This window comes from Bidens hawaiensis, unplaced genomic scaffold (assembly GCF_021521415.1).
Source record: "Bidens hawaiensis isolate Kalapana, Puna unplaced genomic scaffold, B.hawaiensis_p1.1 tig00022695_1, whole genome shotgun sequence".
In the NCBI taxonomy this organism is placed as follows: domain Eukaryota; kingdom Viridiplantae; phylum Streptophyta; class Magnoliopsida; order Asterales; family Asteraceae; genus Bidens; species Bidens hawaiensis.
This window is the reverse complement of record NW_027493549.1, coordinates 1-61152: the sequence shown is the minus strand read 5'-3', so window position 1 is coordinate 61152 and position 61152 is coordinate 1. Positions and strand designations below refer to the sequence as shown.

Below are 61152 nucleotides of genomic sequence, written 5' to 3'. Positions count from 1 at the left end.
GGCAAACTCAACCCAAATGGATTGTTTTGGGTCAAGATGGATAAACTTTAAAAGTAAAATGGGTTAGGATGGATCATAAAAATTCTTCAAGTGAGTCAGGATGGGCTGAAAATATACAAGTGAGTTTCATTTATAGGTTAAAATGGGTCAAACAAAATATCCAAGTTATCCAAAATTTATCTAATTCAAAATACCAAACTATCACGTGCGAAACAAAATTATCCAAAACCCAAAAAAAACGATCAAAATGAAATAAAAACCCCGAACTGACTAAAACGAAACAAAAACGAAACTGAACCGAAATAGAAAAACGACCAAAAAGAAACAAAAAAAAACGGGAATGAAACCGAAAAAACTGACCAAAACGAAACAAAAAAAGTAAAATGCAACCGAAAAGCTAACCAAAACTAAACAAAAACACCGAATCGACCAAACCGAAACAAAACTGAACCGAAATAGAAAAACGACCAAAACGAAACAAAAAAACGGGAATGAAACCGACAAACTGACCAAAACGAAACAAAAAAAGTGAAATGCAACCGAAAAGCTAACCAAAACTAAACAAAAACACCGAATCGACCAAACCGAAACAAAACTGAATCGAAATAGGAAAACGACTAAAACGAAACAAAAAAAACCGAAATGAAACTGAAAAGTTGACCAAATCGAAAACAAAAAAAAGCGAAATGCAACTGAAAAACAGACCAAAACAAAACAAAAACACTGAACCGGCCAAAACGAAACTAAAAACCGAATCGACCGAAACAAAACGAAACTGAACCGAAATAGAAAAAACGACCAAAACGAAACAAAAAAAAAGCGAAATGCAACTGAAAACTGACCAAAACAAAACAAAAACACTGAACCGACCAAAGAGAAACAAAAAAACCGAAACGAAACTGAACCGAAATAGAAAAAACGACCGAAAAAAAACAAAAAAAACCGAATTTAAACTGAAAAACTGACTAAAAGGAAACATAAAAAAACTAAATGCAATTTAAAAACCCTTTAGTTCTTTTGAATATTTTAGTTATTTTACAAATGTATTTTTTTTCTTTTTATTTTTAATGAACGAGGATGATGGGGGAAACATTTTAGTTATTTTACATTTTCGTTTTTTATTTATATTTTGAGTTATTATTTTTATAATAATAGTTTTTTTGAATATTTTTTTGAGGGGTTTTTAAAACCTTTTGTATGTCAACATTCACTTAGGTCAAGATGAGTTAGTTTTATCCATCTTGACCCATATCCATCCTAACCCTCTATTTTAAAAATTCATCCTGACCCCATATCCATCCTGACCCATACATCTGACCCATACACCTGACCCATCACCCAAATCCAACCCAACCCACTTCCATTGTCACCTATAGCTAAAGTAATGAGGCCTGTTAAACAACATTCACCATTAAGAATATTAAGTAAACACAATATATTTGGTGATAAACTGTTACTCAAATGTTGACGCCAATCTAAACGTTCATTGATTGCATTGTAACATTACGTAAAATTCGGGCCAAAAATGTCAAGTTTCTATAGTCAAGGGACCATTTCTACCAATTTCCAAACTCCAGGGACTAAAATGAAAAATCTGTTTTCTTATCCCATCGTGCTACGCGACAGGTCAAGAGAGACACCCATCGCGTACCGCGATGGGGTGTCTGACAGATTGCGACACGTGTGCCACGTGGCACACGGTGGCAACGGTTGCCGCCACGTGGACTCGGCGCCTGCCATGTGTCAACACGTGGCAGGTCTATTGTCTGACACAGCAGCAATGTTTTCAGACCTGGCCCGAACGTCGACCCGGACGTCTTACCGGGTTAAAGGTCGGATCGACCCAGAAGGGCGGACTGGTGTTGACCCGGACGTCATAAATAATATAAATAAGTATACATCTACCCTATATATATATATGAGAAAAATTAAATATATATATATGTAAATATTAACAATACATAGGATATATGAGAAAAGTTTATAATATAAAATATATGAATTAAAAAAAAAAAACAACAGAATCCATAGGATACGTATAGGAACTCCAAAGTCTTATAACATAAATAATTCAATTTTCAATCCCTGCATCCAATAATATACACATTTCACCCAGTTTTCTCTCAAACCCTAAAAAAACCACGGGCTGCTCTACGTCTACACTAACACAAACCTAAAGCAAAATCAACTGTCCTTTCTTCTTCTTCTTCCTCTCTTCACAGAACTTTCATCTTTCTTCACCACCATCTCTTCTCCACGGCAGCCTTCCGATAAGGCCGGCGTCCGGCTTTGACCTATCGCCGGAGTTTGTCACAAATTGGCTTATTTTGGTTGAAATTAAGGCTAATTAGGAATGATTTTGGCCGAAATTAAAGTTTTACCGGTTTTAAACCGGCGGTTCACCGGTTTTTGGGTGGACCGCAAACCGTCAAACCCGACGGTCCGGGCCGGGTTTCAAAACACTGCACAGCAGGCCTATATCGCGGTACGCGATAGCCTGCCAAGTGGCCCATCGCGTACCGGGATGGGGTTCAAAAGTGGCTATAAATAGGAAGGCTGCGGGTTCATTCCAAATCTCACATAGTTACTCTCTCACTACTCTCACTACATCTCGTAAAACGTGCCCTCGATCCATCTCGATAAACGTATCCCGAAACCTCGTTTTCAGTGCCTAGTATCTCGATATTCGTGCCACATCCCGAAGATATCCCAAAGAAGGTGCTTTCCCGACGTCCTGACGATTACCTCGAAGTACGTGCCAAAGGGTGTTGGTGTCTCGAAAAGCGTGCCAAGTGAGAAGCAAGAGTTTACAAAGAAAGAGTGTTGGTTGAGCGGTGTTGAAGTGCTGCCCAAGTGAGAAGGATATTTTAAGCCAATCAAGGTAGGCATAGTGCCCGACCAAAATAATAATAAAATATTGAAAGGGCTTAATACCCTAAGTCGAAATTATTCTCGATAAACAAAGAAAAATAAAGAAAAGAAAGATAATATATATATATATATAAGATTATTCTTTGTTATGAAATATATTATTTAAGTATAATGAGTATACTTAAATAATAAAGAAAAGAATACGTTTCTTAAAGAAGAAGAAACGTCGGGTTTTATGAATAAACTAAAGGTTTATGAATTACTATTAAAACTAAAGGTTTTAAAGTAAAAGAGATTATGAACTAAAGGTTAATCGAGATAAATAAGACTAAAGGTCTTAAGCCGGATCGTGTATCCGACTAACAAAAGTTATACTCGTACTGTAGGTGCGAGATAGCAAGAGAAGAACACACGGACGGTGTTGGAAACCGATTCCTATCAAAAGGTGAATACGCCCCACTTTTACAAACTTGTTTTCAAATAAACAAACGTGTTATGTGTAAAACTTTACATAGAGCTACGTGTCTCTAAAAACATTGTAAATAAGAGTATAAGCCTAGCCCTCGGGCTGTGGTATATGTTTATCTGGATCCTTACATATGTGGTATGCGGTGGGCACATCGCACTACGCCTGGTCACGACCTCCAGCCACGATGGGCCGAACCAAAGTATGTTCGAGTGAGAATGACCTTGTGTATATTTATGGTACCTAAGTTATGTCGAGACGCTGCAGTGTCTTGCTGAGGTGACCTAGTGTAGAGACTCGAATTTATGATGATTGTTTAACTTGATTATTCCTAAGCCTAAGATGGGCCGAGGCTTACGTGGTCTCGAGGGGTAATTAAGTAAAGAAAATATTTTTAGCGTCAGCATATTCACCAGCATTCGTTGCTGACGTATTTTAATAACATTTTGCAGGTAACCAAGACTAGAGCTTGAAGGACGAAGAAGCACAAGAATCCGATGGCTCGGATAATTTTGTGTAAATATTAAAACATGGTGGTTTTATAAAACAAGTAAAAACTAAACGAGACTTTCGTCTCGTCTTTTGTATTGTAAATACTTATAAATATGATCCTTACGTTTTTATAAAAACTTCCGCTTTAATCCACTACTCTGATTTATTTACAAATATGGTACCAACTATGGTTCATACTCCTAGGCCTAGATTGGGGGTGTGACATGCAATCTCAATGGTGACTAATTTATTATGCCAAGAGATATGAAAAATGTATACTGGTTTGTGGATTTGCAGGTTAACTCATCTTTGAGGTGAGCTGTGTATTATTGTTTGTGTCTGGATGAAGGCTAATGTGATCCTAAACTTAAAAGTGCATGATTCTTCTATTAAGTTAAAGGAAAAAAAAAAAGAAAAAAGAGACAACAAAGTTGCTTACAAACTGAATCCAAAATTAAAAATATGTCACCAATTTATTATTCTTAGACCTTAACAAAGGTTGAGGTTAGGAAGATTTTCACGGTAGAAAGGAAATTAGAGCATGTAATATCCACCGACTAAAATTTTGGATAAAACTTGTTGCGTATGCATTTTTTACACACATATACCTCTAAGCTATAAAATCTTCGGTACTTTATGTGACATCTTTAAATGTCAATTGTCTTACAAATCATAGACTTAGATAACTCGTATTGCTAAAAGTGTTGTATTAAAACCATATAAACTTATTTGTAGTTGTTATGCCTTTGCTACGAAATAAATGACAAATTTTTAATTAGCAAAATAAAACTTGACATGGACGACATTCGCCAATACCACTTGTTGAATTGTTAATTTTAACACACTGTTCTTTAAATTAACCAATTGTTTTCTATGGTAGTGGAAGTTAACTATAAACTAATGAATAACGACGATTAATCACAACTTTATGTTTATAACTTTTTTAAATTTTACGTTTTATGCATGTACCGAATTTTTGGCATAATACACGGGGAGATTTCACTAGTTGTAGTTAAAACATGTTTCTTTGTTTTTCTTGTCTCTACGAATTGAAAAGGTAATTTATTTGTTTATCACTAAATATAAGCCATATGTTGTTATCAACCTACACAAATAATTATGGGTAAGGCTAAACTTACCCCTCATGGTTGCTTGTCATAACCCCTTTGGAAAAACCAACTTTAATATTACCCCTTAAAATTATATAATTACCAATTTAGCACAAAATTAAGGATTTCATATTTTTTTTTACAAGTTGCGTTTTTTTATGATTTCGGGTTTAGGTTTTCGGGTTTAGGGTTTCGGGTTTAGGTTCGGGTTTATGGTTTAGGGTTTAGGATTTAGGGTTCGGGTTTAGGGTTTAGGGTTTGGGTTTAGGGTTTATTGTTCCAAAACGTGTTGTTCCGGATACGCAAACCGGCCCATGCCAGACCTTCCCAGGCCCCATCAGGTGAGAGGTAAATCAGCCTCACTCAGCAGCAAGGCGATTGGTGCTTAGGATCGGTTTCGAACCCACGACCTCTAGGTTATTGTTCCAAGTCTTACGCCACCTTAACCAACTGATCTACACGGCGGGGACCGTGTTTAGGGTTTAGGGTTCGGGTTTAGGGTTTAGGGTTTTAGGGTTTAGGGTTTCGGGTTTAGGGTTTATGATTTATTTTGTAAAAGATAAAGAGGTAAAATAAGGATATTATAATAGGGTAAAGTTAAAATACAAAGGACAACAAAAATGAGAAGGGTGAGAAGGAATCCAGTCCATTGATTTTGTCCATTGATTTTGTATTTGAATGACTGAGATTAATTTAATAAATAAAAATTGATGGAAATGGCATGAAAGTAATAACACACCTTTGTTAACTTTCTCTCTCCACATGCAAGGCACATGCCAATTCCCCCATCATTTTAAAATGTCCATAACTTTTTCATACGACATTATTTTTTTAAAAAAAATTCACCATAATAATAAGCGTTTTTTATCTTTAATATGAGTATCATATTGTTATATAAAAATAAAAAAAATAATGGGTTTTTTAATTGTGTTTTTTTTGTTGTTCATTGTGTCATTGTGTAATATGTTGTTTCCATTGTGTTTTACGTTTCAAGTCATTATATTCACTATTGTGTCTTACGTTTTAGGCCATTGTGTTATACGTAGTCACCATTGTGTCTTACGTTTTAGGTCATTGTGTTATACGTATTCATCATTGTTTTTTATGTTTTAGGTCATTGGGTTATACGTATTCACCATTGTGTTTTACGTTTCAAGTTAAAGACACAATGGTGTGCGAAAAGACACAATGACGAAAAAAGACACAATGGCGAAAAAAAACACAGTGATAAGCGAAAAGACACAATGGTGTGCGAAAAGACACAACGGTGTGCGAAAAGACACAATGACGAAAAAAGACACAATGATAAGGGGAAAAGACACAATGGTGTGCGAAAAAACACAATAACGAAAAAAAACACAATGATAAACGAAAAGACACAATGGTGTGTGGAAAGACACAATGGTTTGCGAAAAGACACAATGGCGAAAAAAGACACAATGATAAACGAAAAGACACAGTGGTGTGCGAAAAGACACAACGGTGTGCGAAAAAACACAATGATGAAAAAAGACACAATGATAAACGAAAAGACACAATGGTGTGCGGAAAGACATAATGGTGTGAGAAAAGACACAATGGCGAAAAAAAAAACACAATGATAAGCGAAAAGACACAATGGTGTGCAAAAAGACACAATGACGAAAAAAAGACACAATTATAAGCGAAAAGACACAATGGTGTGCGAAAAAAAACACAATGACGAAAAAAGACACAATGATAAGCGAAAAGACACAATGGTGTGCGAAAAGACACAATGACGAAAAAAAGACACAATGGTTTGCGAAAAAAACACAATGACGAAAAAAGACACAATGATAAGCGAAAAGACACAATGGTGTGCGAAAAAGACACAATGGTGTGCGAAAAAAGACACAACGATAAGCGAAAAGACACAATGGTGTGCGAAAAAGACACAATCCGAAGGCGAGAACCCGAGCTTGTTGGTGCTAGATCGTAGTGAAAAACCAAAACAACATCAAGGACTAGCTCGTGTTCGTAGTTCGGTTCGTTTAAGGTACGTTTATATCTATAAATCATTCATCTAGGTTCGGATTCATTTAGGAGGTCCTAGATCTGTATGAATGTGATGAAAACGAGTCCAATGAACTAATCCGTAGTAAAATCCGTTACAGTTTGATAGGCTAATTTTAGTTTGAAATACCCGTAATATATACACACAAATCGCACCCATTAAACGCGAATGTATGGATGTTTGGGTGGTTAGGGTTTGTAGGCAAGGTGATTACGAGTTGATTGATACCAAACTCGTGTGTTTTCGTTGAGATTTAAGGCTGAATTGCTAATCTGGTTCGTGTTGACTGTTATTGTTCTTGACAATTTTGACTTTGACCCAAGAGTCAAAGTCTGGATAAGTATATAGGCTAATTCGTCAAGGTTGGATAAGACGGAGCCAATTCGTTACGCTAACATAACGAATCAGGTGATTCGCAATTCGTTGTGATTACAACAGCGAACTAGGTCATTCGCTACTGGTCAATTCGTTATAATAAGACAGCGAACCAGACGGCGGATCAAGAGATTCGTTAATGACCAATTCATTATATTTAGTTAACGAATCAGTTGATTCGTTACTCATCATTCGCTATGTTAAGCTAACGAACTAGAATGACGAATCAACTAACGAATCAGGCATGTAAGGTGACGAATCAGTAACGAATTAGTCTTAATTCGTTATAGCGAATGAGATAGCGAATTAAGAAATAAATTAAAATCCTAATGGAAAGTGTGTTAAGACAGTTAATGAAAATAAAATTTTTCCAAGCTGACCTGGCAACTTAACCCCAGCCAGGGGCTCTGCCCCTTGGACCCCGCTAGGGGCTGCCGCCCCTAGAACCCCACTGCCAGGGGCGCTGCCCCCCGGACCCCCGTTCGTCGTGGGTTATATAAAGATAGAAATACGATATGAGTAGTAATAATTAACTGATACATGTAACTATTATACAGTTAGCCGTGCACAGCTCAAGAAGGGAATAACCATTAACGGTGAACGTAACCGTGTACAGGTGAGTTTCTAGCCCCATTTCCTTGTTATGTTTTCGGGGCTGTGTGCATACTCGATGTGATAGTTAATACACTTACCTTAAATGGTAAGTGTATCCCATGTATGATTTATATGTTAATTATGTATATCTTGAATGTGATCGAAAGCTTGTCGGTACGTGAACGATCTTCGGATATTGCACATATTGACAAGGGAGGTATGTATATGATAGATGGGTGTGTATGATAGATGTATGTATGAATGTGTATGAAAGAGTAAAGAATGTTATGTATGTTGCGAGTACGTAAAGACAAAATGTACAAAGATGAAGAAGTAATGGATTAGACCCTAATAATATCTGGGATAAAGAAGAAAAGGATTAGACCCTAATAATATCTGAGATAGAGAAGTAAAGAGGGATCAGACCCTAATAATATCTGAGATAGACAAGAAAGGGATCAGACCCTAATAATGTCTGAGATAGACAAAGAAAAGAGGGATCAGACCCTAATAATATCTCAGATAGAAAAGGAAGGGATCAGACCCTAATAATATCTGAGATAGAATGGACAGTAAATATATAGTATGAAAGTAATAAAGTATGTATGTATGTATGTATGAAGTTATGTAATGAAGGTAAAATAGTAACGTAATTATTATGTGTCTTCGGATGCATAATGGAAGGTAAGTGTACGTATTGTATGTTATGTGATTAACTAGAACTCACTCAGCGTAGCTGACTTTTAGTATGCACGCAGGTAAGTAGAATGAGGCAGCTGGCTTAAGCGGGGACACATGGCGGCGGTAGAATAAAGAAACTGGCATATGAAGATCTATCTGTTATGTTTTTGAACTAAAAAACATGTTTAAGTTATGTTTTAAAGACAAGTTATGAATGTGTGTAATGACTATTGATGTTTTATGTTATTCCGCGAAAGTTTTAATTAACTCTGATTGATATTTAAAACTGTGTTTATGAGTAAACCCAACACCAAAGTAGGGCTACCGGTAACGGGGCCTTACATTTCATGTCCATGTTTGAATAATGTGTCATGTTGAGAGGTGAGTTTTTGTATGGTTTTAAAAATGTTAGTTATTTGTAACTGATGTTTTTCTTTTGAAGGTGTAGCTGTTGCGTGCCCTGCAAGAATTGTATTATGTTTGCTTAAACAGGGTAATCAATATTTTACTGATGCTTTTTCCAATTTTATGAAATTTGTTACTTTAAAGATGTTTGTTTGGAAATTTAAAAAATGCATTGCCGTGATGGCTGTACAACTTGTTTCAGATTAATTTTACAAAATATGAGATGCTTTGGTAATTTTAAGCTAGATTGCATTCAACGTTTAGGCTGGTCCATTCAGCGTTAACTAACAAGATTGGTTCAACTGACTTGTCATTTTATCAATTCTTAGCTAAGGTGGTGTTTGGTTTTTGTTTTATACGGCCATTGTTTTGAGAGTAGGCTTGCATGGGAATGAATATCATTACTTGAGAGCTGTTATTTTGTTTTTGCGTAGGATTTCCGTATCATACTAAATATGATGTTTATAAGTATGATTTGGAGATTATATATAATCATATATAGAGGTTGTTTGAGGTTAATGTAGTATTCTTAGGGGGTTAATATGGCGGGCTGTAATTGAGCCGAGCCGAGTCGAGCCAGGGTGTGCTCGATGTCGAACTTAATCGAGCTAGCTCGAGCTCGCCTCATTTTCTTTATCGAGCTGAGCCGGGCTCCTTTTAATTTTTTATTTTTTATTTTTATATTTTATATTTTACAAAATTTGATATATAAAAGACAAAAGTTATAATTTTAACATACATATTATATTAAATTTATAAACTAGAGAATTTATAACTTTATTTGTTTTACTTTTGTTATTTTTTTATAAGGTTCTAGGGATCGAATGGCATAATATATGTATATTTTTTATTTATTTATTTATGGGTATGCTATTATTATATATAGATATTAAAATTTAGTGTTTAATCTAAACGGGACAACGAGCCAAGCTCATTTAGAATCGAGCTATTTTCGAGCGAGCCGCGAGCTTTTTGAACAACCCTAAATATGGGTAAGACTTAAAGTCGGAAAGAAGACCCGTTTTGACCCAAACGGGTCAGCATGGGGGACCCTAATACTTTTTCCATGTCTTGCTGTTGAACTTCAATGGCAGATAGACCTCAGACACACTGGGAATCTTGGCCTGTATCAAAGAAAATGCTAAAACATTCTGCACTTTTGAGTTGAAATGGTCACTGATTTAGCAAAGAACGGGTTATAACGGGCCCATACCAAAAAAAAATCATAGTTTCTATAATTATGTAGTCATTTGATACTTTTTTCCTCCTAAAGAACCTGTTTCAACCATAACTTATTTTAATTATAACCCGTTTTGACCCGAACTGAAATGGTACTATTTCAAAACAGCTCGTTCTAACCCGAACTCATCTTAACTTAATACCCAGCCCGCCCCGCCCCTCCCCTTTGGACAGGCTTATCCTCATGACCATCCAGGCTGCCCTTTTGCTGTTACCATGATTCAAGGAAAATGATTGTGAAATTAGTCTTCAGCAAGTCTCAAAAAAGCTTATCTGTTAATTGACTTGCAAATGGACTTTCTGCGTCTGACAAATTAGTTGCAACCCAGCATTCCGGTATTATTTGCTTCTAGCAATAGAAATGAAGATATTTAGTTGTTTATATTTGTTAATTGACCAATATATATTTTTTTTTCTAAATATACCTTTTTATTTGTCACTTTGGTCTAAACCTCTTATGACCTAACACATGATCATTTATTAACAACCTGCTTTTGACTCATATTCATCTTTGTCATAACCCGTTTTGAATCAAACAAAAATGACCATTTTTTAAAATGACTCATTTTGACACAAACTCTTCTTGACTCCTTTAAAATTGTAATGAAATCCGTACTCTTCACTCCCATATTTAATAACCAAACACCGTCTTAGTTAATTTGGGTTGTTCACCAGCCAAAGTCTATTTGCGCTCGAGCTCGAAAATTACAAGCCCCATGATGGTACTCTGGTAGGCTTGATTTTATTTCATACGGGTGTTGTTTTGATAGTAGGCTTGCATAGGATTTGGGTATTATGATTTATGATGTTTTGCATTGGGACTTGTTATTTTGAAAGAAGCAAATATGTTGAAGATAAATAATAGGGTTATCAATGTTGAGGTATCTTATACCAGGCCTACCATTTTATGTCTTATGTTAAGAAGGTGCAATATTGTCCCATAGACTTAGATATGGTTTGTCTATATCACATTCTTACCATACCTACTGGGCTACTGATAATTTAGACTATTTGTGGAATACCGAATATACTAAGTATGATTGTTGTTGTAAACCAAAATATAGGGTTATTTTGAGTTAGATATCTATAAAACTTAAGTGGATTTTAATGGCCAACAAACACCTCATTCACTTCACTTACTCTTTCCGGATCTTTATCTTGATTTTAAGTTCATTTCATTTAGAATTCTGGAATCTAATGAAACTATTCTTATACCGTGGGTTCAATTAGAGGTGCACAAATCAGGTTTTTAAATACCCGGTTCCGGGTATGGAACCGGGTTCGGGTATGACCGGGTATGGAACTGGATTTGGGTATGACCGGGTATTGGAAAATTGGGTATTAGTAATAACAGGGTCAGGTTCGGGTCCGGGTATTGTCTCTAAAACCAATACCCTATGCATCGGGTTCGGGTCAGGTATAGAACCAGGTATTCTAAAACCGGGTATTTGAATACTCTATTTTCGGATAATGAAAAAACCTATTTTCGGGTTTTTCGGGTTTTTTTCTGTGTATTTTTCGGGTATAGATTGAGTTTTTTTGAAAGGGTTGCACTTTTTAGGGGTATTTATGGGTCCTTTTCAGGTACTTTTCGAGTATAGATCAAGTATTTGATAAACCCGGTTTCGGGTATTGGAAAAACCTGGTTTTGGGTATGGAACCGGTTCCGGTTTTTGGGTATTACCGGGTACAGATCGGGTCCGGTTCTCGGTATGGGTTTTAGTACTGAAATGCATACCCTATCCGTATCCTACGGGTAGGGTCGGGTACGGGTTCGGGTATAAAAACCCAAGTATGGTCCGGTTCCGGGCTAGGTTCAATGGTGGGGTTGGATGTTTTTAAAATTCGATCTTAGGTTCTAAATTTTTTTAATCTGGAGTGTTTTGAGTTTGATGAATTTTTAGGTTTTATGCTGGTAGAGGTTCAATGATTATTCAAGTGTTTCAATTTAAATGAGACGCACCATTTTAATCGGTTGAACACATCATACCAATACACTGTGCATCAGTTGAACCCTATTTCAAAAAAGTAATTGAATAGGCAGGGATTACATGTCCAAGGTTTAAATATTTACCATGACATGCCGAAACTAGAGACAACCACACCCCATAAGCCTACACCTGATAACACAAATCATATGCATTCCGTTTCCGTTTCACGCACACTCGGTTTTGTGTAACGCAACCGTGATTAAACAAACAATTGTAATAAAAATCAATCATACGTTAAATATTATTATTTTAAAAATGTAAACCTTCTAGACATAATAATAATTTTCACAATTTTCAATTCGTCAGTTACTAAAAATGATGAAGTTAAATTAGTGTAACGTTCAAAACATTCATTCTGCGTTTTTTCTGTTTAAAATAGAAAATGATTTTGTTATCAAAATATATATATATATATATATATATATATATATATATATATATATATATATATATATTCCTTTTGAAATAATTTAATGAGGGTTGTTGATATATAAATATATAATAGTCACTCCATGAAACCAATTTCAAAGTCAAAGCAAACACAAATCATGTCTTGTTCGTAACCGCCAGCGTATGTTTCTCTTCTTCTTCTCCGGTACTAGTGTAATGTGAGTTCAATTTCCCTATTCACTTGATGCATCTTTTCCAAGTTTCATTTCTCGTTCTAGGGTTTCAATTTGTCATTTGTTTTTAATTTTCATGTAGAATTAATTAATTGTTAGGGGGTTTGAACTTTAGCTTGACGTGTTTTCTTATGACATTGCTAGGCCTGTAAACGAACTGAACGTTTGGTGAACTGTTCGGCAGGAAGTTCGTTTATTTAATAAACAAACGAACATGCTCCTTTAGTTCATTTATGTTCGTTTATGTATTAGTAGAAAATAATTAAATATTGTCTAGATAAGTTTTATGTTTGTTAATTTGTGTTCAGTCAAGTGTTTACGTTTATGTTTGTGTTCATCTACATATGTTCATGTATGTTCATTTATCTTTGTTTTGTTATGTTTGTTAAGATTTTAAACAAACGAACACAAATGTTTGTTTTTTAAATAAACGAACATGAACATTAATATTTGTCCGATTAAGTGTTCGTGTTCTTTTAAGTTAAACGAACGAACACGAACATGCCCTTGTTCGTGTTCGTTCGATCTGTTTACAGGCTTTTATTATTCACATTGATGAATACACCGATCTCAATCTCTAGGCTCTGCCGATATTATTTGTGTTCGTGGTGAACACATTCATTTCCTTAATGAACGCACACGAACATTGAATCTCGTTCGGTAAGTGTTCGTGAACCATTCGTGATTCCATTTTTTCCTTAACAAACGAACATGAACAGGGCCTTGTTTGTGTTAGTTCGGTTTGTTTACAGCCATTGCTCTACATGATCATATTTTAAAAAAAGTGATCATAACATTATAGTGGCAATGGCATCAAAATCAAAGTTAAAAATTGAAGAACCAGCAAGGAACTGGTCCGAGCTTCCGTCAGATTTAACCATCAATATTCTCCAAAGACTTGGTGTGGTTGACCGCCTTGAGAATGCCCAAAAAGTGTGTACCGCTTGGCGTAAAATCTGCAAGGACCCTGCCATGTGGAGGGTCGTTTATATGGAAGCATGTTTAGAGGATCCAGTTGGAAGAGCCAGAAGGGCCGCATACAAGGAGATGTGTAAGCAGGCTGTAGACAGAAGCCAAGGTCAACTGCTTGATTTAACCGTCCGCTATGGTGATTATGAGCTTCTTCTCTATATTGCTGACAGGTATGCGCGACTGATTATTAATTATATGCAATCTGCGTTTGTATCTTTTTTCAACGATTGAATTTCTTGTATATTATTTGGATTTGCTTTCATTAACAGGTCAAGTCAGCTTAGACGTCTGGAACTTGTGAAGTTCCGCCATATCTTTAATGAAAAATGGGGTGAAGCTTTTGAGAAATTACCACTACTGGAGGAACTCAGGTTCATTGAAACAGAAGTTTGGGAACACAATATTGAAGATGCTGCCCGCTACTGCCCCTTGTTGAAAACACTCAAACTGAACCAAAAACCTGCTTACTTATCGTATGGTAGTGATGATGATATCGATTACATTTTAAGTATGCGGGATGATAACGCATTGGCAGTTGGGAGGCACTTACCTGAGTTAACTCACCTGGAACTCATTGGGAACAGCATGACAGACCATGGGTTGCAATTTATTCTGGCACGTTGCTGTCACCTTGAATCACTTGACCTGCGTCGGTGCCGGAGCATATGGGGTCTGCGTGGAGACTTGGGGAAACAATGTTCACAACAGATTAAGAATGTAAAATTTCCTTGGCATGATCTTAAAGGGCATCCATATGCTCGTGATGTTTTATATGATCCTGAATATGATTCTGATTATGTACCTTGGTCAGAATATGATCCGTATGATCACCTATATGATGATGACTACACCGCGAATAATAATGATAACTTTGACGACTTGGATGCTGTGGAGCCTTGAGAGGTGAGTTGTTGTGTGGTTTTATGAATGCAATATATGATGTTTGGATACTAATTGTGTGTGATGTTTTCTTTTGAAGGTGTAGTAGAGTAGTCTTCTATTTGCTCAAACATGGATCAATATTCTGCTTATGATATCTCATGAAACTTGTTACTTGGGTAAACGCTAAAGCTGTTTTTTTGGAGTTATTGTTTGTTGGAGTCAAAAATGCATTTCCTTTATGGTTGTAGAACCTATTTTGTTTGTTGGAGTTAAAATGCATTTACTTTATGGTGAAATGACTAATTTCAGATTGTAATAGTTACAAATCAGTGTTGCTTATGACTCAAACCGTCTCGACCGAACCATCCTGACCCGTTATCCATTCTGCTTGTTTTGTCGGGTATAGTTGAAAGTTTTATTTAAGTATATATATCCTCTCTTTCCCATAATCTGTAACCAAACATCCTCTTAGGTAACTTGGGTTCACCAGCCAAAGTCTTTGCTCGAGCTCGAAAGTATACTACTCAAATGAGTCATATCTGTATGCAATTATGCACGCACTCCAATTTATGATAAAATAAAAATCATAATTTACAAAAATGTATTAAATTTAATTACAAAAAATGTTCTTGGGACTATCATAGTTTATCCATCTCAAGCTTTCCCGTTCGTTGTTTTCCTTTCTCGTGCTGATGAGATGCTTTTGTGTTGCATAAAGCCCAAAAATCTTGCTGCAGACAAACCCAATTAAAGCACATAATAACTAGAATCAAAGTATGGTTCAAACCATGATGAAAATGCTTACCCCGAGTATACCAAATTCTAAGGATGGAAGCAAACATCCATGAATTGTCGGGTGGTGGTCGCTTGCTCAATTTGGTGAATTCTGTCATTTTGGCAATTTAATCAAAGTATCAAAACACCTCGTGCACTCACTTTTGATGATGCTTACTAACCCATGTCAAATGTTAACTCCTTTCTATAAAAGTTGTTAATAAAGAAAGAAGAAAAGGAATTTAACCTTAACAATGTATCTTGGTCTACTATGATTATGGTTATCTTTCTAAGATTCACTGATTTTGTTGGTTTATATCTGTCACTCGTTACACGCCCAATGTAATCTGCAAATTAAACATATTAGACTGTGTTCTACTCAAACGAGCCAAAGATTTAATAGAAAAGAGAATCGGACCGGACCAAAGCGCCAAATCGAAGTATGATATGACATTTTGTTGCTGGTGAAATGAAGGAGCAAAGTGCCATACTCAGAAAGATAAAATGAATCAGAAGACTGTAACTGCATAAGTTTGACTAACAGAGAATGTTAAACATATAGATATCAAACAACCTGTGAAATTGCATCTACCTAACAATTGAATAACATGTACTCTATAACACTAATACAAATTTATACCTATGTTTAGGTGACATGAAATAGTAGTAATCAAGAAAGTAAGCAAACAGAAAGTCAACCTACCACTACAATGTTTTAGTGTTGGTAATGTTCTGTAAAGGACCAAAGTTCTATATACTTTAAGTTGATACCTGTTTAGGTGTTCAATTTTGAAAAAAAATAAATAAATAAAAATGGAACCGTTTTCCGCTATAAAAAGTCTATTAATAAAACCTAGAAAAATCTATACATATATTGAGTAAAAATAAAAATGGTTGACAATATTTTCCTAGATCGAGGGATCGAAACAACCCGTTTAAACAATATGTAACTTTATTAATTATATAAGATAGAACTTGTTTCGCAAAGATTAATTAATTAAGTATACACATAACGCAAAGTAATTAACGATTTAATTTTCCATGGTAATTAAGGTACGAACTAGGTCTTATGATCGTCAGGTATGTCAACACTAGTCTTGACTGGTGCTTCAGATGAACTCTTCTTTTTATCTTTGTCTTTGTCTTTATCTTTATCTTTGTCTTTATCCTTCTTTTTCACGTGCCTATGCCAGTTCTTCAAAGTCTTTGACGTGTGATCATCAAATATAGACCTCTTCATTGTTGAACCCATTTGGGTAACAAGGGCGTAGAGAGGGAGTATACTGTAGGCACATAAGCATTGTACTAGAACTCTGTACATGAAATAAATATAATTGTTAACTAAATTGAAAGAATATTGCAAATAAAGAGATTTAAATTGGCGAAAATAACCATCTTGACCGAAAAGTAAAAAATATTTTTTTTTTCTGGCTAAGAAGTTGTTCAGTCAAACAAAATCTTCCACGTGGCACACCCTACTGCGCCGTTGCAACATATTTTGACTTTGCGTGGCAGATATTTATGTTGTTACCGTTATATGAAAATTTGTCACGCAAAGATTAAAATCGGCCGCATCAAAAGACAAATTGGCAAACGCTACGCTAGTGATTGAAAAATATTAAAAGTTTACTTAAAATGAAGTTTGCGTACCCTATGACAACTCTGCCATATTGAAGAAGGGGATTTTCGTAAAAGCAACTATCGAGTCCAAACTCATACTGCATGTAAGAAAATTAGAGATTAACAATTAGGGAATAATGAAGATGATTTAATTAAGTGTGTGTAGCATTAAATGTTACCCATATCCAAAAGAAGTGTGTTATCTCAAATGCATTCTGAAAGAGAGTGAGTTGAATAAGAGATAGAATTAAGGTGGGAGAGTTAAACCAAAAGTGTCTGTCCGAGAGTTCCACAACAGGTATCCCTTGTACTACAGATTGTCGTTCTTGAATTTCAACAGCCATTTGTGATACAATAGCTTGAAGCTTTGTTCCAACTGCTAATAGTATCTAAACAATTTACCAAAACCATCGAATGATTAGTTAGTTAGTTAGTACCGGCCTTGGTTAGGACCCTTGCAAGTGTGACGATTTTAGACAGAAAAACTAGTTAAAAAGAAGATGCTTACAGTTACAGGAAACAACGAGAGATAAGTCATAGCGCGAGCTCCTACAAGAGTTACCAACAATTTATATATTACTAAACAAACATGTATGTATGCAATTAAGTTGTAACATTTTACTAATATATATAATTAATTAAGAGTTGTAAATAAAAGTATTGATTAAAGATGGATGTCTTACCATCAACGTTTGCAAAAAGAAAAAGGACCGCGGTAGCCCATAGCATTGGGCTGAAAGTGTCATAACAAACAAGAAAATAAGTGTGAATAAGAAGATTCATACAGTTATATATATAATTCATAACTAACAATGCTAACTACTGCATTTGATCCCACAAGAAAACTATCATTAAATATATAGTGGATAAAAAACTTCATTTTACGATCATGTTTCCGTCAACCACCACAACGTTTTTGTTCGATTATCACTTGTGATTAACTACAAGAGTTAACAATTCACTATAAAAATTGTTATGAATTGTTGGAGTTAGATATATATCACGTACCTGATTCCTACAATTACTTTGAAGTCATCTTCTAGTGACCTTTTTATGTACTTCTGAAAGTTGAAGTGAGTCCCAGGAGACAAATGAACCTATACATTTATTTATATATATATAAATAATAAATAAATAAATAAAAGATGAAGATAATTAATTAAGGTTAATTGTAGGATTGTTACTGACAGAGAAAAAAGCATGGCGCATGGCCAAGTAATCTGATTTACGGACAGATGTAAAGAACTGCTTAAAGAAGCATACCTGAAACAAATCAACCAATTTTAATTTTTATTTATAATCATCATAACTAATCATTAAAATTGCATGGTTAATTAATATCGTATACAAATTAAAAAGCTAGTGCTTACAATGTAGAACATTGCTGGAGTGCTGGTAAAAGCACCCGTGTGATGTTTCACGAAGGATAAGTCCTTGGTAAGCCGGTACTTTGACGGATCTACATGCATCATCAAATTAAATTATTAAAGAAACGAATTAATAAAAAAAACATATATATATATATATATATATTAAGTAATAATTAAGTACCATTGCCAGGTATATGATCCTCCAAAATTTCTTTTTCCCATAATTTCCACATGCGGGTCTGCATCAATTTATGAAATTAATTATCACAATATTTATATATGGCTTGATTTATAATTTAATAAAAAAAATTAAAATGTTGAAAAAGAAAATGCAAGAGTATATAATTGAATAAAAAACACCTTTGCTCTTCCACAAATCATTGTAAGGGCACTATAAAAGACATGAAACACTGCCAAGAAGAATATAAAGATATGCAATTGGTGCAATCCAGCAACAGATATAATTTGTTCAAATCCCTGTCATATTATTATAGCTTTAAACCATCTATATTAATAAACTAAAATACAGATGCATAATTAATATTGGATCTTACGTACATCCCCACAATCTTTTGGTGGATCATCAGCTAACCTTCTATGTTCATACCACAATAATCTCCTGTCACCACCACCTTTCTCCTCCTCATCCTCATTTTCATATTTTTCTTTCTTGCATGGCAAGAAATCCTTTGTAAGCTCCTTTGAAATACAGATGGATGCAATGTAGTTTTGGCAAAACACCAAAAGCAATGAAATAAACCCAAGAATCATAAGCTCTGCATGCATGCATGCAACAAGGCCTAATTAATTAATTAATACATTTATATACACTACTAAAAAAACAATGTAGACCGATGATATACCGTTTTTTATCTTATCCAGTGCTTCCAATAGCCCGGGTTTATGTCTTTTTTTCAGAAACTAATTACACAACGTATATATATATATATATATGCGTTAGTTAGCAACAAATTAATGTATATGATTACAACATACGACGATTATGAGAATATGTAAAAAGAGATCGTACATGTCCTACGCTATGAAGACTATGCTCCATAACTACGGATATTATAACGATGACTGCACAAACAACCGCAACAGACCATGTTGCGGTTTGATCAAGCGCTCTTTCACCTTCGGCACCCATTTTTAATTTAATTTACCAGCTTGTTAATTTACGATCAACCTAAATATAAATAACCTTGGTGTTTCAACATCACTTGCCTAGCTCCTTTATTATGATTTCTTCTTCTTTGATTAAAAGCTTTTTTCCACTATTCTTCAAAATTAATTAATGTAGAGCATGATAGCAAATTCCATGGCCAAATGGAAAAAAATAATAATGTAACAAACTTGAACCGACTTTTGTTCAGAATGAAGAAAAACTAATTAACGAGCGTGTTAATAGGGGATTTAGTTTGTCAATTTAAACCATGACCACTAATTAAAAATCATCTCACAATGTTTTCTCTCTTATGTTTGTTTTTCTTTTCAATAACAATTAATAGCCTGCATATAGGTGATAGAATGGGGGTTAAGTGGTCAACTAACGACGGAACACACAATTTCATATACCAATAAAAATTGTTCACATGTGAAAAGGGTGCATTTATTATTATTATTATTACTATTATTATTATTATTGTTATTATTAGTTAAAAATTAAATAAATTGCACATATGGAATACATTTTCTTTTCATTTAATCAAAGTTTGTTCCCACATGGATTTAGACATACATGTCATTTTGGTGTGACTGGATTCACATAAAGACCAAATGAGAAATCATACAAACATCAATACAAGTTAGATAATGTACAATAAATACGTGGTTCCTTTGGGTAGGATTCGTGGCAGCATCTTGATGGTCTATGGGTCGTAACCCTTTGTCACACACCGCCTAAGTCCTCGAGCGATTAGCGACCGATTGGTATCTAAAATTTTAACACATGCAGACGTAAGGTAGACAAACCATAATTTCTACCATTTCATTAATACTAAGTTATAAAAATTAAGTTAACTTTTCCAACCATGACACGAGACTTGTCTAAAACACATTTTAACCACTGATCTAAACATCCGATGGATTCAAACAAAGCCTTTGATTCCTTAAACGTACGCAAGTCAAAACCTTGAGCTTTGGGTCCATACGACATCCTAACGGTTACATGAGAAACATGCTTAAAAAGAACACATCAACAAAAGCTAAAGCTAAAGCTAAAGCCGGTGAATACAATCAACAGACACAGTGTGTTGATCAACAAATCACTAAACTTGAACATAGTATTTAATCATTTAATCACCCGATCGATTAGCCAATGAATGTTGTGTTTCCACTAGATCAAATGATAAAAAATAATGGCTTTAAAGTTAACTATAACAGTAAGCGATTTCATTGAAGGCTGAAGTCAAAGGATCTTACATTATTAAGAAAATACAGATCAACTTAAGTAAAAACACATTTGCTGTATCATTAATGTATATTGGTGGAAGTTAAAATCAAGAAATGTAAAGGTTGTTTCGTTGTAATATTGTGCCTAATAAAACCCTAGCTAAGATTTTGAAAAGGAGAAATCCTTATCTAGATGATGCTTGTGATGATGATCTTGAGTATGATATGAACCTTCCATATCAGAGAGTTCCGTCTCTGAAGTATGCGCTCTTGGCGATGGAGGAATGTCAATCTCGCTCTCTGCCGTGGATGATCGGTGTCTTTGGCTATGGAGGAGATGAACTGGCGAGGTACCTTGGCTTGGCGTGCGTTCAGGGCTCGTTATGCCTGAATTTGAGACATCTCCCACTCCCTTGCCACCGCCAAGTTCTCGCAGCCTCTTCCTTTCTTTTGCAGCCTTTTGCCATTTCTTTAGAGCTTTAGAGGTTTGCTCTTCAAATATGGACCTTTTCATGTGTGTTCCCATCTTCAAATTAATTAACATTAGAATTATATATGTTTGTTAGTTAATTATCAGTATATATCTAAAATATGATGCATTTGTTTTGATTTGTACTTACTTGTGTAACCAATGCATATAGAGGGAATGTGATGTAGCTACACATGATATGAACAAGCACCCCTAATCCAACTCGAACACCAATTCCCACCATGCTCTCGTGGTAACACGAGTTTATCCCAAATTCATACTGCAAACAAACAGCCAATTCATTTAATTAATTAATGAAGAGTTATATATAGATCATCGATCGTTAAACTTATAAAAGAGGATAAAGTGGTCACCGTCTTATTTCAACTTTTGGGCAAAATGCTGTATAACATTATAAATAGGGCGGAACTACTTACCACTGTCCACAAGAAAAACGCCATTTGGAATGCATTCTGCAATTAATCAATACAGAATTATTAAAGTAACTTACAAGTAACAAGCTAGCTAGCTGCAGCTTGTAAGAAAACCAAATATATAGTAAGTTTTACAGGAATTTAATATGTTATTCTCATGAAACAGCTAGGTAGTTGATGTACGTATATATTAGCTAATGTTTGTAGTATTAATAATTAGTTACCTGAAACAAAGTGAAATGAATTAAGAATAGGACCAACTGAGGGCTATTGAACCAGAAGAACTTGTTGGTTGGCTCTACAACGGGTGCGCCCCTAACAATTGCTGCCTTGTCTTGAATTTGCTGAGCCATTTCCATGATCACAAGTTCAAGTTTTGTGCCCACCAACAAAAGAATCTAAACCATATATCAATTCATTATGTTACTTTATATCGATCATCGAATTATACCGAATGTTAGGCTATATAAATATAGTTCAAAAATGATTTTGTACCACGAGAGGAACAAACGAGAGATAAGTAAGAGCATGCCATCCTGCATTGTTATATAATTTGTACGCATCAGTTTTAGTTATACTAGCTACGCATATATTTTTCACGCACATTTTATATAAGTACGTATACTATTATTAATTATTGTGCAGATATGTTGATGGTAGAGAGTTAACACACCATGAACATTTAGAAGCAGAAAGATGATTGAGAACATCCAAAGTGGGATACTGTTAAACAAGATCAAACAGATATATATGATTTAATCAAGCAACAATATATATCTACAATCAAAATAAAATGACAAAGAAATTAATCATGTATAGGTGGTACCTTATACCCAAGACCGCCTTAAAGTCATCTTCCATGGATCTCTTGATGTACTTATGGAAATCGAATTTGCTACTTGGAGCAAAATGTTTCTGTCTTTCAATTCGATTCAAGATGCATTAGATAGCTAGGGGCCAATGTTAATACTCATTTTTCATTTTCATTTCAAAAATTAAGATAATTGTAATATTTCGAGAAGTTAATTAATTTCGAAGAATAGATCGATTTTTCCTTCAATCGACCGGTTTCTAAAATATTTATAAAAAAAACACAAATAGAGGCGATCAGCTAGTGATGATGATAGTTGAGACTTACATTTATAAATCCATTGCGAATTGTCAGATAGTCCACCTTTGATATGGATCCGAAAAATTGTCTGAAAAATGCTACCTGCATTGGTATATAAATGTAACGTTATATAATATTTACATATATTAAATTTGTTACAATTATTAATTAGATTACACTCAAACTTTTCTTTTAATTTCTTAAAGAGACAGGACATCTTTTGTTAAATTTATCAATTGTCAACATTTAAAATAAATAAAATGATATATGTTGACTGCTTACCACCCATCTAATTACGGGCTTTGTAGAAAGCCCAGTGTGACGCTTAACGAATGAGGTTTGATGAGCAAATCGAAATCTTGCAGGATCTAAATGCAAAACAAAAAAAAATCAAATATGTAAGTTTTTGGACATATTAAAAAAATAGAGAAATTGAAAAATAAATAATACTCCATATAGCTAGTTAGTAGTTACCATTTGTGAACTCGTATTCTAAAGAAGTAGTTTCTGCTTCCCAAGTCTTCCATTTCTTCATCTGTTCAGTCCAACTATCTTAATTAATATATTACGCTCAGATAAAACCTATTTGACTTGACTAACTTTATATATTTAAACCAAATTAATAAACAAAAAGTGTCAAATATATAATGTTTTTTTATTTATCAGCTTGAATTGCAGAATTATTTAATTCGAATTGAAAATTAGTTTGACTGATTCTTAAAGATGTTTACATATTAGAACTTTTGTTGATAGCTTTTACTAATTCTACATATTATATACACCCGTACATAAAAGTTAAAACACTTAAATGACCGTTTTGACCATGGAGGGATCAAACGTTAAAAATTATTGGTCTGAACAGTCGTTAAGCTAGTACCTGGACAAACTTTGTAATCATAAATAATCAACCTTTGAAAATTTTGAACAAAACAGTAATTCGACTTCATTAAATAATCATTTAAAACGGTGTGAGATTAGATGTCAGACGGTGTGTACAAATGCCCTTAATACTAATATACAAGTGCATATATAATATAGAGAGAGTATGAGGTTGTTACTTTTGCGAGACCGAGGCCGATGATAACGACACTATAAAGGACATGGAAAACGGCAAGAATAAAAATGAATATATGAAGCTGGTGAACCGCCGAAGATGATATCATAGGTACCATTCCCTGGACAAATATATCAATATATAATAAATTGTATCTAATTCAAATATATATAATATCAAGGAATGTAACAACTCAATTACTCAAGATAGAGCAAATCAAGCCAAATCAAATCATTAGAGTTATTCTCTCCATATGTTTTGCCTTAAAATATATTTTGTATTTAATTGTATCCCACTAGTTTAGCTCTTTCATTATTTAGCATGCTCCTTGTATTATATATATATATATACATGTAAAGAATAAATGATAAAGTGTGTCTTATACTTAAAATAACATTTTTATATATAAAACATCAACAAATCTTGCATACCTTACGACAAGTACTTCCGGTCTCATTGCCTGCTCCCGCTAGCACTCGTCTGAATATCATTTCCTCCGCTAAAGAAAGTAATTTTCGATGTTGTTCTCCATCCTCATCACCAACACCACCACCTTTGTCACCGCCATCTTTCTTTTTGTTATCGCCATTGTAATCTTTCGCCTTACAGGGAAGCATTTTGTAACCGACCTTTTCAGGAACACATATTTTTGCAACGTATTTTGTACCCACCGTTAGTAGCAACGATAGAAACCCTAATAGCATGAGCTCTTGATTCACAACAACACACAAGGATTAATATATTTAAGTATCACAAGTATTATAACTTGGCATAAAGTCATAATTTTTTTAATACTAGCTATTACTGTTACTACCCTTTTTTTTTCTATAACTTACTTTAATTTGAAATTCATGTAAAATTCAAATTTAGTCTAATTGTTCATTAGAGACCAATCAATTAAGGGATTGTTTGGTAATCTCTTGATGATTCAGTTAAGATACAATCTCTGAATCGGTTAGAGGTAGAGTATGCTTCGTTCACTAAAAATGACACATTTCAATGGTTTATTGAGTCTTTTAATTGTTAAGTTTAAGAGATATGCTGAATAATTTAGTAGATACCTTTTAATCAATCAAACCTCTTAATGATCGCCAAACAACCCCTAATTTCAAACCAAAAGTTAAGGTAGACAAGAACGGTTTAGGTTAAACAGATAAATGTAAACACAAAATTGGAAACCATGAACATCTATCTAATTTAATATTCGTCATAAAAGTAAAGTTAAAAAATTACTTTTTAATATTTTAGAACTTGTAATTATATATGGCTGCATGTCTACTTCATGAAATTATAATAATCGGGTGAAAAATCGAGGCTATATATTTTAAATATTTGACAATGATCGAAACAATGTTAAATATTTGGCAATAACAATAATAATATATATTATAACATAAGTACAAAAGAAACAATTATTCAAGTTATAACTTATAGTTAAAAAGTAATTCAAAGTAAAAAAAAAAAGAAAAAGATGTAACGAATTTTATTTTATAAAGCATTTGGATACAAAAAATGTTTGTATTTTGAGTTTTAACAAGTCTTTATCTGCTAGCTAGGCTATTTATTTGATTGAATTAAAAGTTACCTGATTTCATTTTCTCCAAGGCTTCAAGCATTGCTTTCTTTTGTTTTTTATGGAACAACTGCATGCATGTAATTAAAATAAAGGGTTTAAATAAAACTATTAATCAAAAATATTATTGGTCAATTGTTACATCATGGAGTGTTGGAAAGAAAGAAACATAATTATCTATGATAGTAATTCGTTAAAATAATCCAAAAGCCAAAAATAATCATTCAAATCTTAATTATTATTCGACTGTTCTTCCAAATATAACTTTTAATGGCCTTATACATCATGCAATGAGAGAGGGTTGTGTTCCTGTATTATGTCTAATATGAATTGAAACAAATGTAGTAAAACTACTAACATTACCTTGCCAAGTGAATGAATCCCATGTTCAATGATAACTGAGATTATTACGAAAACGGTACAAACCAATGCAACCGCCCACGTTGGTGTTTCTTCCAATGACCTCTCAGATGATGATGATCCTACCGCCATTCAATTCTGACCAAGACGACTCAAATGACCAGCAAGACTTCTTTGGTTTTTCCGGGTTGGGTTGCAGGAACAAGAATGTAGCATGAAGTAAACAAGAACTAGTGTATATATGGGAGAGAAAATCAAAGTAAATTAGAAATAAATAATAGACACAAAGCGTGTTAATTGAAGGATTATTAAATATCTATATAACTATATATTGAAAGGGTCAAAATTGTCACTTTACTATAATCGTTGGATGGTTATGTTTTGTTTTGTTGGGACTGTTACAATCCTAATAGTAAGTTTCTAATTATTTCAAAAATTGTTCAATGTACTAGCTTCCTCACAAAATCACTTGATTAATTAAATAAATTACATATATAATAAAAGATGTTGCTAAGTCAAAGAAGTTTTTGACTGATAAATAAAAAATTACTTGTTTTCAAGCGCTAACTATGAATATAATACCTGAAGATGAAGACTTACGTATTTTATGTCACCCTAAAATTCGAATTAGCAAAAGCGATGTGTAAGCCGTGCATCTGAAAGAAACTTAAAAGAAGGGATTTCGGTTTCTTTCACCCCATTTAATGCATGAAATACTCTCAATAAATAAAAGAATATATCCCATTTCAGACGTACACGTATGTCAGTTAGAAGGCCAAATACTCGAGAATCTTACATTTTTTCTTTAATACAATGTTATTCAAGTTTCAGTATATAAAACGTAGTCAACTGCTACGAACGTTTGATGGTGATTTCTTATGAAATTGCTAGAATATTAGCGGTTCACTTTGGTCTTTCCGTTGAAGCTTACAAAGTAAACTCTATACAAAATTACAGTGATCAAACTGAAAGGCGTTGACCCTATTTATTCAGTTTGATCTGGAAAACCCATACCCAAACACAACACAAATTGCTTGTCTAGCAAGGTATATCGTTAAGTTTCCCTGGTGAAGATCGATTAAGGATGGGTGTTCTTACAAAATTATGCTTTTTTAATTAAAAGTAAAAGCAGATTAAAATAGTAACTCATAAGATTATACGAAGTCAAAATTGGAATTCCATATCAAATATCTGGGTCCGAGAGTTAGTTCAAACAACATATATTCATTTTCTTAATTTGACCCATTAAAACTTCTGTGTCCACGTCTTATAGGTCTTGTGATTGTAAACATATATAGGTTTTGAATTAAACCCCCAGTCTAGCCCTTTTACTATTTTTATAATGAGTTATTTTTTGATTAATTCCATGTGTACCTCTAAAACTAACATATTACGATATTATATACACAACCCAAAAAAGCCCCTAAAGTTCACTTGATCATTAGCTAACTAACAAGTCTAATCAAACTTTAATATATATTATTATTATTATTATTATTATATAGTTGAACAATATATAATCTAGCCGGCCGTATGTTTGTTTTGTCTCACCTAGACACTATGCTTGTATTAACCGATTACGCGCTTAGCACAAGACACAAATAGGCATTTTCTTTGTGATTATTTTTCTTTCTTGTTACTGAATATTGGGGTCTATGTAATTACAATATTCAATATTCTTTCGTTTTGTGTTGGTACCTTTAATTCAATTATCTTTTATCTTTCCAGAAATGTCTATATCATATGATTATTTTTAAGTTGGTACCAAAAATTTTCTTTTAAAGTTTTTGTCTATTAAGATATTAAAGCAATCAAAAAATATATATATATTCCAGGGTAGAAAAGTTTATTATAAAGTCAAGCAAGATCTTTTAAAACATAGCAGCATAACACAACTAGCTTTATACAGCCCATTGGTTGGTCAGGTAGTTAAATGTAGTAAAGTGTCAAGAGTTTCTTTCTTTTGGTTTAAAAAAAATTAGGAAGTTATCAATTACAACTTAGTTTCAAAGTAAAAAACACCAGCGACATGAATACAACTGTAAAATGATTTGAAATTGCATCTCTTAAACTACTAAAACACGTCATAATATGTTGTCTGAAGAAACATGGAATGGATCCAGGTCGGATCTATGTCGATGTTTCCCGGTCTTCGAGATGAACGAACTGACGCCTTCATCTTCTTATTCGGTTACTCGAGATCTGTCATGGAAAAGTGATGAGTGGAGGTGACTACTAAGAGTTTCCTCTTGTTTACAGACACAAAAATATATTGGTGGCCAAGAGTCTAAGAGTATATCCTTTAAATAAATGATAAAAGCTCCTTATACAGAGGAATGCCATCATAAAACCATAACCTATATTGGGCTAGATCCAGTTAGGGGTTACCTCCACAAACCCTCAGCCCAATGGGCCTAGTTAGTAGACCATAATAATGTAATAAACATAATACATAATGTAATAAATAAAAGGTCGTATCAGGTTTGACGTACCCTACATCTACATTGTTCCTCGCAAAAAAAAAGCTAATTAAAATGCATTAATGTAGAAGTTTAGTGTATGTTGTGAAATTTCACACACCATTTAAAAATATTTTATGTAATAAAATTAAAAATTATATCCACCACAGATTGCTAGCAGTCAATCTTAATTATATATAAATGAAACTTCTTTAAATACTATCAAGTCATTAGATTGTTTTATTTGTAAATGAATGTTTCCCATGTATTTGACCTAAATTCACGGGTATGAGTCTCACCAAATTCAGATAGCTCTTAAACGAGTTATAACATCTCATTATATTAAAATTTAATCCATCAAATATTTGATATAAAAATCATATAAAATAGGGATATACTAATAATTAATATCCTATTTTTTTTAAAAAAAATCTATTACTAGTTTTTATTCCCCGTAAATACGAGGTTGTTTTATATTATTTGTTTCTAATATTTATTTTTTGAATTATTATTTTTTTTATTGTATGAAAGTTAATAATATACTTATGGTTTGATGATAAATTGTTTCACAAATAAATAAGATGTTATAACCCGGTTTAAAAGTTATATGAGTTTGATGAGACCCAAGACCCGTTATTTATTTTTTTAATATAAAATTGGTTTTTTTAATTATAAATAATATATATCTTTTTTTAAATAAATCATATATTAATTTTTAGTATATCCCTACTTTATAGGATTTTTATATCAAATATTTGGTTATATTAGTTTTTAATTTAATGAGATGTTATAACTCGTTTAAGAAATATCTGGGTTTGATGAGACCCATATCCGTGAATTCAGGTCAAATGCATGAGAAACCTTCATTTAAAAATTAAGCAAATCTGGTGACTCCAAAAAAAGGGAGAGCGACCACATCGCGACACGTAGGATTTTTATGTTTTCGTTTATATATATTATAGACTAGTTTTTACCCCTGTATTATGGGGGTTATTTTATATTATTTGTTTTTAATATTTATCTATTTTTTGAATATTTATTTTTTTATTGTATGAAAGTTAATAATATACTTTTGATTTGATATTAAATTGTTTCACAAATAAATGAGATGTTATAACTCGGTTTAAATGTTATATGGGTTTGATGAGACCCAAGACCCGTTTATTTTTTTTACAATAAAATTGGTTTTTTAATTATAAATAATATATATCTTTTTTTAAATAAATCACATATTAATTTTTAGTATATTCCTACTTTATAGGATTTTTGTATCAAATATTTGTGATATTAGTTTTTAATTTAATGAGATGTTATAACCCGTTTAAGAAATATTTGGGTTTGATAAGACTCATACTCGTGAATTCGGGTCAAATGCATGAGAAGCCTATATTTAAAAATCAAGTAATATGGTGGCTTTCATAAAGTGGGGGAGCGACCACATTGCGATACATAGGATTTTTGAGTTTTTGTTTATATATGTTATAGATTTATAATTAAGAAATAATATTATAGTAAAAAACCGGTCATGGGTCTCACCAAACCCAGATAGCTTTTAAACCGAGTTATAACATTTTAATTATTCGTGAAACGTGTTCATCATCAAATCTTAAGTATATTATTAATTTTCTTACAATAAATAAAATTAAAATCTAAAAAAGTATATAGTATATAAATATTATAAAAGAATAATGTAAAACAACCAAGCAATACATGGGATAAAAGCTAGTATACGATAAAGTGAACAAAATGACACAATCATATCGTCTAGAGGGTTGCAAGCGAGGAACATATAGTGTAGCGAAATAGAAAACACATAGGTAGCGTTTGGTATGCAGGAATGACAGGAGGAAAGAAATGATTCATTATGTGGGAATGAAGAAAGTGGTGTTGGTTACACAATGGAATAGAATCATCCATTACACATGGAATCATCCATTCCATCAAAAACATTCATTCTCAACCCCCCCTTTTTTTTTCATTTCATTCCCCTCTCACCCTACTTTCTCAACACCATCATCACCTAACAACAACCACCACCACTACCATCGCCACCACCACCACCTGACAGTCACCGTCACTGTCGCCACCACCTCCGCCGCCACCACCACCGCCACCGCCACCACCACCACCACCACCTTACCACCAGCGCTACCACCGCCACCTGACCATAACCGCCACCACTGTCGCTGTCTTACCACCACCACCGTTGCTGCCACCCTACCATCGCCATCATTACCAATGCTACTACCGCCACCCCACCACCACAACCACCCTGCCTAACCGCCACCACCACCACCACCATTTTCGTCACCGAAACTACCACCGCCATCGTCACCATTTCAGTTTTTTTTTTTTTTTTTTTTGTAAAAAAAATATTTTTTGGGATAGGAATATTTTTATTGTTTATATTTCGTGCCTACAATTATTTTTGGATAACAACCAACATAATGTAATTATTCATTTCATTCTCATAGGTTAACCAAATAAAACAAATGAATAGTAATGATTTACTTCATTGCCTTGTTCATTCCATTCATTCTCTAATTCTATTTCTTGTTCATTCCATTATTTCCAATCAAGCATACTCGTAGACTCAAACAATGAAAAACTCAAAACATGGATGCAAGTCGATTCCGCCTATAAACCACATGGGCGTAAATCACTAAATTGGACACAATTCAAAATATAAGTATAAAAACTAACCCATTTTGAGGGACCCGTATTTATGAAACGGATCTCAAAATAAACCTAAAACAAAAACAAGAGGAGTGTTGTTCTTCTTCTTCCACACCCACACGCACTTTCATACTAATAATAATAATAATAATATCAATTTGAAGCCATGTCTTCTGCTGCTGCACTATCTAATTCATCGGTTCTCTTACCCAACAACCCACGACTGTCAACGGGTATTTTTGTTTTTCATTCCTTCTCGATTTATTTGGAAGAAATATAATATTATAATATTGGTGTTGTTTGCAATCTGGATCATCATTTCAACTTTTTATAATCGATTATTTGGATTTCAACTTTAAACCATTATTAGTTTTCTTTTTTAATGGGATTTTGATTCCAACATTTTAGAGACAAAATAGTTGGAATTTAGTAACAAATAACGCCTACTGGATTGTATTAGTGATTTTCTTTAGAAATGAAATCATCTTGTAAAGGCTTTTGTAGACATGGTTTTAGTCAGGGCCGTCTCAGACACCATACACGATGTCTACGGCATGGTCTCGGTAAGGGCCCGGAATCTTAATTAGTGAATTAGGCTGAAAAGAAACCGATATCGGCCCAAGAAAATCTGAACAGCTCTATTAAACATTAATTAATCTAATAAAGTTTGGGCCTAGTAGTAGTAATGAAGTATTACAATTACCTTCGATCTTTTGGGAATTGTTATTTATTTATTATTACATAAGGGGCATTTTTTAGTACACGAATCGGGCACTTGAAATCTTAGAGACGGCCCTGGTTTTAGTTTTAAGAATTTGGCTAACCTTCTTAAAGTTAGCTGCAAAGAATGAGATCAAAGTAACTTTGTCATAATTTCTAATTTGGTCAACAAACTTTGCAACGTACCAAGAAAAGGGTTGAGCTTTGCAAGCGTTTCCATCTTGGGGTCACATGAATCAGGGAGTAGGACCAAGAATGGATCTTTATGCAAAGTTCAAACCTTTTCTTGGTGTTTATGAATTATGCATTTAACACGTTTTCATTCGTGATTCGTGTAACTTTTAAAGTTTCATTCTATTATGAAACCTTTTGTATGACCTGAAATTATATAAATGATGAATGAAATATAAATGCAGTGTGCATCGCCCAAATTGTGGATTAGGTGTGACACTATGAGCTTGACAGTGAAGTATACTGTAGTTCTCAAAGGCTACAAAAATTGTTTCATGTTGTAATGGTAATTTATACACTGGAGTCAAGACACTAAAACTAGTTTGAAAGTTTCAACATGGTTGACGGTTGACCACTTGCCCAATGTTACATCTTGACCTTTCTAGATGTTTTCCTGCATCTACATTTTCAAATTAAAAGTTATTTTATTAGAAGTAGTAAACATAAATTTAGTCTATAAACGTTATTAGTATTTTACTATTTTATATATTTTAATTATGTATGTAAAAACAACAACAATTATGCCTTGTACTCTAGTAGAGATCCTACCAAATAGCAATGCTATTAGAATGTTAACTGTGTATGTAAAGTGTCTGTATTAGTATGTGTCAATACGAAGTTAGTTACCACATCTGGTGGTTATGCTGGTTAATGTTAGTTATGGACTTATGGTAGTTAAATAACTACCCTTATATCAGTTAAGATTGAAGGCCTACTAATCTAATATCGTTGGTGTCAATGTAAGTCAGTGTAATGAATGCGATCAAGAGTTGAACATATGAATGTGTATGCAGTCTTTTGTGTGTAAATCAAAAGTGTTTTCACTGCATATTCTGTGTTATAAACCTGTGTTATGCGTCCCGTAATTCCAACATATATTGCTTAATGAATTCATTAAAACTAGTTTGAAAGTTTCTGTGTGGATTTGATTTTGCTGTAGGTTCTTCTGTAAAGAAACATGACCAGGGTTTGACCAAGTTATTGTTCGGGCAAAACCGTAAAGGCAATGTGCATTTGTCCACGTCCCAAAAGCCATATTCTGTCAAAGCAGTATACAGGTGACTACGTTACATGCAAGTTTTATTTCTCACACATAAAAGCTCCTAAAATTTTGTTCAAGAAAACATATTATTTTTTGTAAGAATAGATATTACTACATAGAAACAAAGTAATTAATATTTTGTATATTCAGTGATGATGGAAGATCAAGCAATGGAAGTGCCTTCATTGGTGGTTTTGTTCTAGGAGGGTTGGTTGTTGGCACACTTGGTTGCATATACGCCCCTCAGGTTTGATATGTTTTATTTCTATTTGATATATGCAAATGGCAATTATTATATAGCATGTTCAACTTGACACAGATAAGCAAGGCGCTAGCTGCAGCGGATACTGACAAAAAAGAGTTGCTTAAGAAGCTCCCCAATTTCATTTATGATGAAGAAAAGGCTCTGGAGGTACACATTTGCTATCACATAGATAGGGCGTGTTAATTCTGTCTGATTATAATTATAATATTTTTGCATTTTTTGCAGAAAACGCGTCAAAAGTTGGCACAGAAGATCGCAGAGCTAAACTCTGCTATAGATGATGTATCGGCTCAGTTGAAATCTGATGACGAGGAGGATGCGGTTGCTAATGGTAACGGTGTTGTTCCTGATGAAACCGAAGCTCTTGCCTAGGTTAACAGTATTAGACTCGTTTTCTTCATTGATGTTTGATGCATTCAAACTAATGTTTTTGATTCTATAATGTTACTTGGATTTTGGTAATACATATATGTGTGTTCTGATTTGGGTTGGTGCTATAATATGTTTTTTTTTATTTCTGCCAAAAGAGATTAAATCAATACATATAGTTTTCTATTGTGTTTTATGACATTAAAAGTAATTAGCTGCACATTAGGTTTCATTGTAAAACAAATGGACGCAATTGAACAAATACACATGATGATGACTTCCAAAAGAAAATATAAATGCAGATGTAACTTAATGTTCATAATGTATGATATACTTATGACACATTCAGCTCGGCGCAAATACTATCTAGTTAATAGTAGAAAAAGAAGTTGGTAGGTCCATGTTCTGAACAACATCGAAGAGACATGCTACTTTATTCATTCTCAAATGCCATATCCAATATATAAAGCGAACATATACTGCTGCAATCATGCTTTAGTGAGTGATATCATGTCATATAATGCGACTTTATGCATCATATACTTTTACATCAGAAGCTAACAATTGCACTCGTTAAAATACCAAATGGACATTCATATAAAGTGAATAACTTACACGATTTTCCATCTACTTTATGCAACAAAACAGTAATCACTTTATATAATATACAAGAAGCTAAATAAACTCGCCGATTAAATGAAAAACAAAAAAGAGTGTTTTCTCTCATTATTTGTCCCACATCAGAAGTTTACAAAAGTTATATTCACATTATAAGCCACACTCTTGAGATGGCTGCCACTGGGCTTGGTAGCGCTTGCCTGTAACTCAAGTGAGAGTAACAAGATGGGTGGACGATGAACTGGCTCAGGCTGGATGGTCCTGTCATTGCGTTAGCTGGCTTGCCCATCCCAAATTACGAGTTGGGCCATGTGGTTTGAGCGAAAGCTCGGGTCACCGGGTTCCTAGAGTAGGGGGCATCGCGAAAGGCTGGCTTCACAGAGCATTGAAAACCCCTCGCTCGTGATAGTGGGAGGATAACAAGCCGGAGCACTGACAGGCCGTATAACCTCCCGGATAGTCTCAATCGAACAACCATTTTTTTTGCTTCTTTATTGGTAAATGCTGCTAACTGATCTGCCATGTTTCTTTGTTCAGCATCTGTTAACAACAGCCTTAAAAAACCAAACATGTTCTCAAGTATTGGACTGCAACTAAAATCATTTACTTGTTTACTTTTGCTACAGTTCCAAAGAAAAAGAGACACCACACCAAACTTGTTGGACGAACGTTAATATTAGTGGGATTATTCGGTGTTTGGACACGACATGTTTCTTTGTTCAGCATCTGTTAACAACAGCCTAAAAAAACCAAACATGTTCTCAAGTGTTGGACTGCAACTAAAATCATTTACTTGTTTACTTTTGCTACAGTTCCAAAGAAAAAGAGACACCACACCAAACTTGTTGGACGAACGTTAATATTAGTGGGATTATTCGGTGTTTGGACACGACATGTTTCTTTGTTCAGCATCTGTTAACAACAGCCTTAAAAAACCAAACATGTTCTCAAGTATTGGACAGCAACTAAAATCATTTACTTGTTTACTTTTGCTACAGTTCCAAAGAAAAAGAGACACCACACCAAACTTGTTGGACAAACGTTAATATTAGTGGGATTATTCGGTGTTTGGACACGACATGTTTCTTTGTTCAGCATCTGTTAACAACAGCCTTAAAAAACCAAACATGTTCTCAAGTGTTGGACTGCAACTAAAATCATTTACTTGTTTACTTTTGCTACAGTTCCAAAGAAAAAGAGACACCACACCAAACTTGTTGGACGAACGTTAATATTAGTGGGATTATTCGGTGTTTGGACACGACATGTTTCTTTGTTCAGCATCTGTTAACAACAGCCTTAAAAAACCAAACATGTTCTCAAGTATTGGACTGCAACTAAAATCATTTACTTGTTTACTTTTGCTACAGTTCCAAAGAAAAAGAGACACCACACCAAACTTGTTGGACGAACGTTAATATTAGTGGGATTATTCGGTGTTTGGACACGACATGTTTCTTTGTTCAGCATCTGTTAACAACAGCCTTAAAAAACCAAACATGTTCTCAAGTGTTGGACTGCAACTAAAATCATTTACTTGTTTACTTTTGCTACAGTTCCAAAGAAAAAGAGACACCACACCAAACTTGTTGGACGAACGTTAATATTAGTGGGATTATTCGGTGTTGCAGAGCGACTGAAAATGCAGACCGAAAATTTTGGAAACTGTAAAACCAAGGAAATGTTAAAACGTATGCTGAAAAGAATGTATTAGTAAATAGTATACATATTACTACATCTTATTACTGTAAGGATTATAACAATTCAAAGTTTGCATAGGTTAAAAAACATTGAATATAAGTTGAGCAACTAAGCTAAGGTCGATTTGATAGTTATATCTGTTAGAGTTTGTAACTCTTTCTCTGATCTCATCTCATTATTTACAATCAATATATAATGGTTACAAGTCAATGGTCATCCTAGGAATCCTCCTATAATTATGCTATAGTAAATGGTTTACAATATTATGATGCCAATCAATGATATGATTGAGCGGTTTACAATATTATGATGCCAATCAATGATATGATTGAGCTCTTATTCTAATATTCCCCCGCAGTCGAAACGGGAGGATCACGGATGTTGAGGCTGGTTCGAAAATCGTCGAATAGAACCTTTGGCAACCCTTTTGTAAAAATATCGGCTATTTGGTACCGTGATGGGACATGTAGAACTCGAACTTCACCCTTGGCGACCTTTTCACGAACGAAATGAATATCCATTTCAACGTGTTTTGTGCGTTGATGTTGAACTGGGTTACCGGATAGGTAGATAGCACTCACGTTGTCACAGTAGACTAAGGTGGCGCGTTGTAGAGGGTGATGGAGTTCTAGTAGTAAATTGCGAAGCCAGCAAATTTCGGAAACCACATTAGCGACGCCACGGTACTCAGCCTCGGCACTTGAGCGGGACAAAGTGGGTTGACGTTTGGAGGACCATGAGAGAAGATTGTCACCCATATATACACAATAACCGGATGTTGAACGCCGTGTGTCGGGACACCCTCCCCAATCGGCATCGGTATAAGCAGTGAGAGAGGATGTCGAGGATGGTTGAATGTGAAGACCATATGAGATTGTGCCTTTAATGTATCTTAGAATTCTTCGAAGAGCATTTAAATGAGTGGTCTTAGGGGCGTGCATATGAAGACATACTTGTTGAACTGCGTATGAGATGTCCGGTCGGGTAAAGGTGAGGTATTGTAACGCGCCGGCGAGGCTTCGGTATTGTGTAATATTGTCAACCGGTGTCCCATTATTACTGCTCAATTTGTTCTGTGTGTCAACCGGGGTGGCTGCTGGGTTGCAATCCGAGAGGCCGGCTCGTTCAAGGATTTCTCGAGCATACTTTTCTTGCGAAAGAAATAGAAAGTTTGAGTTCCGTGTAACCGAGATTCCAAGGAAGTAGCTAAGGGGTCCGAGATCCTTCATTGCAAATTCTTTAGAAAGCCGAGTCATGAATTTGTTTCTTAAGTCATCGGAAGATGTTATCAGCAGAATGTCATCAACATATAATAATATGAATGCCATTTGAGGACCTTGGTTAAAGATGAATAATGAATGATCACATTGGCTATGTTGAAAACCCATTTGTGAAACAAAATCCGCAAACCGTTGGTACCATGCTCTCGGTGCTTGTTTGAGGCCATAAAGAGACTTTTTGAGTAGACAAACATGATTAGGATAAGTTGGATCACGAAAGCCCATTGGTTGATGCATAAAAACCGTTTCATTTAAGTTCCCATGTAGAAAAGCATTTTTGACATCGAGTTGATGTATAGGCCACGACTTTGATAAAGCTAAAGATAACACTGTTCTAATTGTTGCCGGTTTAACGACGGGGCTAAATGTTTCTCCACAATCAACACCAACTTGTTGGGAACGACCATCACACACTAACCGGGCCTTATATCGTTCTAGTGTGCCATCTGCTTTCTTTTTATGTTTAAAAATCCACATGCTACGAACAATATTCATACCAGGTTGTTTGGGTACTAATTCCCAAGTCTTGTTATCAATAAGTGCACGAAACTCGTCGGTCATGGCATTTTTCCAGTTCGTATTGGAAAGGGCTTCGGTGGTTGATTTTGGTAGAGGAGAGAGGAGAGGTGTGGTTGACATGTTTAGATTAAAGTGAGTTTTAGGTTTGAAGATACCCGACATGGAGCGGGTGTTCATGGTGCGAGTCGGTGGGGGTGGAGGTGGTGAAGGTGAAGGCGATGGTGTGGGTTGGTGTTGAGCCGTAGGGGTGGTTAATGGGCTGGTTGTTGGGCTGTTTGGTGTGGGTGTTGGGCTGGTTTGGTGTTGGATGTGAGGAGGGTTGGCTGGGACAGACGAGGTATTTGGAGGAAATGGAGTTGGGGTTGTAGAAGTAGACCAGTGAAAGGGATATGGAGTGGAGGTTAGAAAGTCATAAGAGGAGGTGGGTGGTGTTTGAGTTGCAAAAGGAAACACTGTTTCATCAAAAATGACATCTCGTGAGATTTGAATTTGTTTGGTTTTGATATTGTAGCACTTGTAGCCTCGGTGATGTGAAGGGTAGCCTAAAAAAACGCAAGGAGTGGAGCGGTCGGCTAGTTTATGGATTGTGTTGGAAGGTAGAAGGGGATAACAAAGGCAACCAAAAATGCGTAGATGGTCATAAGAAGGGTGGCGGTGATAGAGACAGAAAGTGGGAGTGGAGTTGTTTAGAACTTTGGAGGGTAGGATGTTTAATAGATATGTTGCGTGTTCGAGTGCATGGGGCCAAAAAGAATGAGGTACGGATGAATGTGATAGGATGGTACGCATGATGTTGTTAATTGATCTAATTTTACGCTCCGATTTTCCGTTTTGAGCGGAGGTGTATGGACATGAAAATCGAAATTGCATGCCATTAGAAGTGCAAAATTGATGAAAAGAAGAGTTGTTATACTCGCGTCCATTATCACATTGAAAACATTTTATTGTGGTTTGAAATTGGGTGTTTATTAATTTGTGAAATGCTAGAAATTTAGAATAAACTTGTGATTTGGAAGTGAGAGCATATGTCCATAAATAATTTGTTTTGTCATCTAAAAATAGGACATAGTATCGACATCCGGTTGAGGAAAGAATAGGTGAGGTCCATAAGTCGCTATGAACAATGTCAAATGGTAAATGTGTATGTGAATGTGAGTCATGGAAAGTAAATTTTATTTGTTTGCCAAACACACAAGGTTCACATATAGAAGAAAGTTGAATATTACGAGACAAATTTAAAGTAGACTTTAAACAACGTAGAATATTATTTCCGGGATGGCCAAGACGTCGATGCCAAATGTCTTGGGTCACGGCTAGAAAGGAAGAAACTTGAGCATTAGAAGGTTGAACTTTGGAACTTGATGGTGGAGTTAACGGATATAGATCACCGGTGCTATCACATCGAAGGAGGTGTTTCCGAGTGTGGAGGTCCTTCACATCAAAACCAAACGGGTCAAATTCTATTGAAACATTGTTGTCGGTGGTGAAACGGCGAACCGAAATTAAATTTTTAATGAGTTTTGGTGCAAAAAGGACGTTATTTAGTTTGAAGTTTGGAAAGGGTGGTGGTAATGTATGGTTACCAATTGCATGAACGGGTATAGTTTTGCCATCACCGACTGTAATGTTTCGTTGATACGCATTATTTAAACAAGAAGTGAGATTAGTAGAGTTGTGAGTCATTATACCTGTTGCACCGGAGTCCATGTACCAAGTTTGATCCGGTGGATTTAAAGTGAAAGTATTGAAGGCCTGGTCAAGAGCTGTAGGCATGTATGGAGTCTCTGAAGCCGTGAAAGCCTGTTGTGGGCGAGGGCCAAGGATTCCTTGCTGTGATGTTGTTGGTCGAGACTGTGTAATGGTGGGATAGGGGCAAGGTGGAGAGGTCCAAAAATAACCAGTGGGTTGCGACCAAGTTGGAGGGCGGTTATGGGTAGTTGTCGGCTGGGAAAACCATGGGTAATGAGTCCATTGTGGTGAAGATTGGTGTCTGCCACGACCGCGACCGCGTCCGCGGCCTCGTCCTCTAGTGTTTCGGGTGTAAGAAGGAGTGGTATTAGTTTGTGGAGGAGGGTTCTCGGGTGGAGTGTCTGCTGTGTGTAGGGCTGTTTCGGTGACGACTCGGTTTGCTTTAGTTGTTTCTTCAAGGATAAGTTTGGACCGGGCCTCATAAAAAGATGGGAATGGTTTGGTATTTTGAATGATTGCACCGATGGTACTATAGGCTTCGGATAATCCGGTGATGAGTTGAATGACCAAGTCACATTCGGTTACAGGGGACCCGATATTCGCCAATTGGTCAGAAGTTATTTTTACCTGTTTGCAATATGCGGACATGTTGGGAAAGGAAGCAAGCTTCAGAATGGCGAATTGTTGTTTTAGAAGGACGGCACGAGTGGCTTGGTTATCATGAAAAATGCGTTGTAAGGCGACCCACGCATAGCAAGCGGTGGAGTCGGGTCGTATGATGGTGCTTAAAAGATCGTTAGAGATGGTGCCATAGATCCATTGAAGAACTATGGCGTCAAGCCGATCCCAGACATCATCATCAGTAGTGTTGGTAGAGGTGGCTTCAGTGGAAGAGGTGGCTGTGATGCGTGGGGAGAGGTGGTGGAGAACTTGAAACGCCCGGCAATGGATTTTGAAAAGTTCAGCTCAAGAGGAGTATTGGCTGTTGTCCATTTCGAGGGTGATAGGTATGAATGTTTTGATATTGGACACGGTAATGGCGGGATGTGTTTTCGGGTCCATGTTTAGGGTAAAGAAAAGAAAACAGAAGATGGTGGCCGGCGATTTCAAGAAGAAAGGTTATCAGGATCGAAGAAAGGAGTTTTAGAGGTGTGATACCATGTTAGAGTTTGTAACTCTTTCCCTGATCTCATCTCATTATTTACAATCAATATATAATGGTTACAAGTCAATGGTCATCCTAGGAATCCTCCTATAATTATGCTATAGTAAATGGTTTACAATATTATGATGCCAATCAATGATATGATTGAGCGGTTTACAATATTATGATGCCAATCAATGATATGATTGAGCTCTTATTCTAATAGCCATTTTGGTTTCAAATAAACAAACATGGTGAAGCAAACACTGACCACAGGAAGAGAGGCAACAAGGGCCACAAACCCAAGCGTCTCGTTCAAACTTGGACGCGTACCACCTTATGCAGCCTCATACCTCAAGATACTTTCTTTTCTTTTTGTTCAATATTCAATATAATTAAATATTTATAAAGCATTTTATTTTTATTAAATAATTTTTGTTTATTCGTATTTATATTACGTCAATCATTAGTTTTTTAATCTAAAGAATTAAATATTAATAATCAAATGTTACAAAGAAATCAGGCACGAGGTTGTCGACAAAATAGTTTCTTTGAAACTAAACTTCATTTGAAGACCATTGTATTGTCTTTTCTCACCGTATATTGTACCGAATATCCAAATTAATATTTATATTTTATATAATTTAAAATAAAACATGTAATTGCTAGTACAAATCTAGAATATACTTTAATTAGGTTATTGACCCGTGTACTACACGGGTGAAAATTAGAAAATTCGTCTTATTACAAATCGAATTATATATTTGAATATTAGATTATTTATTTGAACAATACTTTTTTTTTTACTTTATTATCTATTAGCTAAAGTTTTACATATAGTTAATAAACGTTAAAAATATTTATATTGGCCCAATGATAAAATTAATGATGTATAATGGCTAGTCATTTCAAACAACATAATTTTTTTTGAATCAATTTTTTCAAAATGCAACATAATTTATAATTGCAAGTTATTTTCAAACAGCAACATAATTTTGAAACATATAAGTTAGAAATAAATGATGAAACATGTAAATATGTAAGTAGTGTAAATACCTAGGATGCTAAATCGATATCAGTTTATTAAAAAATGGATTCTAATATTGGTTTACACAAAGTTGAAGACGATATGTTATTGGTTATTAAGGAGGATTATATATTACGATATGCTATTGACCCGTGTACCATACAGACGGAAATTAGTAAAAAATATGTAAACATATATGTTTATATATTTGAAAGTATTGTTTTGTTTGTTAATAAGTTTCTTAGTAGATACAAACTTAAAAATATGCATATTTGTGTTACAAGTTATATATTGCTTTAAATGAGAAAATAAAATATAGTATACAATGAACAAAATTACAAATAATGAAATTACATAATAAAATTATACAAAAGAAAGAGAAATTTATACAGTAAAAACTTCATAAGCTTTCAAATATTTCTTTCTCAGCATACAACAAAAAATTTGTACTATTCGAGTTTTAAAAAAATTAAAAAATACAATAAAATAAGTAAATTGATAACATAAGTATAATACCATACATTTTTTATTCTTACAATATAAATAATTACAATGTTACATAAATAACAGTTCTCTAAATATCTACTTATATACAGCATTTGTAGTATGGCTGTTCGGGTCTAGTTTGAACGGTCTTGGGGTTAAAGTGTTAGTAACGGTTTTGTTTACCGAACACCAAAACCAAACCGTTATAAATTAAAACTAAACCAGACCGAACCGTTACGGTTTGTTTTTGGTTTTGTGTCACGGTTAGACTTTTGTCGTAAACTAAGTTTAAAATAAAGACTAAATCCACAATGAAACATACATGGCTATTCAATGCCTAAGTAGGCGTATAAATAAGTGTTGTATAACCATGTTACTTGATGTATTTAATGGATTATATCAGCATCCAATCCAATGGCTTTCTCTACAGTAGGAAATAGGAATAACAATATAGGGCACGATTTCAAAATTTAACATTGGGGTTTAAAAAAATACTTGGCCAACTCACTAAACTTTAATTAAGCCAAAATAAATAACTCAACAAAAGTCAACATGAAATATTAACAAATTTGTAAGTTTTATATATTCAAACAATCCGTTCGGTTTTATGTGATTGGGTTTTTATATAAATCATAAACCAAACCGTTCACTACGGTTTAAACATACTGAAACCGACTGACCGAAAGTAACAACAAAAATCCAACCGCAAAACCAAACCGATGACCAGTTTATACGGTTTTGCGGTTTAAACCAAACTATGAATACCCCTAATTTGTGACAATATTTGTGAGATTACGGTTCTTATCCAAAATGAATAGTTTTAAGGTACTCTTTATTGTTCACTCTGAACAACACTACCTATAAACCATCCATGCTTGAATAATAGGTCCTTTAAAAACAAATATAGTTTATGTTAGAAACATGTGCATTGCACGAGCTAGATAGATACATGTTGTATGTCAAGATCTAAACTAAGACGTGTTTTAAGAATTTGGTCTACGAAAACAATAGTAAGTTGACTGTTTACTTTAGAAACATCACATAAATATATACAATAACAAATTTCCAATATTTCACATGACGCTAAAAATATAAACATGACAAACATGCTAAACTACTTTTCTACATTCTTCCATTTATCTCCGATAAAACACAATTCCATACTAATCCGTCAACTCTACTTCAATACAAGTACCAACTTTTAATGTGTATTCATAAAGTAACGGGCTTTAAAAGTGACAATTCTCAAATCATATACAAATGATGCACCCATTCTGCCAAAAAAAAATTCAAACCCAATCTTTATCAAATAAACCCATTTTTTATTCTTACAATATAAATAATTACAATGTTACATAAATAACAGTTCTCTAAATATCTACTTATATACAGCATTTGTAGTATGGCTGTTCGGGTCTAGTTTGAACGGTCTTGGGGTTAAAGTGTTAGTAACGGTTTTGTTTACCGAACACCAAAACCAAACCGTTATAAATTAAAACTAAACCAGACCGAACCGTTACGGTTTGTTTTTGGTTTTGTGTCACGGTTAGACTTTTGTCGTAAACTAAGTTTAAAATAAAGACTAAATCCACAATGAAACATACATGGCTATTCAATGCCTAAGTAGGCGTATAAATAAGTGTTGTATAACCATGTTACTTGATGTATTTAATGGATTATATCAGCATCCAATCCAATGGCTTTCTCTACAGTAGGAAATAGGAATAACAATATAGGGCACGATTTCAAAATTTAACATTGGGGTTTAAAAAAATACTTGGCCAACTCACTAAACTTTAATTAAGCCAAAATAAATAACTCAACAAAAGTCAACATGAAATATTAACAAATTTGTAAGTTTTATATATTCAAACAATCCGTTCGGTTTTATGTGATTGGGTTTTTATATAAATCATAAACCAAACCGTTCACTACGGTTTAAACATACTGAAACCGACTGACCGAAAGTAACAACAAAAATCCAACCGCAAAACCAAACCGATGACCAGTTTATACGGTTTTGCGGTTTAAACCAAACTATGAATACCCCTAATTTGTGACAATATTTGTGAGATTACGGTTCTTATCCAAAATGAATAGTTTTAAGGTACTCTTTATTGTTCACTCTGAACAACACTACCTATAAACCATCCATGCTTGAATAATAGGTCCTTTAAAAACAAATATAGTTTATGTTAGAAACATGTGCATTGCACGAGCTAGATAGATACATGTTGTATGTCAAGATCTAAACTAAGACGTGTTTTAAGAATTTGGTCTACGAAAACAACAGTAAGTTGACTGTTTACTTTAGAAACATCACATAAATATATACAATAACAAATTTCCAATATTTCACATGACGCTAAAAATATAAACATGACAAACATGCTAAACTACTTTTCTACATTCTTCCATTTATCTCCGATAAAACACAATTCCATACTAATCCGTCAACTCTACTTCAATACAAGTACCAACTTTTAATGTGTATTCATAAAGTAACGGGCTTTAAAAGTGACAATTCTCAAATCATATACAAATGATGCACCCATTCTGCCAAAAAAAAATTCAAACCCAATCTTTATCAAATAAACCCATGAAACATATCAAATAAAAACTTACCAAGACCCGTAGGGGCTCCAGATGGTCTTAAAGGTGGAAAAAAGGCGGCCAAACAAATTCCTGAAAAGTTCATTTTCATCTCACATGAAGAAGCGTATTATAAATGTTCATATCTTCTCCTATAATATGAAAATATCAATTCTTGCTTGAAAAACACAGTAGCTAGCTATGACTATGTAGTGTGAACAGTTAAACTTTGACTTTTAAAGTCAAGGGATTTACTATCAACTTCATAAGTGATAACTTTACTTAATCTTTTTGGACAAAATGAAAACTTAATCCACCATCAGAGAAACTGTTATTAGAAGAATGATGTTAGCAATAAAACCATACTAATTTGACAATAGAATAGAAAATGTATCATGCTATCTTAATTACTACGTTCATAAAAGCTCTAGCATTAATACCTCAGTTGATAAAATCCATTTCAAGTTTTTTGTGTGTTTAGAATATACTAATGACGAAACTCCGTGAAATGTTGCTCATATGCTCTTCGTCCCAATAACTATAGTTTCCACGTATTTCACACTTGAACTTTGAAAATAATTAATCGGGTTAATTTTTTAAGTTTTAACTATAAAAAAATGAATATGCTACGATCGATAAACACATTATCCTTACCAACTTTAGTTGCAAATATCATCATTGGGGCTCAAAAGGGTATGCATCTACAATTAACAAAGAAACTATTTTCACTTCCACACTTCCACATTTCCACAAACTTAAATCAGCAACAATGGCCTCTTCCAAGTTACAATATTATCATACATTAATTATTTACAACTGTGAAGCAGAAATGTTCTAAGCTCGGGCTTGGCTAGAAATTGCATAGTACATATCAATCTTATACAATTGGCCACATGATCAAACTATATAACATGATTACCTGATAAGCAACTTCCATGCAAAAAGTAAATGAAAGTCAATAAGAAGCTTCACACAACTCATTTGTTTTTTTATTCTTCCACATTCTTCTTTATAAATGTTACAAAATTGGTCCAACTACAAAACCTACTACGGTAAACGAATTATGAACAATTACTAAAATTGAATAGTAACTTAAGAATTACCTCAATTCAGATGGGTGAAAATATAGTAAAGGTCAAAATCAAGGTCCTCTGTCTTGGTTGTGCTGAACAAAATCGAAATTAAAACAAAACAACAAAGATTGATAAACAAAAACCAGTACTTATATTATCATAACTGAATATATGAAAGGATAAAATTGAAATAAAGAAGAAGAAATCGAAAATAGAAGTAGAACGAATCCAACTAACTCCCAAAAATGAATCACCTTTTATTTATGTATATCTAAAATAAGTTATAATAAATAAAAGACATACAAACTTTGTTGTAAATGGAGGATAAAGTGTTGCAACAGAGAGAAATTTTCAAATCAACCATGCGAAGAAAGTATGAGTGATATGTGTGATTTATATAGTTCAAATCCATCGGACTTATTTTTGGAACGGTATTACATATCGTTATTGCATGATTGTAACCGTCATTTTAATGATGGAAAGGTCAGAAGTTTGATTTTGAACGAAATTTATATGAAAATATTGAGAATATTAACAAATGTTATATAATAGTGATATTAAGGAAAGATCAACTGGTCAAATGAATAGTATTTATTATTATTAATATGTAATCAGTAACTGATTTTGACCAGTTATATATAATTTGACAGAGCTATTTAAGTCAACTAATTAATTTCAATAGATTTTAATTAAAAAAAGGTGAGAAACTTATTTGATGATATTTGCTAAAATTATTGGTTTTAATTTGTAACTGAGGTATAATTAACATATACTCATATTTATTTAGATAATTAAATTATTTAGCCAACCAAATAACTTAGAGGTTAAAACCAGCAAATTTTTAAACACAAACTGCACAAAACAAACAAAAAATGCACAACCTTATTGAATAATTCAAAATTACCAATATTTGTTAATATAGGACTTCAATAAAGACTTTTTAGAGCAAAAACCATATTAGCTTTCCAAAAACTGCTTCTTTTTGGTGTGATAACATCAACTGAATCATGATTCACATGATCCAAGATCAAAATCCTCTTAACCAGAAAGAAGAACAAAAATCCACACCAAATATATATTTATATATAAAAATAATAAGCTAGATGCAGAGTGACCCACAAAAAGACTAAATAAAGTGGAAATCAACCCTAATTTCTTCTTTTCGAACCAATCATACATAATCAGATTCAGTACAAACATGTTAGAATTAAACATTACACATCAAACAGAGGAAACATATAAATTTACATAAACAATTCAACCTAATAACATAACAATGTAAAATACTAACCTAGGTTAATAATCTAAAATATAGGTTAAAGAAAATTACATTAAACATTAACCATTAACCATTCATAGGAAACATATGAATTAAACATTAAACATAGTAAGCTAATAATGTAAAATAATAACCTAGGTTAATATGTTAATGTAATACTAATCATCGATGTGAAGATACAAACCTAACAAATTAAAATACTAACCATCGATGTGAAGATCTGATTAACAATCGTCATGTATCTTCTGAAATCGATTCCAGGATCGAATGAAAGCAATCGTTATTATCAAATAACGGAGAGCTCGTTTTACCGTTGATTGGCCGATTTATAATCCGATATCCGGTATCGATTTTATATGAAGAACCTAATCAAATCTTAATCCGATTGATATACAATAATGGGCGATTGAATGGAGGCTTTGGTTGATTAGGTTTTTTAGGTTTGGTATGAAAGAGAGCGTGTAGTCAATTGAGGATGAAAGAAAACAAAACAGGAAATCGGGTTTCTCTTTCATGGTCACATAACTATTTTAATTAATTGTTTTAATTATTAATATTTTTGATTTATTTAATCGATATGAAAAATAGAGAAGTGGTAGTTATATTTGGAAAATAAGGAAATCGTCCAATAAGAAATGACCATGTGGAGGCAAACTAATTTGTTTTAATAGTATCGTAGGATATGACAAAATGTGAAAATTGTAATAATCATAATTTATCTTTCAATTGTTTTATAGATTATTTGACATATTAAAAAAGTTAAAATAAAGCTAGAAAACTTTTAATTAAATTATGTCAGTTTTTAAGGGTTGATATATCATATATGTGAAGGTCACACAAATGTTTGGTATTATTATTATTATTATTATTATTATTATTATTATTTTTGTTATTATGGTCACTTGTTTATTTTAATTTTAAGTAGTCACACAAATGTATATATTATGCCATTTATATCAGTTATTCGTTTTGATAAAAACATATGAAATGATTAGGAGACTAATTATTATTTCATTTAAAAATAATAAACTTAATGGGTTCATACCTACTTTTATATATTTTTTCGAAAAACTTATCTTTATTGAATATTTAATTATTTTTTAACCCTTATTAACAAAAATGAAAGATTATACATTTATGTGATTGTTTAAATAAGTTTTTTAGAATAAAAAAAACTTATAAATCTATAAAGTACTTGTTATTTTCATTGTAGGTGGAATGCTAAACTGACTTGTGAAATGGAATGGTTCTTATTTGACCATCGGATGGATTTCGGCTTTTGGGTAAATTACAACTTAGTCCTTGAATAATTAGCCTTTGTTTTTTTGTTCCAAAACATGTTAATTATCTTTTTTATTAGATTCTTTCTAAACCTAATTGTGTAAACCCATATCCTCAAAACAGATTTCTTCAAAGTTACTAGATATCAAATGCAAGTGAAATGGTTGACTTTGAATAAAAAGATAAATACGTATACCAAACACATAAGTTTTTGAATAATCATGATATCTAACTTACATGTGTTTTATTATGTTATTTTTAAGCGTACTTTGTATAAAAATATTACTTTGAGGCGAAAGGTTTAAAGAAACCTATTATTTATGATTTAAAGGACTTCAAATCAAATGAACGCGTGAGCTCTTTTATAAATTTCCATACTACATCTTTTTCAACAGAAAAATATACATGTATGGTAGTAATGGTAGTATTTATATATATATTTTTTACTATTTGTAGATGTAGCATTTGCATTATTTATGTGTTTCAAATAATAATCTTATGTCATAACTATCTATAATTATTCATTCAAACTGTAGGGCATGCATGAATAAACAAGACTATATGTTGTTGAAGTGCTTTAAAGCCCATTTTAAAGTATCATATAAACAATGAGGGCTTTAACACTAAAATTCCGTTGTAGTTTAAAACTCATTAAAGCCCACCTCTTTAGATTTGAACCCTCACCATTTGTCAACAAAGCCCCTTGCCGTCCTGTTAATATTTTGAAGCCCTTCTCCTTACCGCCCCAACACGATGTTTGGAGCGGTAAAGTCCTGCCATGTCATATTTTGAAGCCCCACAACACGTAACCTAAAAATGTTTAGAACAATAGCAAGTACTTAAGAAAATTGAGGGTTATATGTACATATACATAATATCTCAGGGTTAAGAACAAAAACCTCTGAAAATACATGTAGACACATATGACTAGATGAGCAGTATAAATACTAGTCTCCATTTGCTGGTAATCAATCCAATCCATCATCATCCTGTGGCTTTGTCGCCCAATCTTCCCAACGGGACCTAATTGGAGCCTCTAGGGTTTGTAATTGTTCAATCAAATATGGAAACAGCAACTGCTCTTCGATCTTCATTCAGTGCTTGCATCAAACCATCCAGTAAAACCGATTTTAACCGCCCTGGCAATCGATCCGTCGCGTTTGCTACTGTTTTGAATAAGGTATATTCGTGTGCTATTTCTTAATTCAATAAATATTGAAACTTTATGTTGTTTACTTGGATCTGTGTAATGGGTTTTTATTATTATTTTTTTAATTATGCACAGTTTAGGTGTTTGTGGGTTTGTTATAAGATGCCAGTACTACATTTATGCCAAATTGTAATATAGTTTTTGGTTTATAAGTGGATTTTACGAAATTTGTTGCTAGTTAAATCAGTTTCGATGATAATTATGCTGATTGAAGAACAAATATCTTCTTTGAATTGTAAATTAGGGTTTTAGAGATAAAATTGTTAAGGGACTCAGAAGATTTGACTATCTTTAGTTTTAGTAGGGATGATCTCCGTGGCGGTACGGTAGATACCAAAAATGGTTACCAGTACCGGTACCGAAGGCAAAAAATAAGTAAAATTCCGGTACTGTATCGATCCCGAAACCTCAAAAAGTGGGTACTAACTTGGTACCGAAAGTACTCGGTTTGGTACTGGTATCTGTACCATTTGCTCATATCTATTTGTGTGTTAGCTTATAGTTTTGGATTTCGTAATATTTTTTTATTTATAATCTTAAACATGTATGTATCTTAACAACCAGTATCATCAGTTCTAGAGTATAAAATCTAACTTTTTTATATTTAATTGGTTGGTTTAGCAAGGATTTACTTCATTTTCTCACCCGAGAATGGGACTCAAAAGTGTATCTTTTCAAAGTCAAAAGAAGAGAAGTGTAATTAGAGCTTCATCATCATCTTTTGATTCTACTGGACCGACTGCTCCAATTGCCCCACTTGAACTCGAGTCTCCAATCGGGCAGTTTCTTTCACAGATCCTAATTAGCCACCCGCATCTGGTACCAGCAGCAGTTGAACAGCAACTTGAACAGCTTCAAACTGACCGTGATGCTGAGAAACAAAATGAAGAACCTTCTTCTGCAAGCACTGATCTTGTGTTGTACAAGTGAGTGATTATCTGATGATTTGTTGGCATTGATAGGGTTCTAAACGAACCGAACAAGGCTTATTCATGTTGGTTCGCTTTATTTTGACTGAACACACGGACGGACACTTAACACTTAAACGAACGGGTTTTCCTTTTCATGATCGCCCGTTAAGAAAATGGACGTGTTTGTGTTCTCTTATGTTAGTTCATTAGTATTCTGAACGGGCGTTTCACCAACACAAACATCATAAATAAACACAAATGAACATAATCAAACATAGATGAACATAAATGAAAAGCCATAAACGAACACCTGCTAAAAGTAAGTGTAGTTTTAAATTAAAGTCTTAAATACCATGATCATCACATCCAACATTTTAAAAGGAAACAAAGATATTCAATCAATACAGGTTTTCTAATATGAAATTAACATTGATTTCAAGTTAGTATTAGTAATAAATAATTTTGAATGAATATTTAAACAAATTAAACTAACGTACATAAACGAACGGAGATAATTGAACGAACATAAATGAATGAGGCATCTGTTCATGTTCGCTTGGTTAATTAAATGAAAAAAAAATTGTGTTCATGTCCGTGCGTTAAATAAAGGAAAAAAAAACATAAATGAACTTTCTGCTAAACAGTTCACTGATGATTACCTAACTCGGACTCACGAACTAAACACAACCAAACTCTTATAATAACTGATTTTTTTTTGTAGGAGGATAGCTGAGGTGAAAGCTAATGAAAGAAAGAAGGCACTCGAGGAAATCTTATACGCGTTAGTGGTGCAAAAGTTCATGGACGCAAATGTTCCATTAGTCCCGTCTGTAACACGCACGGTTCCCACATGGCCCACCCAAGATGACAAGCTGGAGCTTCTTCACTCACCCGAAGCCCTTGAAATGATTCAAAGCCACCTGTCATTAATACTCGGAAGCCGTGTCAGTGACTCAACGTCCATCGCTGAGATCAGCAAACTCAGAGTAGGTCAGGTATATGCAGCATCTGTAATGTACGGTTACTTCCTTAAACGAGTCGACCAACGGTTCCAGCTCGAGAAAACCACAAAGATCCTTCCAGAAGGTCTAGACATTGAAACCAGTAACATCCAACAGCATGTGGCGGGAGACGAGCGGGTCCCACAAACTCACCCTGAAGTGAGTTCGTGGTCGGAAATCGCTAACTCGGGGTCAGATTTGAAATCGTCTCGGTTGAGGAACTATTTGATGTCGTTTGATGGTGAGTCGCTTCAACGGTATGCGACGATTAGGTCTAAAGAGGCGGTTAGTATTATTGAGAAACATACGGAGGCTTTGTTTGGTAGACCCGAGATTGTGATTACGCCTGAAGGGAGGGTTGATTCGTCTAAAGATGAGGTTATTAAGATTAGTTTTGGTGGGCTGAGGAGACTTGTGTTGGAGGCTGTTACATTTGGTTCGTTTTTGTGGGATGTTGAGAGCTATGTGGATTCCAGGTACCATTTTGTTGCAGCTTAATGTTCGCAAATGTGGATGTCAAGTTTAATACGGACTTGATACGAGGTACTCGCATAAGCTTCTGGTCATTGTGACATTGATTAGATTGTATATAGACTACCGTTGATTTTTTTTCTTGTTTCAGATTTAGTATCATGCAGTTTATTTGGGATTTATATTGAGATGTTGATCATATGAGTGTTTAAACACTTTTTATGTGACACGAGTAAAATCCAACACTATATAAAAATTAGTGTCAACTCGGACACTACCCATCAACCCAAACATAACACGCCGCTAGGCATCATGATTGATATAGGTGTTTGTATATCACATACTGCCATTTCATGTCTGATGGCTCTTTATAGAAATACATGGTGGTTAAAGTAATTTCTTAGGATCACATTGTTTGTTTAAAAGATAATATTTTTTATAAATATGATGATTTACACATGGATTAGCTTTTGATTCTGACTGTTTCTCTACCTATTCTCTTAAACTTCAAAATTCTATGACTGAAAAGGGAGAGTGCAAAGATTTTATAAGAATGATGACCTATTAGAGCATGATATTGATAAGAATAGACAACAAAGGTTCAGTGACTAGTACTCATTTTCATGATAATACATTAGTACCTAGAGAGATACTACTTGTCTATTTACAACCATACTTCCAATTTTCGAAAGCAGATAAGTAGAAGTTTAGGGGAAAAAAAAGGCCCTATTTATAAGTGACAAACTATTGATCGATAAGTTTACAATAGTGACACGGATCAAGACTGTTTTCATATTATGGTGGATGTTCATCTATCAACACCCCAATACTGAATAACAATATGACCTATATTTAAATATTATCACCAACTAATCTAAGCATTCATGTTTTAAAGCCTTAGCTATGTGACACTTTTGCAATAAAAAAAGTTTATACTCAGTTCTGTAAACAGTGATGAAAAGTTATGTAAGCTTCTAAATAAACATCTTAATTTGAGTTCAAGTCTGTTGATAGATAGGGGCTCTTTCCTACCTTATTCGAATCTTACGACGTATTTTGTTGTATGCTTTGATAGAGGTCAAATTGATAATTCTAACAGTTATACGTTTTCGGATGAAGAAGGCTTTGGATGATTGATACTCTCAAAAGTCTTAACTTGTGTATTAAAATACAAAGTCGCAATCTCCCAATAAGCAAAATGAATATAATGTTATTTTACTTTATGCTCAAATCCATAAGCTAGTTGAGTAATTGCTAATCTAACAGTTGATAAAGAAGGGAAGTGTGGTAAACTAAGAAGGACCTAGGCCTAACGCATGCCTAAGTGAAGAAACACGGATCCGCTTCCCAGGTATGGGTCCTGGATCCAATGAGTCCACAGGGTACAATACGATAACTACTACCACGATATGAGTAAAGCTCCCTAAAGTCCAGTGACCAGAACCTGCAAAACAAACACCGTGAGTCTCGTTACAGGAAGGACAAGAGGGGGGGGGGGGTCTTCCTGTAACCACTATCCGGCGTGAGAATCAGTAACGTTCGTAATGAAGAAAATACTGAAGTACAGAGACTAAGTGTAGTCAGAATATATGTGAGTGAATGAATACCTCATACCGTTTGACAAGGTATTTATAGCCGAAGGATGAAGGAAGGATGATTGGGGCAGCTGTCCTCTTCTAGAAGATCTCTGATAACCGTCTGGACACGTGTCCTCTTGTGATAGGTTGAGCTATACGTTTCATGTGCATGGGATAACAACCTGGACACGCGTCACCAAATGATAGGACGGATTGCACCCTGGCCATGTGCACGGTTATAACAACCTGGCCAGGTGTCCTTTATTCATTGGTTAATATGTTATGTGTTCCCCAAGTTAGAATCGTAAACCTTCTTCTAGAGAATACTTGAGTGATGACAGCTGTCCTACTGGCATTGCCTTCCGGTTATTTAGGCGGACAGATGTCTTGTCCTGCGGATGACTTTTGAGGATGCCAGGATGCTTCCGCGTGTGTTATGAGGACGTTCCTCCTCATTCGTGACGTGCGGTTGACCCGAGTGTCCTGCGGGTGGTTTATAAGAGGGTTCTCTATGACCCGCGGGTAATATTTAAGGGTATTTGGGTCTTTTTGGTACCCTACCTCTACAAGTCCCCTCAGTCTAGTGTTTCTTTCGCGTGAAGTATTTGTGCGGGTGGAATTATGGACTTAATGTATGTTGGGGATTTTTGTTGTTCGGAGGTTAGGTAAAAAATATCTTCTGTTGTATGGATAATCATGAAAAAAGGACAAGTTGACCACTCGCAGGCGTGTGAATAGATGATGGAACGTTTTTGATGGCTGTCACTGTACCCGATTGTGCAGTTTTTTCTCTTTTTCGAATTTCCCGCGTGACGTGTCAGTCACTAGTTGGGTAATGTTTTTCTCTTTCTACTGTTCATGTCTCATCGCATTAATTGCGATGAGTATAAATAGGGAGAGGCTTCTTCTTTTTGAAGTTTTATCACTCTTTTCGTCTGATTATCTTCTTAATTCTTTCTTAACTTTCTATATATCTTCCTTTCAATCCATTATAATGTCGAACGCACAGACTGAAGTTGATGAGATAGAAATTGCATGGGACTATTCAGAGTATGAAAAATTGCTGGAAACGTATGGTATTCCACCCGAGTGGGAACCAGCGTTTCCTTCCATTGGATCTATAGCTAGTTTCCCACCGCCTGGGAAAATGGCTTTGTATGCCGATTATTTTGTTCATGGGAATTTTCGTCTTCCTATAACAAAATTTTTAGAGAGAATTCTGACCGCTTATGGAATTCATTTATCTCAACTACACCCGCGTGCTATGATGCGAATTCGTCATTTTGAATTTGTATGTATAGCACGTGATATGGTTCCCCACATAGATCGATTTCCAGTGTTTTACCGTCTTACTAACCGTAATGGTTGGTATACATGTCAAGGGTTTTCTGATCGAAGCCTTGGGTATGAAGTTGAAAAGTTGTCAGTCGACTGGCGTAACAAGTTTTTCTGGATATCTGAGGATGTGGTGCCCCTTGCCATGGTTCGCCGTCCAGTGAATGCTGCTCTTCCGGACGTTGTCACGGCCGCTCATGAGGGTCGTGAATGGTATCGTGTACTTACCATGGAGCCCTCACCTATGCGTGCTTTACCGGAAGAAGCTTTGGTGTGGGCGGGCATGAGCCGGTTGTGGCCGACGGAGTTTATGGAACCCATTTTTGCGGATCTGCATGAACGTAAGTTTCTTTGTACTGTCTCTTCTCTTTTTTGAATATTCTGATGATTAAGTTTCTATCTTTTCAGGTCGAAGCTCCATGTTCAATGTTCTTTTTGGAGACAGGGGTTGTGTCCGCAAGAGTATCCGCGAGGCTGGGAACCAACCCATACTTGACAAGACTAAGTCTCAATTTTTGTTTCCTAAGAAGGTTCGGGCTGAACCTGTAATTTCCAACGCCACCTTTGAAACAGGTGCGTATGTTCTAAACCCTCCTCCTCTTACTTCCGTTACTTCCGACGGAGTGATTGCCATCTTATCATCAAGTGATGATGATGGAGATGTTTCTCAGTTTTCCGCTTCGGAAGAGGAAGAAAACTCTGATGAGGGTGCTTATGTTCCTCTGTCTCGTCTTTGTTAGCAGAATTGGAGAGAAAGAGAGCTTTTGTAGCTTCTCAGACGGATCGCCCAAATGTGAAGGCTGCGGATACTGAGGCGGGGCCATCGAAGAAAAAACGGAAAGTGCACCTTCCCAAGAAGCCGCAATACAGCCTTGCTGACCGCATTGACACTGTTGAAGGTACGTATAACTTTGGTGTTACACTGTAAACTTTTTTTTTATGAGTGTTTTAGCTAAGTACAACTTTGTTGTGTAGATCCGTTGATCTTTAGTAAGGATATTTCGGAGAGGCTATCTACACCAACTCCCCAAACTGAAAAACCACCACCCCCTTCTCCCAAGGAAGATGCTGAGACTGAGTTGACTACTCCGCTGAGTGGCCCTAATGTAGAGCCTTCAACTGAAACTGTTGCGGGAGATAAGGTGCCAACTCCGCCAGCTGATATTTCAACGGAGGAAGCTAATATCCAGTCTGAAACTGATACTCGCTTCGACTATCTGTTTCAGGCTGGGGGTGGTACTGGTGGTCAGCAGGACAGTCCTGCTGTTAACGAAGAAAATGTTAGAAATGTGGGGTCTCCTCCTCCGCAACAACCTTTTTCAACCCCAGCTCGCCTTAAACCTTCAGGTTCCCGTTATTACGGTGATACAGGCTTGGGAGACAAACATGAGCTGTTTGTTCCTCCATGGGGTATTACTAACGGATCCCGGTTTTCCCAAGCTAGGACTTGTATGGATTTCGTTGAACATTGTACACCACCCGCTGAGATGGCATATCAACGTGACCTCTCCCGCCATGATCTTCACACAAATGTGGCTTATCATCTGGCTAATGCTTTGGCTGGTAGCCAGGAAGTCTTGAGTGAATGGCGTACTTTAAGTGGGAAAGTGGGGGAAGCTCGTCGGGCAACTGAGGTTGCGAAGAAGGAGGCTGAGGAGCATCGCCTTGCTGCCCAAACCACCAAATGGAAACAATCTGATGCGGAAATCGCCCTGAAGGCCGAGCAAGATCGTAATGCTGATGCGGCGCGTCGATGGAAAGAAGCTTGTGAAAAGCAAAATTCCCTTCTTGAGGCTGCTCGAGCTAAAACTCAGAGGGAAAGAGATGAATTGGCTCGTGCTCAAGAAGCTAATTCTTCATTAGAGAATCAAGTGGTCCTTCAAGGCGTACAAATTCATGACCTTGAAGCGGAGCTAAAGTTGCAGAAGGAGAAGGCCAGACTTAAGGATCAGAGTGCTGCTGAAATTCAGACTGCTTATGATTCTCTCCTTCTTGCCCATGAGGAAGCTACTGCGGAAGCTAAGGAGTTCTGAGCGCGGGCGAAACGTGCGGAACAGGACCGCCAATGGTTCCTTACTCGAGGCGTTGATGCTGTAAGTTAATCTTTATTACTTGTTATTTTACTTTCACTTTTTGATACTGGGAACTTATGTTTTCGTCTTAATAGGTTGTCCGCCATATCAAAAGAGGTAAGGAGCTGAATGACAGCTTTGCCAATGCGATGGCTGCTTCTTCCTCACTTGGGCGTGTTGTGGGCTTTCATGAAGGGATGAAGTACGCCCAGAGTAACTGCACATTCAAAGATCATCCGCTCTATGGCGTAAACGTCAAACAAGATTGTGTCAACCGGGTTAAGGAACATGACACTTTAGTCTTCCCTTTACAAGATGTGCTTCCAGAATTCGCTTCCGCATATGACGGCGTACAACTTTTGAAGACTTATCTTGGGGAAGACTCTGAGGATGACTCTTCCGAAGACACGTCGTTGAAGGCTCCGGAAGGCCCATCGGCTTCAAATCCTTAGGATAAGCTTAGATGTTTTGTATCTTGTAAATTTTTCTTTTCCTTCTTGTAATTACTTTTTAGATAATTAATGAGGAAGGTTTCTTTTGTCTTTTGTGGATATTCTATTCTTTTGATGAAAATATCTTTAGGAAATGTTCTTGATATTTTATATCTCTTGAGAAGATTTTTCTGAAATCTTCAACTTTTTGAAGTATTTGAAAATTTGGATAACTATGATGACGTGGCGGAGAGAGAAACTTATTGAGGACAACTGATAAGACGTTCATGACGCCTTTGACAGCCTGTTTTCATCATCTTGAATTTCCCGCCTGACGTGTCTGTCATCTGGCGGTCCGCGGTTTCTCTCTCTTCTGGCAATTTATGAATCGCATTAATTGCGATGGGTATAAATACAACCCTTGTGGCTTCCATTTAAACTTTATCACTTTCATATTTCTTCAAACACTTGAGGCCTTTCAATCTTCTCCAAAATTTCTTTGTCTTTCTGAGATTTCTTTTAACCTTTCTGATATAGAAATGGCTAAAGAGAAAAAGAGTACCTCTTCTATCGGTGAAGTTACCGTCTGCCTTAAGGAAGAAGATTATAATGACGTCGTCAATGTGTACAGATTGGCGACGGAGTGGGAGCCGGAACGTCCTGCTAGTGGTTCTATTGCCACTAGCCCTCCTCCGAATAAAATGGCTGTATACGTAGACCATTTCACAACGGGGAACTTCCGGATTCCAATTACTAAGTTTGTCCAATCGATCTTGACATCTTACGGAATTCATCTTTCACAGATCCATCCCTTCGGGATGTTGAGGGTTCGACACTTCGAATTCTGTTGCCAAACTCACAACCTTGAACCCACCGTTGGCATGTTTGCCGTTTTTTACAAAATGACCTTTCGCGATGGGTGGTAGTTTTGCAACCATCGAGAAGAGGATCATAGGAACGGAGTGGCTCCGTAGCCTTCATGGCTGGAAGCCAAAGTTTTTCTGGATCCGGGAGGACGTTATCCCTTTCTGGATGACTAAACGCAAGGCGGACACTCCTCCGCCTGTTGTTCCTGCGGTCGCTCATGAAGGTCTTTCATGGTTTAAGACCTTGATGTCTACTCCTTCTCCCATGCGTCCTATTCACGAGGGCGCAATGGTGAGTGCAAAGATGAGCCGATTGTGGCCATTCCCAACATTGGAGCCATATTATGAGAAAACTGATAAGAGTGAGTTTGTTTATGGCCTCCGTCTCTTTCTTAATATGAATAATTTCTGACTTTACATATTTGTGTAGGTGAAGATTCTGCCTTCAGTACCTTGTTGGACAAGGAAGGGGGCATGATGGTGCGACGTCCGATTGATCCAAAAGATGGTTCCTTTCTGGATCGGATGAGCGACAACTTTTTGTTCCCTACTGCTCTTCGTCCGGAGCCATTGGTCTCTGAACCAATGTATGCCCAAGGTGAGAAGTATGTTGAAGATTGCATCCAGAAAGGTGAGGGCGTTTTGAAACCCAAACCTGTGACTGCTCTTACTTCTAGCGGAATGATTGTGCTCTTCTCGTCTAGCGAGGAGTCATCATTTTGCGAAGAAGTTTATTAAACTGATGCTAATAAAGCTGTGAGCTCAACTGCAGGTCTTACCCGTCAACGAGCCATGACTAATCAGGCAACAGGCCATGATAACGTTGATGTTACCGCGGAAGTTGAGGGTCCAGAACCTGATGACGCTGCTGCTGAGGGTAAACGTCTGGTTGTTGACATGGGTATTTCCAAGGCGGCGGGTAAGCGCCTGTGAAGATTGCCTTAAAGAAGAAAAAAAAATCCAAGAAAACAACTTCTTCCGCCTTGGAAGCCCGTTTAGAACAACTTGATGCAGAGGACCCTTCTCTAGGTATGTAAATTTTGTCTCTACTCTTTATTTATTTTGAGTTGGAGAATTTCTAACCCATTGTTAACACTTCTTTCCCAGTGAACCTGGATAACCTTTCTGAGGGTAATTCTGGTTTGAAGGATTCACCTCTTCGTCCGCCACCACCGTCTCCTAACACTGTTGAAAATCCAGTAGTTGTGGCGGACGATTCCCCACTGAAGAATAAGGGGGTGACACAACTGAACATACTACGGTGTCACCCTCTCATAATGTTTACCGCTTCAGGGATCAAGGGGGCGTGAGCACATTTCCATATGCTTCCCGACTTCTCCCTCTCCTGGGGAGGAAGATCCCACCCCGCACCAGCCTAACTGGTCCTTGCGTCGGGATTCAACATTCCGTGACGTGGACACATGTTTTGAATTTCTGGGGGAGTGTCTTCCTCATGGTGAAAAGGAGAGACGTCGCCTTAGTATTCGCCAGGAATTACTAAACTCTCGTTCTTATTATTTGGTGAATACTATGTCCAATACTCATGAGATAACCAGAGATTGGTTGGCGATGAATGAACAATGGGATGAGCTAGCGGCCTCTGCTTTTGATGCTAAACAAGAGGCTCTTAAAGCTATAAACGAAGCTAGGGAGGCCAGCCAGGCCCTGGAGACGAAAAAAGCTGCTCGGTCCGCTGCTGAGGAAGCCAAGGCTGTTCTCCAAAAACAGTTGGAAGAACAAGCCAGATTAATGGAGGCTCTTCAGGCTGAATCAGCAGCCAAGGACAAGCGTTTATCTGACCTTAACACCAAGAGCCGAAATCAATCGTTGGAATGTGCTCAACACAAAATGGAGCTTGTCCGGGCCAAGGCGGACCAAAAATGGCTATTGACGGAAGCTATTCCCAAGGTATGTGCCTTATTCTCATCATAAATGTTCCAAGTATATTTAGAGTTACTTATGTGTAATTGTTCTATCAGGTCATTGCCAATGTTCGGGCTAGTGATGAACTTGGGAATTGTGTTGCTATCCCCCTTAAAGCTTCGAAGCAGGCTGGTCGCCAACTAGGTTTCCAAGAAGGCTATCAGTTTGGTTCAACCTCCAAGCTTCCTGAGGAGTATGTCCTAGCTAGCAAGGATACTATTGCTATCCTTAAACAGAAATCAATGGACTTTGATTCTCTGAAATTTTCTTTGACGGAACAGATATCCGCGCTTGCGGACAAGGAGGATAGCATTCCGCAATTAAAGATTCTTCTTGAACTTGATGAAGAAAACAAAGAAGAAGAAGAAGGAGATAATGAATATGCGGAAGGTGAAGGTGCGGGGCACAGTGATGCTGCACCATAGTTTTTTTTTTTTGCTCTTGTAACTTGATCCTTTTGTTATAATCCCATTTGTATGAATAAAGAAGGCTTAATTTTGCATCCGTTACACTTTGTTTATTTGTCATAATATAAGTGTTTTGTAGGATCTTCTTTGTACGCCAATAAAGGATTACCTAATGATACAAGTCTCAAATGACTGAAATGAAAATTTTCATAACTGAGGCATAAGCCAAAATACAAGAAATGAAATTACATATGTTGTGAACTTCTAGTTAGGCACGGAGGCTAAAAGATAAACATACTAAATGTAGCATTTCCTCAGTTGGGCCCCATTCCAAGTTCTAGGGACCTCTGTCCCGTCCAACCTTTCTAGTTTATAGGCACCTTTAGACAGAACTTTCTGAATTCTATAAGGTCCTTCCCATGTAGGGGCCAACTTGTCCGGAGGCTCTTGCCCTGAGGCTTCGTTACTGCGGAAGACATAATCTCCCACATCGAATTCACATCTTTGAACCCGCGAGTCATAATACTTTTGCAACTGTCGTTTGTACTTATGCTCGCGGATCGATGCCATTTCCCTCATTTCCTCGAGGAGGTCGAGGTTCAT

The 61152-nt window shown here is 35.3% G+C and overlaps 4 protein-coding genes and 1 pseudogene across 4 annotated transcripts; 3 read left to right on the top strand and 2 right to left on the bottom strand.

Annotated features, from left to right (window-relative positions):
- Positions 1–13688: 13688 nt before the first annotated feature.
- Positions 13689–14084, top strand: LOC143566136 (putative F-box/LRR-repeat protein 23 pseudogene; annotated as a pseudogene).
- A 2441-nt stretch (positions 14085–16525) lies between these two features.
- LOC143566139 (MLO-like protein 9) lies at positions 16526–19649 on the bottom strand. Its single transcript, XM_077052912.1, has 13 exons — positions 19530–19649; positions 19363–19420; positions 19058–19275; positions 18860–18976; positions 18681–18738; positions 18500–18588; positions 18318–18392; positions 18138–18226; positions 17813–17862; positions 17638–17678; positions 17309–17518; positions 17160–17227; positions 16526–16822 (listed from the first exon to the last, which is right to left on the bottom strand). Exons 1-13 carry the CDS (start codon positions 19647–19649, stop codon positions 16570–16572), a joined length of 1446 nt encoding a protein of 481 aa, XP_076909027.1. The 3' UTR covers positions 16526–16569.
- A 961-nt stretch (positions 19650–20610) lies between these two features.
- LOC143566138 (MLO protein homolog 1-like) lies at positions 20611–26189 on the bottom strand. The gene is made up of 14 exons (XM_077052911.1): positions 25898–26189; positions 25547–25604; positions 24393–24670; positions 23966–24082; positions 23382–23442; positions 23190–23275; positions 22935–23009; positions 22623–22711; positions 22470–22519; positions 22292–22332; positions 22021–22194; positions 21800–21835; positions 21514–21642; positions 20611–21419 (listed from the first exon to the last, which is right to left on the bottom strand). Exons 1-14 carry the CDS (start codon positions 26024–26026, stop codon positions 21054–21056), a joined length of 1689 nt encoding a protein of 562 aa, XP_076909026.1. The 5' UTR covers positions 26027–26189; the 3' UTR covers positions 20611–21053.
- Positions 26190–31081: 4892 nt separating this feature from the next.
- LOC143566134 (uncharacterized) lies at positions 31082–33771 on the top strand. The gene is made up of 5 exons (XM_077052909.1): positions 31082–31262; positions 32921–33038; positions 33173–33269; positions 33342–33434; positions 33513–33771. The coding sequence occupies exons 1-5, from the start codon at positions 31196–31198 to the stop codon at positions 33657–33659; spliced, it is 522 nt and encodes a 173-aa protein (XP_076909024.1). The 5' UTR covers positions 31082–31195; the 3' UTR covers positions 33660–33771.
- Positions 33772–49317: 15546 nt separating this feature from the next.
- LOC143566137 (UV-B-induced protein At3g17800, chloroplastic-like) lies at positions 49318–52120 on the top strand. Its single transcript, XM_077052910.1, has 3 exons — positions 49318–49525; positions 50177–50481; positions 51188–52120. The coding sequence occupies exons 1-3, from the start codon at positions 49409–49411 to the stop codon at positions 51963–51965; spliced, it is 1200 nt and encodes a 399-aa protein (XP_076909025.1). The 5' UTR covers positions 49318–49408; the 3' UTR covers positions 51966–52120.
- Positions 52121–61152: the final 9032 nt, after the last annotated feature.

Coding starts and splice junctions, on each gene's coding strand:
- LOC143566134 (XM_077052909.1), top strand. CDS start 31,196: ATGTCTTCTGCTGCTGCACTATCTAATTCATCGGTTCTCTTACCCAAC. Junction 31,263..32,920: donor CAACCCACGACTGTCAACGG/GTATTTTTGTTT, acceptor ATTTTGCTGTAG/GTTCTTCTGTAAAGAAACAT. Junction 33,039..33,172: donor TCTGTCAAAGCAGTATACAG/GTGACTACGTTA, acceptor TTGTATATTCAG/TGATGATGGAAGATCAAGCA.
- LOC143566138 (XM_077052911.1), bottom strand. CDS start 26,026: ATGGCGGTAGGATCATCATCATCTGAGAGGTCATTGGAAGAAACACCA. Junction 22,712..22,934: donor TTCGCAATGGATTTATAAAT/GTAAGTCTCAAC, acceptor ATTGAAAGACAG/AAACATTTTGCTCCAAGTAG. Junction 21,836..22,020: donor TTCATTTCACTTTGTTTCAG/GTAACTAATTAT, acceptor GATTAATTGCAG/AATGCATTCCAAATGGCGTT.
- LOC143566139 (XM_077052912.1), bottom strand. CDS start 19,649: ATGGGTGCCGAAGGTGAAAGAGCGCTTGATCAAACCGCAACATGGTCT. Junction 19,276..19,362: donor ACTGGATAAGATAAAAAACG/GTATATCATCGG, acceptor GCATGCATGCAG/AGCTTATGATTCTTGGGTTT. Junction 17,228..17,308: donor CACACTTCTTTTGGATATGG/GTAACATTTAAT, acceptor TCTTACATGCAG/TATGAGTTTGGACTCGATAG.
- LOC143566137 (XM_077052910.1), top strand. CDS start 49,409: ATGGAAACAGCAACTGCTCTTCGATCTTCATTCAGTGCTTGCATCAAA. Junction 49,526..50,176: donor TTGCTACTGTTTTGAATAAG/GTATATTCGTGT, acceptor TGGTTGGTTTAG/CAAGGATTTACTTCATTTTC. Junction 50,482..51,187: donor ACTGATCTTGTGTTGTACAA/GTGAGTGATTAT, acceptor TTTTTTTTGTAG/GAGGATAGCTGAGGTGAAAG.